The 71,731-nt window shown below is 42.8% G+C and overlaps 1 protein-coding gene and 4 long non-coding RNA genes across 9 annotated transcripts; 3 read left to right on the top strand and 2 right to left on the bottom strand.

Moving 5' to 3' along the window:
- Window positions 1-20,697: 20,697 nt before the first annotated feature.
- On the bottom strand, window positions 20,698-21,591 carry LOC129332892 (uncharacterized). Of its 2 annotated transcripts, none has more exons than XR_008597351.1 (2): window positions 21,135-21,591; window positions 20,698-21,055 (listed from the first exon to the last, which is right to left on the bottom strand). It is a non-coding gene; the product is annotated as an uncharacterized LOC129332892 (long non-coding RNA). The 2 variants fall into 2 exon arrangements; XR_008597352.1 differs by having other exon boundaries at window positions 20,698-20,926.
- A 2,752-nt stretch (window positions 21,592-24,343) lies between these two features.
- LOC129332891 (uncharacterized) lies at window positions 24,344-25,237 on the bottom strand. Of its 2 annotated transcripts, none has more exons than XR_008597349.1 (2): window positions 24,781-25,237; window positions 24,344-24,701 (listed from the first exon to the last, which is right to left on the bottom strand). It is a non-coding gene; the product is annotated as an uncharacterized LOC129332891 (long non-coding RNA). The 2 variants fall into 2 exon arrangements; XR_008597350.1 differs by having other exon boundaries at window positions 24,344-24,572.
- Window positions 25,238-27,000: 1,763 nt separating this feature from the next.
- Window positions 27,001-27,827, top strand: LOC129331660 (uncharacterized). Of its 2 annotated transcripts, none has more exons than XR_008597273.1 (2): window positions 27,001-27,390; window positions 27,599-27,827. It is a non-coding gene; the product is annotated as an uncharacterized LOC129331660 (long non-coding RNA). The 2 variants fall into 2 exon arrangements; XR_008597274.1 differs by having other exon boundaries at window positions 27,470-27,827.
- Window positions 27,828-30,581: 2,754 nt separating this feature from the next.
- On the top strand, window positions 30,582-31,475 carry LOC129332907 (uncharacterized). Of its 2 annotated transcripts, none has more exons than XR_008597354.1 (2): window positions 30,582-31,038; window positions 31,247-31,475. It is a non-coding gene; the product is annotated as an uncharacterized LOC129332907 (long non-coding RNA). The 2 variants fall into 2 exon arrangements; XR_008597353.1 differs by having other exon boundaries at window positions 31,118-31,475.
- A 19,518-nt stretch (window positions 31,476-50,993) lies between these two features.
- On the top strand, window positions 50,994-68,232 carry CDK1 (cyclin dependent kinase 1). Its single transcript, XM_054983072.1, has 8 exons — window positions 50,994-51,108; window positions 53,587-53,644; window positions 55,767-55,923; window positions 58,102-58,225; window positions 59,275-59,445; window positions 60,915-61,078; window positions 64,506-64,647; window positions 67,880-68,232. The coding sequence occupies exons 2-8, from the start codon at window positions 53,608-53,610 to the stop codon at window positions 67,994-67,996; spliced, it is 912 nt and encodes a 303-aa protein (XP_054839047.1). The 5' UTR covers window positions 50,994-51,108; window positions 53,587-53,607; the 3' UTR covers window positions 67,997-68,232.
- Window positions 68,233-71,731: the final 3,499 nt, after the last annotated feature.

Here is a 71,731-nt window from a genome sequence, read left to right as displayed (position 1 = left end):
TTACCTTTCCTTCCTACCAGGAAACCATCTGACTTGCACAGGGGTCATTTCGTAGAAAAAGAGCTGGAGGAACTCATTAGCATAACTCATAAGCATGTGCCACGCCTCTTGCCATCACTGGAAGTGTGTCATTAGCATAACTGATTTGCATGTGCCACACACCCCTGACATCGCCTATCCAAGCTGTTTTGGACCTAATTCTGGCCATTCAGGGCTGAAATTGGGCCCGAAATGGCAAAAAGGGACTGAAAATGGCCGCAAAGGGGCCCAAAATGGTCAGGATCGGGCCGCTGGCCCCAATCCAGGCTGAAATGGGCCCAAACTGGCCAAGAGTCAGGTGGGCGGGGCCACCTGACATGTGACCTCTTTGGGGAACTGCCGGGACTGCGTTCCTGCGCGTTCCCCCTTGAAATGAGCCCTGGACTTGCATTAGTTTTCAACTAGCAGTTTGAGAGATATCAGTTCAATTAACTATGAATTAATCTTACAGATGCTGGTCTAGCTATAAGATGATCCAGAAGCAGGGCTGCTAGCGCCAAGACGGGAAATTCATGGAGATTTGGGGGGGGTGGAGCCTGGAGAGGGTGGGGATTGGGGAGGGACCTCAGCAGGGCATAATGACATACAGTCCATCCACCCTCCAAAGGAGACATTCCAGGAGAACTGATCTTCTCTGGGAATCAGTTGTTATTCCACCAGATCATCTCCAGCTGCCACCTGGGCACTGGCAACCCTATCCAGGGGGCTTGAGCATGCCGCAGTACTCAACTGAAAGCATGGTCTAGCTGGATCATGAAAATAATGTGCCCATGTAAGGAGTCTGGCTATACCTTGGAAATGAGATATGATACTTTCAGCAAACAGGAAAAGTGGGTGACCCAAAGCCCAACATGGAACCAAAATTCTAAATGCTCGGTAAGAACTGCAAAAGAAAAAGACTTGGATGCATAGTGAAACTAAAGAGTAGAAAGCAAGAAAAAAAACAGGTTTACTTTGAAGCTGTGTGAATTCAGTCACTTAAAGAAACCTATATTGGATAAACTAAGATCAAGATGGGTAGTCGTGTTAAGTCTGTCTGTAGCAGTAGAAAACAGCAAGTGTCCAGTAGCGCAGCTCACTTCTAGATATAAGGACAGATGGACTCACATTCTAGCTGTTATCTGAAGAAGTGAGCGTGACTCACAAAAGCTCATACCCTACCACACATTTTGTTAGTCTTATAGGTGCTACTGAACTCTTGCTCTTTTCTACTGGATAAACTAATATAAATGATACAGCATTTTTTCAAGCAACAGTACGCAATGACAGAAAAAAAATTAAAAAGTATTATAACAATGTATTGTCGAAGGCTTTCACGGCCAGAGAACGATGGTTGTTGTGGGTTTTCCGGGCTGTATTGCCGTGGTCTTGGCATTGTAGTTCCTGACGTTTCGCCAGCAGCTGTGGCTGGCATCTTCAGAGGTGTAGCACCAAATGACAGAGATCTCTCAGTGTCACAGTGTGGAAAAGATATAGGTCATTTGTATCTACTCAGGAGGGGTGGGGTTGAGCTGAGTCATCCTGTAAGAGTTTCCCAGGGTGTGGAATGCTAATGGCGGAAGGCTTCACTGTATCCTGAGGAGGTTCTTTTGCATATGGATTGGTACTTGATGTGCTAATCTTCTCTGCAGGGCTATTGTCGGGGATAGAATGTTTTGTTAGCCTGGTGTTTTTCAGAACTGGAAACCATGCTCTGTTCATTCTTAAGGTTTCTTCTTTCCTGTTGAAGTTTTGCTTATGCTTGTGAATTTCAATGGCTTCCCTGTGCAGTCTGACAAAGTAGTTGGAAGTGTTGTCCAGTATTTTGGTGTCCTGGAATAAGATACTGTGCCCTGTTTGAGTTAGGCTATGTTCAGCCACTGCTGATTTTTCCGGTTGTCCAAGTCTGCAGTGTCTTTCATGTTCTTTTATTCTTGTCTGGATGCTACGCTTTGTGGTCCCGATGTAAACTTGTCCACAGCTGCAGGGTATACGGTATACTCCTGCAGAGGTGAGGGGGTCTCTACTGTCTTTTGCTGATCGTAGCATCTGTTGTATTTTTCGTGTGGGTCTGAATACTGCTTGAAGGTTATGCTTTTTCATAAGCTTTCCCATCTGATCAGTAATTCCTTTGATATATGGCAAAAACACTTTTCCTGTAGGAGACTGTTTTTCCTTGGTTGTTTGGTTCATCCTGGGTTTGATTGCTCTTCGGATTTCATTTCTGGAGTAGCCATTTGCCTGAAGTGCGTGGTTTAGATGATTAATTTCCTCATTGAGAATCATCATTTCCTCATTGAATTAATCATCTAAACTTGGACAACCTGAAAAATCAGCAGTGGCTGAACATAGCCTAACTCAAACTCTACTATTTTGCTACTACAGACTAACACAGCTAACTCCTCTGGATCTATCTCCTCTCCAGGGAATTTATCTCATCCCTCTGTCCACCTCTCCCCCCTCCCTGGATTGGGTCAATCCTCTTCCTGTCTTTTCCATGAAGACACATCTAGTATTTGGCACCTCCACATCCTTGTCCCCTCCTATGTGATACATTCCTGCCAGGGTGTGAGATGGCCCTTTGATTGTTCTCTGGGAGCTAGAAGCGTTTTCATTTATTAAGCGTAGATGGCTGTACTCATCAGAGCCATCAAAAGATAGGGATGCATGAAAACAATCAACCGCTCTCCTATTTCCAGTTCTTGTATTGTCAGAGAAATGTCTTAAAATGAATGTGGGAGACCTGTAGCCCCAAAACGGAATGCATTTCTTCACACACATAAAATTCCATTTAATTCCCAAATATAAAGCACTTCCTGAAAATACTCCATAATTTAACACACGGAGATTCTTTTCGGAATTCCAAGAAACCCTTGGCCAAACTGTGCATTATTCTGTCTGCTGTGGTTTTCCAGGCTCTGGAATCAAACATTCCCTGCCATGCCAATGTCTTATCTACAGTGACTTACAGGATTCAGCAGCAGATGATGTTGAAGCCCTTAAAGTCAGCTAAGGTCACATGAATGCCTATGATGCCCCCACTCCTAACATCCATCATTCTAATATGTCACATACCAAATCATTTTGGGAAGGAAGGAAGTCATATTAATTTTATATTAAAATACTGATTGATTTTTGAAGATGATTATATACTTCTAAACTATTTGCCTGTCTCCCGGAGGCTAACCAGAGGTCAGCAAAAATGGTCTCGCCATGCCCTTACTGTAGCTAACAGGCTTAGATTACAAATCAGAAAGACAAATGACCCCTTCTCATAATTCAGTGGTTTGAGTACCTTAGAGCCTTATCAACCTTTTAATGTATGGCATATAGATAACAACTACATGTGGACTTAATTTTAGATATTTGGAAACCTTTTACAGAGGCTTACGTGTAGACCTGCTACCGTTGTTACCATAGTTTTATCTATTCTCTAAGGCCTGTACCTTTAAAAAAAAAATTAAATTGTCACATTCCAAATAAGTTGACTTGTGGCTGCCTTTATCAGGAGCATGAATATTACTCCCATTCTGCAGTCACTCTGTTGGCTACCTGTCCGTTACTGGGCTCAGTTCAAGATATTGGCTATCACATACAAAGCTATCAAAAGCCTTGGCCCATCATATCTACAGGACCGCTTTTCTCCGTACGATCTACCATGGCAGCTTCACTCATCTGAACAGAGCTTTCTGCAGGTGCCACCTTGTACATGGGCAAAATCCACGGCTGCCCATTCATGTGCATTCTCCATGTTGGCCTCTACCTTTGGGACAGCCTAGCTGAAGAGGTCAGGAAAGCTCCCAGTCTGCTGGCTTTCTCCAGATTATGCAAAACTGAATTTGTCAAGAAGGCTTTTTACTCAGACAAAAGGTCTGTACAGTAAGGAAGTGGTCGCAAAGGGATGCATTATTAAAGGGATAGGGACTATATACATACTGCTATGTACTGTCTGTTGCTGTAAGTATAAACCTACTGGGTAGTTTCTGTGTTCTTTAATACGTCAGGCTTAGAATTACTAATGCTCTGTTCCAGCATTTGTTCAGCTCCCTATTGAATTTCTGCTGTTTTGCAAATTTGCAAATTCGCAAATTTGCATTTATATACCATATTACACCGTTTATTAAAATATCTTTGAAATTGACTCATATTGTATAATCCACCTTGAGTGAGAAAGGCAAACTAGAAATAATGTAAATCAAATAAATAGATTTTAAAAATACTTTGTTGTATGGCTCACTTTGGAAATAAAGTAACCTAGTTGTTTAAGGAATCAGCTTTAATAAAAGGTTTCCAATCAGTCTCCAGCACAACCTTCAGCATAGAGCCCACAGAACACAGAACAACTAAAAATAATATAGAACCAACCCAATCCAATACAGAATCAGTCCAAACATTCAGATGCGCAACAGCATCATGCGTTGGTAGGGATGATTATGGAGCAGTGCTACTCAGTCCATGGCTCATGCAGAGTCACTTTCAAAATTACCAGCAACCAAAAAGGCCATGTTTACATTTATTCGTAGTATGAGACCCACACCTCAGGGAGGCTTGCAGCTTATCTATTCCTGCAGCAGTGGATGCTGCCAGGTGGGAACCACCTGCCTATCACAAGTCCCACTGGGCAAGGGCCTTGTCCACTTCCCTGAAACATGGGAACAGTGCCCAGAAGAGCAAGAGCTCCTGAGCCACTGAGTATCACTGTCCTGGAACAAAAAGGGGGAAAGGAATCTGTACAATCACTTTTTAAAAAAATCAGGAGACCTCTAGTTCTCAATAATAAACACACATGAAAAGTAACAGTGGATACAAACCTAAACCAACTTTATGTTGCTTTTATATTATTCACTTGAGAATACAACTTTCAGCAGTGGCTTTTGTGCAACTAAGCACAGATAAGCAAACTGGAAGCTGTAACCGCTGAAGAACTTGCTTTAATGGAATAACAATTTTTACTAGGTTCTCTTTGATGTGCTATAGAGGGATGCAATTTAAATGCTAGACATTCAAGAGGCGAAGACCATGTCTTCTTTTATTGCTGAAAAATGCCTTCTTTTTAAATTGAGGCTTTGTTATATAAACATATTAAATAAAAAAGAGTTCTAGCCAGTCAAGGATCCATTCCATGCATGGATTGGGAAGTTTTCCTAAATGCTTCTTTGTCTCTACAGTCCCTTCCTCCCCTGGAGAGCTCACTCCTGGGGCATAGGATCCTTGCTGAGAACAGCTGTGCAGGTGTGCATTGTTGTAAGGGGAAACAAGGAGATTAAAGTGACCCCTTTCCTCAGCACAGCAGAAGACGATTTCATCCCCTTGTACTTCCTCACTCCATCCCCTCCAAACTGCATAGCTATCCTTCCCACTAGAGGTGGGCATGGACCAAAATTTGACACAGACTGGCCCAGTTCGGCATTCGCGAACCAGTGGGTCGTAGGATGGGTGTTTTTCGTGGACTCGACTACTTTTGGGCCGGTCCAGGTTGGGAAATTCCTGGAGAATTTGGGGGTGGAGCCTGAAGAAGGCAGGGTTTGGACAGGGGAAGAACCTCAGCACAATATAATGCCATAGAGATCTCCCTCCAAAGTAGCTGTTTTCTCCAGATGATCTCATATCTGTGGCCTGGAGATCAGTTCAGAAAGATCTCCAGCCACCACCTGGAGCACCTCTACAGAGCATTTTTCATTCTCAGAGGAAGATTCTCTAACTCCATTCCACATTTTTATTGCAACTTTTTGGTGTTGCAATGTATCTCAATGGAGCCAATACAAGTCAATTGGCATTTGTGGCTCCTATGATATCTAAGTGAACTTTCCTGGGGGCAGCCAATTTGGGTATCTATAATTTGGACATCCAAAATCCAATCTTCGCCAAACTTAGAGGCTGGCTGGAGGAGAGCCTGCTGAAGAGTCCCTGTGAGTTTGGCAACACTGAGTGTGAAAGTGGCTGCCATAGGGCCCCGGAAGTGATTGATCACGAACCAATGAACTGATCTGCAAACCAGGGCGGGTCCAAGAAAATTTCGTGGTCCGTGAAACGTGATGGACCACAGACCAACAGTCCATGTTTTTTTCCTGTTCCATGCCCGCCTCTGCTCCCCACTTACCCATGAACCTGAGAATGACCTTCCCAGGAGTCAGAAGGGGCTGTGGGAACAAAGAATACAGAAGAACTCTGCATTTTGTGATCAGAACAGTAAATTACACACCAGTATCTTTAATTCTCCAAAATGTATTATAGAATATTTTCCTCTTGTGTCACATAGTGAAAAGAAACCTAACTAAATTCCTTTCCATTTCCCCTTGCTCCAAAATAATGAATGATCAATTCCCTCACATGTCTGTCCTGGTAAAAAACGCTCAAGGTTTGATTAAAAAAATATTATAAACTAAAACTACCCTGAAGTCTTTAAAAATCAAGGTTGGGGGTAGGAGGGGGGGTATGTACTATGTGTACAAATGTCAAACTGTGCATACAACTGCATAACAGTCTATCTTGATATTGATATTTAGATGATTTTTCCCGATGCATAATACTGCTTCTTTGAATTGGCTACGCTAACTACACAATTCTTGCTCACTTTTGCAATCTGAAAGGGGCTTTCAAAAATTTTACTTTGCTTCCCAACCAAAACTGAGGTTTTAGGCATCATTTTAATCAGGTTAATGACTTGTTACAAGTAAAACTCCAGCACAGCAGGCATCTTTCTTCCCAGTGTACTAGTTTTCATTTGCAGGATTCTTCTTCTTTTTTTTTAATGTAAGAGAATGTTCAAAAACATCGCCCAAACTGCACTCTGAAATGGTACAATGGACTCTATCAGTTCAGACTTTACCATTTTATGCTTGCTGGAAAAGGTCTTCAATTTTAAACACACAGAAAAAGTTCAAGCCAGGTACTTTGTACAGGAAGAAAGCCAGGGAGAATAACTGTAGGATAACCAACGTAAACTCTGTACTACTGTATAGCAGACAGGAAGGGAGTAAAACCTGGACAATGAACTTTATTTCTCCCTAACTGCCTCATAAAAAGTCTTTCAGGATATTGGGACACTTAAAATGAATATGGTAAACAAATAAAGCCTAGGCAATTTACTTTCTGCAAATGAAGTCCTAAATTCTTTTCCCCTACTGGCCAAGATATATAAAACTTGTTTTAAGTGCTATGATTTTGCCAAGATTCTCAGTCCCCTCCTAATATTTGTTACATTTTGAAATAGGTTCCTACAGACTCGTGAATATGAGTGTTGTTTGACAAATGTTTTGCGCTAAATTGGTCCCTCTGAGGAGCTGGATGCTGACAGATGAGGTTTTGGGGGTGGGGGACAACTGCCTGTCATGTTCCCACTTGTAGCTACAGAAGAAACCACAACATGGCTTCATTCTAGGGTTGCCAGATCCCCCTGTACTACCTTTTGCGCGTGCACCCCCCTGGGCCTGTGCAATAACATCACTTCCGGGAAGTGATGTCATCATGCAGGCCATGGCCGCCCCAAGAGTGCTCCAGGGGGTGATTTGGCCTAAATTGGCCTGTAACAGGCCTCTACAGCGTGGGGGGTGCTCACCCGCATGGCAGCGGCTCAAACCAGGCCATTTTGACCCAAATTGGGCCAAATCAGGTCCTTAAGAGTCCGGATTGGGCCCAAATCAGCCTGGAACGGGCCACTGCCATGTGGGGGAGCATTCCCCTGCCCAGCAGTGGCCTGATTCTGGTTGTTTCAGGTCCAAATTGGGCCAAATCAAACCCGCAACAACCTGGATTGGGTCTGAATCAGGTGATTCGGGCCCGATCCAGGCCGTTTTGGGCTCACAGGAGTGTGCCGCACTGCCCGGGAGTGCACATGTGAGGACTATGCCTCCCCCACTGGCCAGGTAAGTGGGGGCAGAGGAATGGCAACCCTACTTCATTCTTCACTATGCAAAGTATACAGAGGCTAAAAATATAAGCCCTCATCCTTCCTTTTCTCCCTTGCCACACTATTAGAGCCAAGCTACAAGTGACATTTTTCACATGAAGGACACTTGATCGTTTTTGCAAGTTTTTCTGGGAACTGAAGTCCCTCTCACCCGCCCCTTTTCCTTCTGTTCCTTCCCCTCTCTGTTAGAATCGCTGTCTGAAGAGCCAGAGAAAGCCAGTGGCAGCAGCAGCTTTTGCAAATCGTCTTGCTCCTGGGGAGCTGCTCTGGAGAAAGCTGACATGTCGGTGAAGCTGAGCAGGACGCCCAGGGAAGGGAGAAAGTTGCAGCTGCCCGCCCCCAAAGATTATTGAGAGCAGGCTTGTGACTGGAGGAATGATTTGCAAACGCTGCTGTTGCCGCTGGCTTTCTCTGGCTCTTCAGGCAGCGATTCTAACAGAGAGGGGAAGGAACAGAAGGAAAAGGAGCGGGGGAGAGGGACTTCAGTTCCCAGAAAAACTTGCGAAAACGATCAAGTGTCCTTCACATGAAAAACGTCACTTGTAGCTTGGCTCTTAGTTAGCGTAAAACTCCAAATTGTTGCAGATCACAAAGCACAGCTGAGGCAGCAAAAACTGTTTCAAGCAAACCTGGAAAACCTCTCCCTCCCTCTTCCTCCTCAAGAACCTTGCTTGGATTTCACGTACTTCCAAAGTGATTTATTTTTAAGAGCTCAACATTTGTCTAAACTATTTTAAGAATTGGTTAGATTTTCAAAAAATAAAATACTATAGTGAAAACTGCAATTTTACTTTTAATAGATTACCGCATTGACTTTTTCAGCATTTGAAACTGAACCATTTCTTGATGTTTTCAGTTTCCAAGATGAGAACATCAAACTCCTTCTCCCTTGCCCTGGAAAGGTGTTAGCCATTTGTCTGTCATTAGCGTAATAACAAATAGGGGCTTCTCTCAAGTTATTTTGCTGACAGATGTTCACTCACACGCAGGACATCCATGGGGCAGTTCTATGAGGCAGCTGGTTTCACTTTCAGAAAGCACTACGTATGCTTGTTTAGCACCACAAGTTCCTTCCTGAACAGAACCTGTGCTTTTAGGTGGATAGCTGTGCTGGTCTGCAGTATAACAACAGGATCTGAGTCCAGTGGCACCTTAGAGACTAACAATATTTTCAGCAAATAAGCTTTTGAGGTATCTGAAAAAGGGAGCTCTGTCTCTTGAAAACTTATACCATGAAAACCTTGTTGGTCTATAAGGTGCCACTGGACTTAGAACTTATTTTGTTTTACCTCTATAACTGGTGCCCAAGTCTGGAAGACACCCTTTAAAGCCCTTAGCGGACTGGAACCAGCATATCTACGGGACTGCGTCTCATCCTATGTTCCCCAGAGGACACTTAGATCATTGGACAAACATCTCTTGGTGGTTCTTGGTGCAAAAGAGATCCGCCTTGCCTCAACCAGGACCAGGGCCTTTTCAGCCCTGGCTCCCACCTGGTAGAACTCTCTGTCTTTGGAGACCCGGATTCAATAGAAATTGTTGTCTTGGACCTGTAAGACAGAGATGTTCCGCCAGGCATATGGTGGTTGAGAGAGTGGGGCGTGAAACCAGCCTCCTGCAAAGCGGGGTTTACCCCCTGTTCTGCTAACATCTAATAGTTGGCCATCTGACCTCACGGATTGCTGTTTGGGTTTGTGCAATATGTGTGCTGCTGTCTTTTAGAAATTGTGTTATATATTTAATGATGTTTTTATCTGGTTTTAAAGTAATATGCCCATGTGTTTTATATATGTTGTATTCCACTCTGAGCCCCTTCATGGGGAGAGTGGATTAGAAATATAATATGTAAGTAAGTAAGTACTCTGTCAATAGCCACACTTTAATATTAGAAACCCAACATCTGTTAAACTCCCAGCATTTGTATATAACAATTATTTCACTTTGCTGCCCCTTCACAATTGCTCACCATTGTTACTTGTTTATGAGTGATGAGACAACACAGATTTACGTGAACTGTCAAGCCCTTTAGGATGTAGAACCAGGGCTTTTTTTCAATCAGAACGCTGTGGAATGACATTCCGGCACCTCTTGAAAGTAATCACATGTATGGTGGCCCTCCCTTTTTCTTCCCCGATCAGCCCAAGTGTTGCTGCTTTCAAAGCCAGCAGTTTTTTCCACTGACAGGAGGGGGATTCCCATCCCATCAGCTGAAAAAAAGCTGTTTTAAAATGTCGGCAGCTGTTTCAGTGGAGCGGAGAGGGAGGAGGGACCCCCCTCCCCTCAGCTGAAAAAAGCAGTGGGGCATTTGAAAGCAGCAACATTTTTCTTGCCACACAAGAAAACTGTTGCTGCTTTCAAAGCCTGCAGCTTTTTCCAGCTGACAGGAGGGGGATTCCCTTCCCGTCAGCTGAAAAGCAGCCGGCTTTTGAAAGCAACACTGTTTGTGCTGTTTGCAAATGGCAAAAAATGGGCTACTTTGAGCTTCGGTGTGCTCCATAAAGATTCCCGAATCATTAAGGAGCATACTGAAGTGTTTAAATACCTGAATCCCAAAGTGGCCACTTGAGAGTTCCACCACCTCTTTTTCCAGAAAAAAAGCCCTGTTAGAACTAACCTTCTCTTTAGTTAATCCCTAAAGTACTTTGCAACTTGAAACCCATGTTCTTCCCACCTGTCACCTTACTATTTAATTACATTCTCCTTGACTACTTCACTTCAAATATAAGGTCTGTGGGAATGTTTTTGGTTGAGCCATACTGTGTTCTAGCATAAGTCAGGTAATAATAGTCAATAGGTCTGACGCAATTATTGAATAGGTTAGCAAACGGCTGTGTACCCTACCTCCACCCGTCTTTGCAGAGACAGACAATGCAGTGGAGAATAAAAATCCATTCACCCTTGATTATTTATGAATTCAGTCTTACAGTTTCAACTGAAAGACACCCCAGAGCTTCTGGGCAGAAAGCCAAAGGAATATGTTTATCACACATCCAAATCATTTATTCCTTCTTGATGGGAAAGGTTTTGTTCAGCATCTGAAGCAGCATATAATGCACATATATTTTTTCCTCGAGAACCAAATCTTATTATTAAAGTAATTATTAGGGTGGTATTAGGGGGAAAGTACCTGCTTTTTGTAATGCTGGTATAATTAGACACTCTTATGTAAATGTAATTTTTACTCCTAGAAAGAGGACACAGACAAACAAACCCTTTTTGTATTGAATGGGCTTTTAATATACACAAGACAAGTACTCTGCTCTTGGATAAGGATTCAAGGTAGCTCAAGGTCTGTAAGCAGAAGAAAAAGAGTATATAGAAATTTTACCAAAAATAGTTGCACAAGATATATGCACTATTTGTGCCCATACAAATGCTGTTAGTAGTGCATAGAAAAGAGAAAAGTCATATTTTTGTCAGGGGTAGATTTTATTTTTGCACTTGAGGCCAATGTAAGCCTCATGTGAAAATGCAATAGGCGTTGATCTACAGACTAACTCTTTTGCCTTGCTAGGGCTGTCAGATGTTATCAAGTAGCAAAGCCTCACATTGGCTACCCCTTCACACATGACATTGGTGAAATAACCAAGGTGTTCAGATGTGCATAGTTTAATGATGAGCCTACTCACTTTATTTTGGTCAGATATACCAACTTTGATTCTTGCCGAAGTTTAGGAGGAAACCTTCATTTTTTGCAGCAGAAGCAATACTGCAAACATTGCTGATTGATTGGGGGAGCCACAGAAGCCACTATTCTACTTCCCATGGCCATGAAGCACTTTCAACTCTTTAAAAATGGGTTGAACTAATTCAGTAACATATGGAACTTCTACCTTGAAAAGGAGGCAGACATTTGATTCATTAGTCAGTACAACCATCAAATATATTGCAAACCAGTCTCAAGCTGCAGAAAAAAACACACACATACTGGGTCCCAGTTTGTACATAAATCTACATGAGCCCTCAGAAGGACTGACTCTTAGGAGGTGAAACCAGCAGAGCCTTCTGGAGGCAAAGAGGAAATTAACAAATCCTCTGAGCAGCCAACTCCCTGGCTCTGTAGAGAGGGGAAACTGACAAAGCCTGTCGATCTCTTAAAACACAGCTTCCCAGCTAACATTGCGACTCCCTTCTTGTGCTCCTCCTCGTGTAATTCGTCTCTTGTAGCTTGGCTCTTAGACAGAATCTGCAAATAATGCTTAAGAAACTATATCCTCATAACTAGTGGCAACAATACCAAGAAAAGTAAACCTATCAAACAACTACCAACATGATAACTATAACATGATTAAGAACAGAGTGCCATGCAAAGGAATTAATCAAGCACACAGAGTTACAGCCAGATGCACCTACAGAATGGGTAGTTCCAAACTGATCCAAGTAAATGAGAAGAGCTATACACCAACAGAAAAACAAAGGCTTGAAGTTTACTAACAAGTCAGTCTGACTGACCTGTAGAAAACTCATTCCGAAGACCTCAAACCACTGCTGCCTTTGACAAAGTTTGCATGCCAAAGATATCAGTGGCTGATGGTTATGTGTTGCTTCCTACCAACTTGTGAGAGAAAATCTGTCCATTTCTGACATTCAAACCTCCACCATTCTGGAGACGCATCTCTTTATTGACAAGTTCTGTTCCTCATGAATTAAGGTACTCTGTTTAGGACTGTGGCTCCTTTTCTGTCAGCAGAAAGTAGAAACTTAAGACCAACAACAAGTTCTAGATGATGAATGGAGATCTTTTGCAAAAGATGAAAAAAGAGCAAATTAGTGACCTCTTCTGTTTTTTACATCATACTGGGACCCTACTATTAAAGCAAATGAGAGTGGCAAGAACAAATTTCCGGGACGGTGTTCATTTATTTTCTGCCCAGAATTGTGTCAAGATGTGCTGAGCCTAAGCAACATGCCCCCTCCCCCCCTTTAAAACTATCCTCATGGTATCTTAAACACCTTTACCAGTTAGTGTTCTGAAAACATGGTAAAGATATTTCTCATTTTTTAAAAAATAAACAGTCTAGTCAAGAATCAACAGTTTCTTTGCAATTTGGGTGGAGGAATCTAATCATATTTCAAGCAAACTTATGATACACCTGAAAACACATTACTTACACAGGATGCTTTCACCAACTCAAAACTATACTACTAATCTTGATGATTTATAAAGGCAGACAGTTCTGGAGTATCAAAAATAAACTTTAGATATTGAAAAACACCTTTGTACTTTTTACTTATTGCCAGACTTGTTCTATACAAAGCAATACCAAGTTATACCAAAGAAGACCAACCCACGCACCAGGAGACAGATTATATTCACAAGACTGCTGAAAACTAGTCCAGCTTTGTTTGTTTAGCTTGAAGTCTGGGACTTTCCAGTTCCTGAGAAATATGTTTTTCCTCTTTAGAGCATAACTACATTTTAGACTCAGATTAGTTCAGCAGCGATGCCTCTTCCCAGAGAACCCTGAGAACTGTATCCCTGCTGGGCGGGGAGGGGAAGGGGGAACTATAAGCATTTCTTCTGTAGCACAGTGGTTAAGTGGTTCAGCTGCGAATCAGCACTCCACTTAGGGTTGCCAGGTCCCATGAGTCCCCTGGTGGGGGACTGAGAACTTGGCACTCACCCTCCACGCTCTTTGGTGTCTCTTGTCGCACACATGCTCCCAGCGTGCATGATGATGTCACTTCTGGGAACATCATCACGTGGGTCAAAGGGCAGCCTGGTGTGTGCTCCAGCACTCGCCAAAGGGCTGAATCACCCCCCCCCCCGTGGGCCTGATTCGGCCCAAAATGGGCCCATTGCGGGGTGTGGGAGTGCACCACGGTTGGGCGTAGGGGCGTACCATGCCACCAGGGGGGGCACCCTGGGGGGTGCCCCCCCTGCTGGCCAGGTAAGTGGGGTTGGAGGGAGCAGGTAGGAACAGGGGATTCAGCCAAAGGGCTGAGTCAGGGATGGGTACAGGGAATTCAGCCAAAGGGGGAAGGAGGTGGGAGCAGGGATTCAGCCAAAGGGCTGATTTCCCCCCCCCACACCGCGGGCTTGATTCGGCAGTGGGGTGCAGGGGTGCGTGCCACACCGCCAGGGGGGCACCCTGGGGGGCACACACCCCTGCTGGCCAGGTAAGTGGTTTCAGGGGGGATTGGCACTCCTAATGCTACTGGTTCAAATCCCACTACTGCCATGAGCTCAGTAGGTAGCCTTGGGTAAGCCACTCCCTGCTGTATTGTGGGGATAATAATAACACTAACTTGTTCACCGCTCTGGGTGAGGCACTAATCTGTCTAGAGGAGTGGTATATAAGCACAGTTGCTGTTGTTATTCCCAAAATTCTTTGACGGAATTCATGACCATTAAAGTGGGTCCCAAAAGCAAATATAAAATTCATATGCACTAACTGTTTGGTATAGTGGTTAAGAGCAGCAGGACTCTAATCTGGAGAAACGGGTTTGATTCCTCAGCCCTCCATCTGAATCCAGCTGGGTGACCTTGGGTCAGTCACAGCTCTTTCAGCCCCACCCACCTCACAGGGTGATTGTTGTGGAGATAATAATAACATACTTTGTAAACTGCACTGAGTGGATGTTAAGGTGTCCTGAAGGGCGGTATATAAATCCAATGTTGTTATTGTTGTTATTATTATTATGAATGCTATTTAAATGAAGGTACAGCTGGGCAACATTCACATAAGGAATTTTTCATAAACAGTCCTAATATCTCCACCTCCTTGGCTCTTCAGTGTGTATTCTTTCTGGATGGTACAAGGCCGAAGACAGCAACCCATTTTTGCATACTGAGCATTACTACTAAAAGTAAAAAAACATGGAATAGGCAAGGCTAAGTATATTCGTAGGAATAGTATAATTCAGCATCCTAGTTTCAATGGCTCCACTAGCTAGGTAACTATCACAATTTCCCCAGTAACAACATACATTCATCTTTCTTATTCTGTTTAGAGATGCCAGAAATTCAAACGCCACCTGAAGAGCTGACACCAAAGAGGCAATTCAAAGGACTGTAGCTTTGGCAGTATAGTATTTTTACCACAAAAAAGATTGGGATGTTGCCTTACAGAAAAGAGAGCCCCTCTTCCTTCCCAAAGCCTAGGTGAGCGGTGCTCCAGAGTACATGGGGTGTTCTTGCCTGGAAGCTCAAACTGACTCATATCAAGTCAAAGTGTGCCTGTCAGACAACTCTAGCTTCAGAACTGGCTCTGAGATTTATCTCGGGACTCTTAAATACAAATTCTTAGTCCATAGTTTACTTATTTACCTTCCACACAAATTACTGAACCATGTTCTAGTGATGCCTTTAAAAAAAGAGTCTGTCCCACACATAAGCCACTTAGTCTTTCCAATTAAATTGGCTGCATGAGTGTTACAAGGTGGAGTTTGTAATTTACACTAAAGAAAAGGGGGCAGGTCTCATGTTATCTAGACAACCCAAGGGGACACAAGGCCCTGAGAGACCTAAATAAGTTTTTATACATTTTTATTTTTTAAAGTTTTTAAAGTGCAAGTGCAAAAAGTGTAAACACAGTCATCAAACACATAGTATACACCAAAGAATCTCATATATCTATTCCTTATAATCCAAAAGTTCCCCAACTGTCAATTTCTCAAAATTGGTCAGTATCACAATTAATCCAAGTCCAGTCCAAACCAATTCTTGTCAAAAGGTAAGTATCAAAGTTCATAGAAAAATTCATATTATATATCCATTTCTTGTTCTTTCTTTTTATAGGAAGAAGCCTCTGGTGTCCTGGCCTCACTGACAGTCCTTTAGATGGCACTGGATTTCTAGCCACTGTGTGTGACAGAATGTTGGACTGGATGGGCCACTGGCCTGATCCAACATGGCTTTGCTTATGTTCTTAGCCCATCAAGAAGAATCCACAACAGGGAGAAGTGCTCCAGGGGAGTTGGCAACAGGTGCGCCACCCTTAAACCATCCCATTTTGCATCGCTTTTTCACAAGCCAATCCTTTTAACTGCTGGTTCAATCCAAGTCAGTTCTTAACATGCATTGGTGTTGCTTCTAACAAGAGAGTGGTGAGAGATGTTCCAATCTGGAAGGAGTATTTGGGTTCAAAGGAGACAATGTTGAAGAGATTTTTTAGTGCAATTCTAAGCAGAGTTACTCCAGTCTAAGCCCATTGAAATCAATGGGCTTATAACTCTCCTCAGGACTGCATTATTTGGCTGGCAATATCTGAAAGGATGGCATGAAATATTTTTAAAAGGGTCCCACTGCTTCTGCCAACTCCTTTCTCCAATGAAATAGGCAATTTTTGCCTAAAGACACTGGTATGGGAATAATTCATAATATTGCAGAATGTTACAAACTGGGAAAATTCATATTCCCAATCAGGTAATTGTAAAGTTCAAGCACTACTTACTTGACAGTGCTGCCCACCCACCCCATTTTTGCATATTAAGTATTATTGTTAAAAGTTTAAAAACATGGAACAGGAAAGGTCATGTACGACTGTAGGAATTGTATAATTCAGCATCCTTCAATGACTCCAGTAGCTAGGTGAATCTATCACATTTTCCCTGGCAACAACATACTGTTCCAACCGCACAATCCTATGCAGTCGCTTTCATCCATGACTTCAACAGGCTTAGAACGGAGTAACATGGTATACAGTTGCACTGCAAGTGCATCAAGGGGTTGGATTAAAACAGAATCACTTCCTTGCGGTAAGATGTTAAGATCCCAGATAACCAACTCATTTATTTGTTTAAAATATTCATCTCTCATATTTCTCCTCAGATTCAAGGTAGCTTCTATAAGCAACAAAAAGTTGCAACAGAAAATATAGAAAAGTTACCATCCAAAACATACGCTGATGTATACAGAACTGTAGCAGAAGCTTCTCCAACAATAACTTCACCCTCCATAAAAAGCTTTCTGAAAATACACTCTTACAAGAAGTGGAGGTGTCGGCTGTACCCGTTCCATACTACCAGCCCTGCTACACAGACGGCCTTCATTCAATCAATCACAAGCCAGATTGCCTTGAAGGAAGGCTTGGGGTTGAGTTCATCTGAGGAATGCACCGGTGGCACGAGTGTATATCAGGAGATGTGGTTTGTTAGGTAGCAGGGTCCCAGATCGTAAAGAGCTTTTAAGAGGATGATAACCTACACTTTGAATTGAAACCAAAAGTAAATAGGTAACCAGTACAGCCGTTGAAGCTCTGGAGTTATACACTCTGAGCAATAGGTAAAAATAATCAACTGCCTATTCATGGCTCCTGAGGCTATTAGGAAGGCCTCCAGGCTTCACAAAACATACTAAAACAAAATTGTTCGGAAGGGCATTCTTATAGAGGGAGCAAATCTGAGTAATGGATCAGCTCAGAAAGTGACTTCTTAGGGAAAAAGTTTTCCTACGCTCATTGTGTAGTTGCAGCATCATACGTTGTTATCATATCTCATAATCTGCTTACAGGCTGACTGAAAGTTTTTATCATGGGTGAAATCTGCCTCGAGTCCCAGTGAGAAAAGTGGACTGTAAATGCAACAAAATACTTGTAGAAATATTAATAAGCCTCAGATAAGGACCACCCAATTTATATCTACTGTACCTGTAAAGTAATCTCCAAACAGCTAATAACTGAACATTTGTTGTACTACCACTGATCATTTGGGAAGTCTCTTACTCTTCATGAATAACACACATGCTCCAGGAACAGCCTCTGCATATATTACACAACGGATGTTAAGGCTCCATTGTAGAACAGGAGGCATAGAATAACGTGACAGCTTTAATTGGTCCAAGTTGCTTTTAAAGGTTCCAATGCTCTTAAGGAGCAAGTTCAATGAAAGATCTAGTTTAATCTGTTATATGGACCACCTTCTCTCTCTCTCACTCACACAATATCAGAAAAGCACACCAGCATGAATAACCCACATTGACTTTGTTTTCCTACAAAATCCCCAATCAAAAGAAAGTGTTATATCAAACACAAGCTTAAATCCCTTGCCTTGATTTAATACTTAAGAATGAATCCTTGTTTTATTTACTAACCCCTTTCATTCATATATCCATTTCCTCATATGGACATTCACAGTATGAACACTAGCAACCTGTCAATAATTTTCGCAGTCTCGTGTCTAGGAAAGCATCCCCTCTAAGATCAGCGTGAATTTCTCTCAAGCAAGAAAGTAGAGATTATTATTTCTGTATGCAGTAATACTCATTTTGGCGAGACACAGTCAGGCTGAGGAGGGTGACCTGAAGTCGCATGTATGATTTGCTGTTGATACAGATCCACACGTTTAAAGTGAACCAACTACCTACATTATATTAGGAGAAACACATCATCCAAAAAGAACACAGACCAAGCTACCCAGTGTCTGGTGGAAGACACAGATGTTACTAGTTAGGATTCCTGCCAATGTAAAAAGAGCTAGACTTAACACAGCAGTCCTATTACATTAATTGAAAGAAATGGGTTTAGACTAGGATAACTCTTCATAAAGTTGATGATCCAGCAACAAAATAAGCAGCAAAATAAAACAGGAATCCAGGTGCACCATAAAACCTAACAAAACTTATTCTAGCTTTTTTTTTTGTCAATCACTCACACAGTACTGCCCAGTTTCGGGAACTTTTGATTTGTTCCAGAAAGGGCACACCGCTAGGATCACTTGGCACAGATTAGCTATGCCTGAACTATTATAGAGTGTTCCCTTTGGCTTTGATAAGTTAAAGACAAGGAGGCGACGCGCGGTTAAAAGTAAGTATTCCAGGCAGACTCAAGTCAGCCGGCAGCCGTGCAACACGGGAAGGCGGGCCTGAGCGTCGGCGTCCCAGTCACGGGCCAGTCCCACGGCGTTCGGCCGGCCTTACTCCCCAGGAAACAAGCCCAAGAGTCTGGCCGGTTTAAAGCCCCAACGCCACGTGTGAAAACGCCCCGACTCGCCCGCTTCTCCCAGTCCTCGGCTCCTCCCAACCAACTCCCCAGCGCGGATAAACACGCGAAAGTCCCGGCTCTTCCGAGGCGGCGACGGATGGACAGCCGCGCACACAAGAGCGGCGAAACCCTGGGAGAGGGGAGAAGGGGGCGGCGCGCTGGCCGACTCGCTCACCTGGTCCGCTTCTGGGGCAGCATCCCCGCCCAAGGAAAAGGATGAGGAGGCGGAGGCCATGTTGCAAGGCGCCCCGCCGCGCGCCCGCCCTCAGCCAAGGGAGTCCCACAGCTCGGCCGCCTTCAGCCAGGCTGCGCTCCGAGGCGGGAAGGGGCGCCCCACACGGCCGGCGGCTCCGCGCGCGCTTCCCGAAAGGAAGCCACAGGTGGTTGCGGCAACAGCCTAAAAGGCGGGCGAAGCCCCGCGGCCGGCTTCCAGGCTCAGGAGACCTCGACCCGCCCCTCTCCTGAAAAAGGGGGCGGGGCCGGGCCGGGCCGGGCCGGCCGCTAGGTGAAGGAGTCGCCGCCGAAAGGTGGGCGCGCGCCTGCTCCAAGGCGCCTCCACCTTCGCGCGGAAAGCGGCGCGGGCTCTTCCCGGAGGGAACCAGCGTGGAGCAGATGGGCGGACTTTTTGTGAGGTTTTAAAGAGCGCGCCAGAAAAGGCGGGCTGGTGGGAGAGCGCTGGGCGTCAAGAGGCAGCTGACCCCGCGAGGCTGGAGCAATCTGGTGAGTCCGGTGGCGCCTTAGAGCCAAGCTACAAGTGAAGAATGACACTTGAAGGGCAAGTGAACAGACCCAGGGCCAAGCTACAGGTGATGAATGACCCTTGAGCAGCAAGTGAAGAGACTCAGGTGTATTCCTCCCTGTTCACTTGCATGCCACTTGCCGCCCCTTGATCTGGTGCACAAGTGAAGAGGGAGGAATACACCTGAGTCTGTTCACTTGCCCTTCAAGTGTCATTCCTCACTTGTAGCTTGGCCCTTAGAGAGCAACAAAATTCTCAGGCTAGAAGCATCGGAGAGGGAGGCGTGTATCCGAAGAAGGGAGCTCTGACTTTCGGAAGCTCCTACCCTGAAAATCTTGTTGCTTTCGAAGGTGCCGCTGGATTCAAATCCTGCTGTTTTACTGCAGACGCACAGGGCTGCCTAATCCAGCCGCGACCCTCAATGAGTTTACTTGGAGAGAAAGTTACACTGGATTTATTTCTGCATCCACGACTGCAGGCTTGACACTTACTTGGAAGTAAGGCCCATGGAACTCAGAGGAACTTAATGCAGAGTAAGCTCAGGTGGTAGCCACAACTGCTTGGGAGTCCCATTCAAGTCAAGATTCGACTCCAGTAGCAGCTTAAAGACCAGCAAGATTTCCAGGGGGTAAGCTTTTGTGAGAGTCAAAATTCCTTTAATAAAATACAAGCAGAAATGGCGGTCCCTGAACCCTCCCACCTTCTGACCTAGATATAAGGGTTCGGAGCGGGGGGGGGGGGAGGTCTATTCCTACTTGTATTTGATGGTTTGCTACCAGGCTTGAATCTTGATCTTCTATTGTAAACCAACACATGAAACGCTTAGTATCCGCTCTTAGTGACTGTTTTGGCCAAATAAATCTGCATAAGACCCTTCTGCACTGGCAACATAACTCATTATCCCCAAAGACAATCCAAAAGGCATGAGAATCGGTTTGTTGGGGCCCTTTCACACCTCTCATGTTTGGTTAGTGTGGTGCAGTTCTTTTTAGTCTGCACCATGTCAAAATGCATCTGGATTGATGAGTGCTGCTGCTTTCCTCACCAATGCTGCCATCAGTGATGTTACCAACAGAAAAGAGAGAGAAATTTCTCGTGGGAAACAAACCAAGAATTAATATACTTTTTATATGATATTATAAGGTAATTTCAAAGGCAATTGCACGAAAATTATACAAACTGTTTATATATAGCCAATAAAGATGTCCAGAGAGTCTATCATCTGTGTGTATTCCTCAATGTGTATTCCTTAATCGCAGTAATATCACGGTATGCAGATGAGTCTTCACAAAGTCTTCTCATATAAATTCAGCCAAACAGCTTCTCATATGCATTCAGCTTGGAATATAATCACAAAAGTCTTCTCATATAAATTCAGCTAAACAGCTTATCATATACATTGCCACGCCCAATCTGGGGCCGGCTACAAACAGATTTCGTCCCCTTCTTCAGGGGCGTGGTTTATAGCTGTAAAAAACAACATTCTTACTTTAATATACAATAACCAACATTTAAGTATTATTGCAATCCCCCAAGCGGAACTGACCTGTTGTATTCACACAGCATAGGGTATTTGAATCAATAATTATTGTGGAAACGTGTGTCTCCAGTATCACAGTCACAGCAGCTGTATCTTCTCCTGCTTGTGGCCAAACCCTTCAACTGCAGTTTAAATCACATACTCATTATCCAATCTCAAAACTTTAAAGCAACATAACTGATTATAAAAAACAATTCAATGATAGTTCCGTATTGAGGCCGTGCGGTCTGATCGTCTGCAGAAAGACAATCCAAAATGCTTCCCTCCTCAGTAGCTTAATTTGATTTGCATGTCCCTTAGTTACAACCTCCAGTACCGCTACTTTAAAGGAATTTTCTTCATGACGATGCTCGATAAAATGTTGTACCAGGGGTGCTTCCATTACTCTGTGCCTAATTCTAGACATATGTTCAAAGATCCTAGTTTTCAATGGTCTTATCGTACAACCCACATAAAAAAGAGCACAGGGACATTCAAGTAAGTATATCACACCCGATGTGTAACATGATGCAAAGTGTTTAACCGTCAGTTTCCGTTCCTTAACAAAAATCTCCTTCCCCTCTAGCATAAATTTACACAAAGTACATCGGCCACATTTAAAATTTCCCACAGGTAATGATGTTTCCTGAAGTTGAGTGCGCATCATAGCATGAACTAAATCATCCCTTAGGCTCCTGGATCTTCGTAAACCACATAACGGTGGTTGTTCACATCCCGCAATCTCCTCAATGAGGGGCCAATGGCGAGCTACGATTCTTTTAATTTTATATGTTAAGGGTGTGTAGTCCAATGCCCATCTAATTCTTTGATCTGGTAGGGCTTCCCGAGTCTGAAATAGTACAGATCTATCTATAGCTCTAGCCTTAGAAAAGGCTTGAGATATAATTTTAGATGGGTAACCTCTATTAGTAAACATTCGTTCCATCTGCCTACCATCCCTGTCGAAATCAGTTATTGTGGTGGAATTCCGTCTGATACGCAAAAATTGGCCATATGGTATATTTTGTCTAAGGTGCCGGGGATGGAAGGAACCAAATTCCAAATATGAATTCCGATCTGTCTCTTTACTGTAGGTTCTAACCTGTATCTTTTGAAAGGCATCCCGATATGTAACTACATCCAAAAAATTGATTTGGTTGGGGTCTGACCGCCAGGTGAATTTAACATTCGCATCCCGTTCATTAAGCCATTTACAAAAATCCGGTATCTGGGCAGCTCCCTGAAATAAAAAATATAAATCATCCAGATATCTACAAAAGAAAACAATATTACCCCTGAAAGGGTTGATGTCTTGTAAAATGTGAAATCTCTCCCAACGGGCCATAAATAAATTTGCGATGCTGGGTGCCACCGGGGACCCCATAGCAACGCCTTTTTTCTGGAAGAAAAATTGATCATCAAAACAAAAATAGTTTTTTTCAAAACTAAATCGAGAAATTGTAGTAGGCAAGATGATGGGATAGTGTTTTCTGTAGTTGTAAGAACTTCTTCTACTACCTCTCGGGCTTCCTGATGAGGAATGATGGTGTATAAAGAGTTAACGTCCATCGTTAAAAATACTGTGTCCTCCGACAGGGTGATGTTCTCAACTTTTTTAATGAAATCACGTGTATCATGCAATAGACCTTCAATTTTAGTAATAGCCGGTTGTAAAAAAGAGTCCAATAAGATTGCCAATGGTTCCAAAATTGAGCCGCAACCAGATATAATTGGCCTACCTGGCGGGGGCGTTGTTTTCTTGTGAATTTTTGGAAGTACATAGAATAATGGGATTCTAGGTGAAGTAACCTGTAAAGCATAATAGAGGGTATCTGTAATTTCCCCCATCTCCCTTGCCTCATCCAAGACAATCTTAATTAGGTCTTTAATATGATTAGTTGGATCCGAAGAGATCCGTGTGTAAAAGGTGGTATCCCTAAGCTGTCTGTGAACCTCATTAACATACATATCTTTATCCATGATCACAATACCCCCGCCCTTGTCGGCAGGCTTAATGACAATGTTAGCGTCGGAACGTAAGGTTTCAAGAGCCCGTCTCTCTAACCGAGACAAGTTGTGCCAAGTACTGTAAGGTTCATTTTCTAATTGAGAAAGGTCCCTAAGGATCATATATTCAAACGTGTCAATACGGTGATCTGAGACCGGCGGCACAAAAGATGACGGACCCTTTAATTTCCTAAGTAGTAAAGACTCTCCCTGAACCGGGGTAGTCGGCTGAGATTGGAAGAAATATCTAAGTTTAATAAGCCGAACCAACTTAAATAGGTCTACTCGTGTCTGAAGTGGTTGGTATTTGGGGGTTGGGACAAATCCCAATCCCTTATTGAGAACAGCTATTTCTAATGAATTCAGCTCACGGGAAGACAAATTGAAAATTAAACTTTCATCCGCGTTCTTTGGAATGATTTCTTTTTGCCTCTTTCTAAAAAAGATGGTCGTTGGTTAGGGTAAATTGTTCTAGTTCTAAGATTCCTGCTGCTAGGACCCTCATCACCCGAGCTGTCAGACACCCCCGATGTTTCCAAATCTGAAAAAGTGCTAACAGGATTAGCCCAAGATACCTTACGTGGTCCTCTAGTATTAGTCCTGGACTGATCCCACCAGAAATAAACCCTACTATTAGCATAATCCAAATTATCACGTTTATATTTCTTAATTTTAAGTTCCTTGGTGCGAGTTTCAAATTGTTGTACCTGTTGAGCTATTTGTTTAAGGCGAGCATCAAATTCAATAGTGGGCATCGTGTCTTTGATAGAGGTTTCCATGGTTTGAATTTCCTCTACCAATGCCTGACTCTCCTTCCTGCAACGTTTAATAACCAAAAGCATAAGGTCAAAGCTACATTTGTTTAAAATTGACGCCCAATCTGATTTAAATGATTCATCATCGGCAAACATCCCTGGAGGTTTTTGAATTCTTAAACCACGTGGGATAAGTTGAGATGTATGATAATCAAATAACGTGGAAGCATGCAAATCAAATTTAACTTGTTTAGATTTCAAAAAACATAATGTGTCCCAATCATCCTTGGGTGGATTGTCTGTCTCTTTAAAGATAGAAGTCATACCGGACAAAATCTCCTGTTGTTCCTCTGCTGAAAAAGCCAAAACATCCTTAAAGGAAGCCATAATGAGAACTAGAAACAAGAAATGAAGGCTATCCCCACAAATAGTACCAACAGAAAAGAGAGAGAAATTTCTCGTGGGAAACAAACCAAGAATTAATATACTTTTTATATGATATTATAAGGTAATTTCAAAGGCAATTGCACGAAAATTATACAAACTGTTTATATATAGCCAATAAAGATGTCCAGAGAGTCTATCATCTGTGTGTATTCCTCAATGTGTATTCCTTAATCGCAGTAATATCACGGTATGCAGATGAGTCTTCACAAAGTCTTCTCATATAAATTCAGCCAAACAGCTTCTCATATGCATTCAGCTTGGAATATAATCACAAAAGTCTTCTCATATAAATTCAGCTAAACAGCTTATCATATACATTGCCACGCCCAATCTGGGGCCGGCTACAAACAGATTTCGTCCCCTTCTTCAGGGGCGTGGTTTATAGCTGTAAAAAACAACATTCTTACTTTAATATACAATAACCAACATTTAAGTATTATTGCAATCCCCCAAGCGGAACTGACCTGTTGTATTCACACAGCATAGGGTATTTGAATCAATAATTATTGTGGAAACGTGTGTCTCCAGTATCACAGTCACAGCAGCTGTATCTTCTCCTGCTTGTGGCCAAACCCTTCAACTGCAGTTTAAATCACATACTCATTATCCAATCTCAAAACTTTAAAGCAACATAACTGATTATAAAAAACAATTCAATGATAGTTCCGTATTGAGGCCGTGCGGTCTGATCGTCTGCAGAAAGACAATCCAAAATGCTTCCCTCCTCAGTAGCTTAATTTGATTTGCATGTCCCTTAGTTACAACCTCCAGTACCGCTACTTTAAAGGAATTTTCTTCATGACGATGCTCGATAAAATGTTGTACCAGGGGTGCTTCCATTACTCTGTGCCTAATTCTAGACATATGTTCAAAGATCCTAGTTTTCAATGGTCTTATCGTACAACCCACATAAAAAAGAGCACAGGGACATTCAAGTAAGTATATCACACCCGATGTGTAACATGATGCAAAGTGTTTAACCGTCAGTTTCCGTTCCTTAACAAAAATCTCCTTCCCCTCTAGCATAAATTTACACAAAGTACATCGGCCACATTTAAAATTTCCCACAGGTAATGATGTTTCCTGAAGTTGAGTGCGCATCATAGCATGAACTAAATCATCCCTTAGGCTCCTGGATCTTCGTAAACCACATAACGGTGGTTGTTCACATCCCGCAATCTCCTCAATGAGGGGCCAATGGCGAGCTACGATTCTTTTAATTTTATATGTTAAGGGTGTGTAGTCCAATGCCCATCTAATTCTTTGATCTGGTAGGGCTTCCCGAGTCTGAAATAGTACAGATCTATCTATAGCTCTAGCCTTAGAAAAGGCTTGAGATATAATTTTAGATGGGTAACCTCTATTAGTAAACATTCGTTCCATCTGCCTACCATCCCTGTCGAAATCAGTTATTGTGGTGGAATTCCGTCTGATACGCAAAAATTGGCCATATGGTATATTTTGTCTAAGGTGCCGGGGATGGAAGGAACCAAATTCCAAATATGAATTCCGATCTGTCTCTTTACTGTAGGTTCTAACCTGTATCTTTTGAAAGGCATCCCGATATGTAACTACATCCAAAAAATTGATTTGGTTGGGGTCTGACCGCCAGGTGAATTTAACATTCGCATCCCGTTCATTAAGCCATTTACAAAAATCCGGTATCTGGGCAGCTCCCTGAAATAAAAAATATAAATCATCCAGATATCTACAAAAGAAAACAATATTACCCCTGAAAGGGTTGATGTCTTGTAAAATGTGAAATCTCTCCCAACGGGCCATAAATAAATTTGCGATGCTGGGTGCCACCGGGGACCCCATAGCAACGCCTTTTTTCTGGAAGAAAAATTGATCATCAAAACAAAAATAGTTTTTTTCAAAAACTAAATCGAGAAATTGTAGTAGGCAAGATGATGGGATAGTGTTTTCTGTAGTTGTAAGAACTTCTTCTACTACCTCTCGGGCTTCCTGATGAGGAATGATGGTGTATAAAGAGTTAACGTCCATCGTTAAAAATACTGTGTCCTCCGACAGGGTGATGTTCTCAACTTTTTTAATGAAATCACGTGTATCATGCAATAGACCTTCAATTTTAGTAATAGCCGGTTGTAAAAAAGAGTCCAATAAGATTGCCAATGGTTCCAAAATTGAGCCGCAACCAGATATAATTGGCCTACCTGGCGGGGGGCGTTGTTTTCTTGTGAATTTTTGGAAGTACATAGAATAATGGGATTCTAGGTGAAGTAACCTGTAAAGCATAATAGAGGGTATCTGTAATTTCCCCCATCTCCCTTGCCTCATCCAAGACAATCTTAATTAGGTCTTTAATATGATTAGTTGGATCCGAAGAGATCCGTGTGTAAAAGGTGGTATCCCTAAGCTGTCTGTGAACCTCATTAACATACATATCTTTATCCATGATCACAATACCCCCGCCCTTGTCGGCAGGCTTAATGACAATGTTAGCGTCGGAACGTAAGGTTTCAAGAGCCGATGTACTTTGTGTAAATTTATGCTAGAGGGGAAGGAGATTTTTGTTAAGGAACGGAAACTGACGGTTAAACACTTTGCATCATGTTACACATCGGGTGTGATATACTTACTTGAATGTCCCTGTGCTCTTTTTTATGTGGGTTGTACGATAAGACCATTGAAAACTAGGATCTTTGAACATATGTCTAGAATTAGGCACAGAGTAATGGAAGCACCCCTGGTACAACATTTTATCGAGCATCGTCATGAAGAAAATTCCTTTAAAGTAGCGGTACTGGAGGTTGTAACTAAGGGACATGCAAATCAAATTAAGCTACTGAGGAGGGAAGCATTTTGGATTGTCTTTCTGCAGACGATCAGACCGCACGGCCTCAATACGGAACTATCATTGAATTGTTTTTTATAATCAGTTATGTTGCTTTAAAGTTTTGAGATTGGATAATGAGTATGTGATTTAAACTGCAGTTGAAGGGTTTGGCCACAAGCAGGAGAAGATACAGCTGCTGTGACTGTGATACTGGAGACACACGTTTCCACAATAATTATTGATTCAAATACCCTATGCTGTGTGAATACAACAGGTCAGTTCCGCTTGGGGGATTGCAATAATACTTAAATGTTGGTTATTGTATATTAAAGTAAGAATGTTGTTTTTTACAGCTATAAACCACGCCCCTGAAGAAGGGGACGAAATCTGTTTGTAGCCGGCCCCAGATTGGGCGTGGCAATGTATATGATAAGCTGTTTAGCTGAATTTATATGAGAAGACTTTTGTGATTATATTCCAAGCTGAATGCATATGAGAAGCTGTTTGGCTGAATTTATATGAGAAGACTTTGTGAAGACTCATCTGCATACCGTGATATTACTGCGATTAAGGAATACACATTGAGGAATACACACAGATGATAGACTCTCTGGACATCTTTATTGGCTATATATAAACAGTTTGTATAATTTTCGTGCAATTGCCTTTGAAATTACCTTATAATATCATATAAAAAGTATATTAATTCTTGGTTTGTTTCCCACGAGAAATTTCTCTCTCTTTTCTGTTGGTACTATTTGTGGGGATAGCCTTCATTTCTTGTTTCTAGTTCTCATTATGGCTTCCTTTAAGGATGTTTTGGCTTTTTCAGCAGAGGAACAACAGGAGATTTTGTCCGGTATGACTTCTATCTTTAAAGAGACAGACAATCCACCCAAGGATGATTGGGACACATTATGTTTTTTGAAATCTAAACAAGTTAAATTTGATTTGCATGCTTCCACGTTATTTGATTATCATACATCTCAACTTATCCCACGTGGTTTAAGAATTCAAAAACCTCCAGGGATGTTTGCCGATGATGAATCATTTAAATCAGATTGGGCGTCAATTTTAAACAAATGTAGCTTTGACCTTATGCTTTTGGTTATTAAACGTTGCAGGAAGGAGAGTCAGGCATTGGTAGAGGAAATTCAAACCATGGAAACCTCTATCAAAGACACGATGCCCACTATTGAATTTGATGCTCGCCTTAAACAAATAGCTCAACAGGTACAACAATTTGAAACTCGCACCAAGGAACTTAAAATTAAGAAATATAAACGTGATAATTTGGATTATGCTAATAGTAGGGTTTATTTCTGGTGGGATCAGTCCAGGACTAATACTAGAGGACCACGTAAGGTATCTTGGGCTAATCCTGTTAGCACTTTTTCAGATTTGGAAACATCGGGGGTGTCTGACAGCTCGGGTGATGAGGGTCCTAGCAGCAGGAATCTTAGAACTAGAACAATTTACCCTAACCAACGACCATCTTTTTTAGAAAGAGGCAAAAAGAAATCATTCCAAAGAACGCGGATGAAAGTTTAATTTTCAATTTGTCTTCCCGTGAGCTGAATTCATTAGTAATAGCTGTTCTCAATAAGGGATTGGGATTTGTCCCAACCCCCAAATACCAACCACTTCAGACACGAGTAGACCTATTTAAGTTGGTTCGGCTTATTAAACTTAGATATTTCTTCCAATCTCAGCCGACTACCCCGGTTCAGGGAGAGTCTTTACTACTTAGGAAATTAAAGGGTCCGTCATCTTTTGTGCCGCCGGTCTCAGATCACCGTATTGACACGTTTGAATATATGATCCTTAGGGACCTTTCTCAATTAGAAAATGAACCTTACAGTACTTGGCACAACTTGTCTCGGTTAGAGAGACGGGCTCTTGAAACCTTACGTTCCGACGCTAACATTGTCATTAAGCCTGCCGACAAGGGCGGGGGTATTGTGATCATGGATAAAGATATGTATGTTAATGAGGTTCACAGACAGCTTAGGGATACCACCTTTTACACACGGATCTCTTCGGATCCAACTAATCATATTAAAGACCTAATTAAGATTGTCTTGGATGAGGCAAGGGAGATGGGGGAAATTACAGATACCCTCTATTATGCTTTACAGGTTACTTCACCTAGAATCCCATTATTCTATGTACTTCCAAAAATTCACAAGAAAACAACGCCCCCCGCCAGGTAGGCCAATTATATCTGGTTGCGGCTCAATTTTGGAACCATTGGCAATCTTATTGGACTCTTTTTTACAACCGGCTATTACTAAAATTGAAGGTCTATTGCATGATACACGTGATTTCATTAAAAAAGTTGAGAACATCACCCTGTCGGAGGACACAGTATTTTTAACGATGGACGTTAACTCTTTATACACCATCATTCCTCATCAGGAAGCCCGAGAGGTAGTAGAAGAAGTTCTTACAACTACAGAAAACACTATCCCATCATCTTGCCTACTACAATTTCTCGATTTAGTTTTGGAAAAAAACTATTTTTGTTTTGATGATCAATTTTTCTTCCAGAAAAAAGGCGTTGCTATGGGGTCCCCGGTGGCACCCAGCATCGCAAATTTATTTATGGCCCGTTGGGAGAGATTTCACATTTTACAAGACATCAACCCTTTCAGGGGTAATATTGTTTTCTTTTGTAGATATCTGGATGATTTATATTTTTTATTTCAGGGAGCTGCCCAGATACCGGATTTTTGTAAATGGCTTAATGAACGGGATGCGAATGTTAAATTCACCTGGCGGTCAGACCCCAACCAAATCAATTTTTTGGATGTAGTTACATATCGGGATGCCTTTCAAAAGATACAGGTTAGAACCTACAGTAAAGAGACAGATCGGAATTCATATTTGGAATTTGGTTCCTTCCATCCCCGGCACCTTAGACAAAATATACCATATGGCCAATTTTTGCGTATCAGACGGAATTCCACCACAATAACTGATTTCGACAGGGATGGTAGGCAGATGGAACGAATGTTTACTAATAGAGGTTACCCATCTAAAATTATATCTCAAGCCTTTTCTAAGGCTAGAGCTATAGATAGATCTGTACTATTTCAGACTCGGGAAGCCCTACCAGATCAAAGAATTAGATGGGCATTGGACTACACACCCTTAACATATAAAATTAAAAGAATCGTAGCTCGCCATTGGCCCCTCATTGAGGAGATTGCGGGATGTGAACAACCACCGTTATGTGGTTTACGAAGATCCAGGAGCCTAAGGGATGATTTAGTTCATGCTATGATGCGCACTCAACTTCAGGAAACATCATTACCTGTGGGAAATTTTAAATGTGGCCGATGTACTTTGTGTAAATTTATGCTAGAGGGGAAGGAGATTTTTGTTAAGGAACGGAAACTGACGGTTAAACACTTTGCATCATGTTACACATCGGGTGTGATATACTTACTTGAATGTCCCTGTGCTCTTTTTTATGTGGGTTGTACGATAAGACCATTGAAAACTAGGATCTTTGAACATATGTCTAGAATTAGGCACAGAGTAATGGAAGCACCCCTGGTACAACATTTTATCGAGCATCGTCATGAAGAAAATTCCTTTAAAGTAGCGGTACTGGAGGTTGTAACTAAGGGACATGCAAATCAAATTAAGCTACTGAGGAGGGAAGCATTTTGGATTGTCTTTCTGCAGACGATCAGACCGCACGGCCTCAATACGGAACTATCATTGAATTGTTTTTTATAATCAGTTATGTTGCTTTAAAGTTTTGAGATTGGATAATGAGTATGTGATTTAAACTGCAGTTGAAGGGTTTGGCCACAAGCAGGAGAAGATACAGCTGCTGTGACTGTGATACTGGAGACACACGTTTCCACAATAATTATTGATTCAAATACCCTATGCTGTGTGAATACAACAGGTCAGTTCCGCTTGGGGGATTGCAATAATACTTAAATGTTGGTTATTGTATATTAAAGTAAGAATGTTGTTTTTTACAGCTATAAACCACGCCCCTGAAGAAGGGGACGAAATCTGTTTGTAGCCGGCCCCAGATTGGGCGTGGCAATGTATATGATAAGCTGTTTAGCTGAATTTATATGAGAAGACTTTTGTGATTATATTCCAAGCTGAATGCATATGAGAAGCTGTTTGGCTGAATTTATATGAGAAGACTTTGTGAAGACTCATCTGCATACCGTGATATTACTGCGATTAAGGAATACACATTGAGGAATACACACAGATGATAGACTCTCTGGACATCTTTATTGGCTATATATAAACAGTTTGTATAATTTTCGTGCAATTGCCTTTGAAATTACCTTATAATATCATATAAAAAGTATATTAATTCTTGGTTTGTTTCCCACGAGAAATTTCTCTCTCTTTTCTGTTGGTACTATTTGTGGGGATAGCCTTCATTTCTTGTTTCTTGTTATCAGTGATGTTACGGCACCAGCCCTTTCTTTCTCTGCACAAGCAATGAATTGATGCATTACTGCTGGATCTGTTTCCTTAATTTCTGCCTCTCAGCCCATCAGTGCATCAATCTTCACTGGATGAACAAAAAAAAAACCTTTAAAAAATGAGCAGAAAGGAAAATGGAGAAGGGAGGGGGCGAGGGCAGAATGGAAAGGAGGAGGGAATGACTGGATAGACCCCAGTGGCCAATCACAATGAAGTGGGCTGGCAGAGGGTGGGAAGGGGGCAGAATGGAAAGGAGGAGGGAATGACTGGATAGACCCCAGTGGCCAATCACAATGAAGTGGGCTGGCAGAGGGTGGGAAGGGGGCAGAATGGAAAGGAGGAGGGAATGACTGGATAGACCCCAGTGGCCAATCACAATGAAGTGGGCTGGCAGAGGGTGGGAAGGGGGCAGAATGGAAAGGAGGAGGGAATGACTGGATAGACCACAGTGGCCAATCACAATGAAGTGGGCTGGCAGAGGGTGGGAGGGGGGGCAGAAGAGGATGAAGGCTAAAAGACAGGATAAAGAGTGTGCACGGGGGAAACAGCAGACTGGAAAATATTTTTTTTTTAAGTTGGAGTATAAGCGGTCCCAGGAAAGCTGCAGAAAAGCCACATAGTAGCCAGAGTGACTGCTTATGGCAGCAAATTGGGTTCAGATGGTCACAGAAAAACCTGCTGCGGTATGGAAACTGAACCAGCGAAATTGGCCTGTGCAAAAAGGGTTATAGTCTCAGAACATCAAGGGAATTAAGGTTGCGATCGGGTGTGCATTTACCACATAGTAATTCCCCCTGAAGTCACAGGGATTTACTTCTGAATACACGTGAATAGGCTCCAGTAAACTAGTTCAATTGCAAGTGTGCACTTTACTGAATGAGAGCATTTAGCACTGAATGGACTGGCAAGTCTCCCAAGGCAGGACGTGTAGGATTGCACCCAGTCTCTGCTCCTTATTATTTGATGCATTTCCATCCTGTCCTTTCTCCAAGGTACTCATTATTAGGCACACCCAAGACACTTCTCCCCAGAACTAATATACTGCACTGCCCCCTAGAATGGTATAATTCTAGGCAATATTTTATGCATATACTGTTTGTTGTATGTTATTAACGGGGATCATTCCGTAAAAAAAGAGCTAGAGGAACTCATTAGCATAACTCATTAGCATATGCCACACCTCTTGCCATCACTGGAAGTGTGTCATTAGTATAACTGATTTGCATATGCCACACCCCCTGACCATCTATTCTGGCTGTTTTGGACCCAATCCAGGCCATTCAGGGCTGAAATTGGGCCCCAAATGGCAAAAAGTGGCTGAAAATGGCTGAAAAGGGGCACAAAATGGTCAGGATCCGCCTGCTGCTGAGTGAGAGAGTGATCCACCACCTGTCAGAGGCCCGATCCAGGCCGTTTCGGCCCCAGTCCAGGCCGAAACGGGCCCCAAATGGCCGAGAGTCAGGTGGGCAGGGCCACCTGACGTGACCTCTTTGGGGAACTGCCAGAACCGCGTTCCTGTGTGTTCCCCCTCGAAATGAGCCCTGCTTATTAATAAAGGTCAGGTAACATGCCTAGCTTTATTGGTACCCTCCCTCCCTTTAGAAGCCAAAATCTTTTCTGATTTGCATCTGTTGGTACAATTTGAGTATACAGATCTGGAATGAAAACAGAGCTTAATGGCTCTGAGATGTTCCTAGCCTTTGCTAGACACTCAGGTAGAAATGATGTATCAGCCAAGGCTACTGTATTGGGGGGGGGGGAGGGACTTACTTAAGAGAAGCAGAAAATGAAACTGGCATATCTTGATTGATCTAATCTCAGTAGATCAGAGCAATTACGTTCGCTGACTGCATCTTCTGCTTCCCACAGGTCAGCCCCTCTGGCAGTAGAGCAGGCAGGTATGGAAGCACGGTTGATACAGCAAGTACTTTCAGTCGCCAGGTTTGACACCAGTGACCATCAGGTGAGACAATTCCAAGGCTTGGCTAGTATTCATACCCTACTGGAATTCTCTTCATTCCTGGCATGGAAGCCCAGAGAACAGTGGTAGATCACTGCTTAGAATTTCTTTGACAGGCCCTCTAGTGTTCTCACAGTATTCAAAAGAAAATAGAAGGGAGGAGGCATCTGAAGGTCCGTCTCAGAAGTTGCTATTAAAAAGACAAGCCCACAGCACGTTTTCTGGATCCATATTTACTACATCATGCAGAAAGAGGTTTGCAAAGAAAAAACAATATATCGGGTTTACAAATGTTTCTCTCCCTATAACAGCAGCCTAGAATGCAGAAATTTAATGAGCAAAGATTCCCTCTCCCCTGAGTTTTTTCTCCATATAACAGAGGCCCCCAAGCTTTCTGAGACTGCGGACACCTTTGGAATTCTGACACAGGGTGGTGGACACAACCACAAAATGGCTGCCAAAAGAGGCAGGGCCAATCAAAAAATGTCAGGGAGTGAGGCTATGCACAGCCGTAATAGTAACTCTTCATCATTTCAGGAGATTATATTTAACAGGTTTCTTTTTAATATGAACATATTGTTTAAAAATATTTTCTTGCATAGACATAGTTTATCTTCAATCACACAGACAAGAGTCATGCACTGTGCTAGCAATTGCTGCCAAAGCAACATTTTAAAAAGTCAGCATAGCCAATCAGATTTCCAGTGACCAATCAGAACCCCTGCTGGCGAAAAGCCCCACTTACTTTCTAAAAACACTTGGTGACATGAGTTGGCACCAGGAAAGATGTCAGAAGGTGCTGTGGCAACCATGGGCACCACACTGGGGACTCCTGCTATACAAACTTAACTTGTTAAATTTCTCTCTATCAAACTGTTATTTTGGGCATAGGAGCTATAGTGTAAAAGCTCCAATCCAGCTCACCTATACATTTTTACAGGGAATGGTGGCCACCAGGGTGCCATCTGTATGTTCCAATGTTAGTGTGTCATTCAACAAATCAGGACAGACGTGCTTCTGTTGTACATAATATTGCATTAGTAATGCCAGCTCTTTTTTGCCTGGCATTGCAACTATGCATATATTTTAGATAGTTAACTCAAGGTTAGTCATGTGGTAGAAGTGACACCAGCAGCAGGAAGACTAGAGTGTAGCACCTAAAAACAAAGGCCTTTTAAACATTTTATAGCAGCCCAATTGCCTTTTGCTGCACTGTTACTTGCGCAATGAGGAATGAACCCTAAGGGTCTGCGTCAGTTCAGCCTATCCCTGAAAATTTACATGCTGTTTTGACTTGCAAGCTGAAATCTTTGCTCATAGCTGCTTTGTGTGAGAGTAAAAGAAGCAGTTAGAAATGCAAGGAGTCAAGCATGTGGCCAAAATTATTGTGGATCAACAAAGGAAACAGCGATATCTCAGCTGAAAGTGATGCAATTAGTAGGGGCTGGGGTCAAATCCTTGTTATGAGGACCCCAACTCTAGCAAAATGAATGTTATGCACAGCTGGTGGCTCCAGATCCATTACACATAGTCTCATCTTCATGCATCCAATTAAATGGGGCCTATATAAGCCCTGCGGTACAAATGTAAATACACAACCAGATGAGAATCTGTTTAAGCAGAGCTGTGCACAGAAACCCACTTACACAAATGGATTGCTTTTTCTGGATTGGGTTGTGGGTCTGTGTGCATACTGTATATGAAAACACAATATTTTGTAGTCAGCTCAGAGTTCAGCAATTACACAGAGTTCACCAAGTACACTGCTTTTCTTTTTTCTGTTCTTTTTTGGTTTTCTTATGTCTTGGCCTGGTTATGTCTAGGCCTGATTTTAAAAAAAATGTAAAAGAAATGTTAGCAAAGTTGTCAATAGCCCTACATAGCTCTTTTGCCCCTCTTTTAAAAATAATCATGGTAAAATGTGTTAAGGCATGCATGCTGATTTGCATCACTTGTTCACATTACAAAATCCAGCTTTTCATAGTTTAGATTTTTTGTATCATCTTGGTGCAGGCTATTGATGTTTGCTAAAGACCCACACATGTACTCCGTTCCCTAAGTGGCATCTCCTCTGTGAATGTACTTGCACAGTATAGCCAATGTGGTATAGCGGTTAGAGTGTAGGGCTAGGATCTGGGAGACCTGGGTTCAAATCTCTACTCTGCCATGTGATCCTGCTGGCTGATCTTGGGCCACTCATACAGTCTAACCTACCTCACAGGGTTGTTGTGAAGATAAAATGGTAGAGACAATGATAATGTAAGCCATTTTGGGTCCCCATTGGAGAGAAAAGCAGGGTATAAATACCTAAAATAAATATATAAAAATAAATAGGGTATCATTCAACAACAGCACACATTTGTTTATTATGTCGTTCTTCCTCCACAAAGTTCAGGGTGGCATATATGCCTCTCCCACTTTAATGTAATCCTTTCTCAGCCGTTCTCTGAGAGATGATAACAGGCCCAATGTCACCTGATGAGCTTCATAACAGATTTAGGATTTGAATCCGGATCTCCCAAATCCTGGCCCTTGCCTGACACTTTAACCAACAGACCAGGCTGGCCCTTCAATGGTACCAACAATGCTAAGCAAGACTGAGATAAGCGCCGACTTCGGGAAGTTGCTGTACTTCAAAAATTACTGCCAAATACACAATGTAATCATAATAGTCTAAATGATATCAATGACTCTTTTAAAGTTGCTTTTTTTGGCCAGTTGCCATCCTTTCATCTTTGCTTACTTTTCAAACATTTACAGGAAATTCTTCCTTTGCTCCCCACCAGCATGACTTGGCAAGTTGTCAAAATGCAGCACAATACATAAAAAGCAGCATTATGTGACACCTGGAGCGGTTCCATCCTAATCTCTAATTGAGGACTGGAGTTAGATCAGGGCATGTTTTCTCATGTATTGAGATAGACAGCTGGTGACGAAGGAGCTCTGTCTGGACCCCAGGGGCTTCCTATCTGCCCTAGAGACTGCCTTCATTATACTTTGCAGCCATCTTTTCCGGCGCTAACAGATTTACAGGAAAATGTAGCATGCTCTGAGTTACATACAGGAGAAAAATGCAAAAGATAAGTCATTTTGCATTTCCACCTTCCTCCCCTCCTCCTCCTCTACCTCATCTCAACTTGTAGATTGTAAGCTCCTTGGGGCAGGGGACTTCCTTAAACTTTAATGGCATAATCACAATAAACTAATAATACATAATTAATGCTCTCCTGCAATGGATGCATGGACAGAACCTTAACTCTCAGAGAGAAAGGCGGGCTATATGTGAAGTAAATAAAATAAGAAATACTCGGCAAAGGACGTTTGAGTTCCACCCCTGGGATGAATTGCAGCAACAGCTCTATCAGAATTTTTTCATCACACACAACTTCACACCCAGGAGTAAGAGACTGAGAGCAGAACCACAAGTGACAAAAGGCACAGATTGGACACTTGTCTGCTTCCCTCAAGTTTTGATGGGAAATGTAGGCAGCTTGGTGGAATGTTGGACAGTTGAAAAGTCCATTGGACAGCAGTCAGAGAGCTAAGCTGCGAGACCAGGATGCCTACATTTCCCATCAAAACTTGAGGGAAGCAGACAAGTGTCCAATCTGTGCCTTTTGTCACTTGTGGTTCTGCTCTGAGATGTATATGGGAGTCTCTGTTGTACTTCATATTGTGAAGGGAAAAAAGGGCTTTTGTCTCATCTCAGGTGATGAAGCTGTTTATGGGTTGTATCACTGCTGAGTGCAGTTGGGAGACTGCAACAAGATGTTAAGTTTTCTAGACACAGGGAGTCCTCTTGTTTCAAAATGGAGGGGAATTCAGGCAAGTAAGCCACACCTCCACTGTGCAGTATTTCAGTTCACGGATAATTTATCATCTGGAATTCTGATGATCTAGACCAATAATTTTCTAACTTTCTGCATTCTGGGAACTCTTTTTCCACCTCATCTGGTTTGCTGAGAAGCCTCTGCGTAGACCTGGAATCAGGACTGTTGCAGAGAGTTCAGGCACATGTTCCAGGGTGCACACACATTTAACACAAGCTTGTTTGGCACAAAATGTTGCTCTAAAGCCCTCTTCTATGGGTTAGATTTGTGGATGTTTGTCTTCCATCACTGGGTTTCTCAGTGAAGAGGCTTTAAAGAAGCCTCAGAGCAGTCTCCCAGCATTCCCCAGAACACAGTTTGAAAGCTACTTATCTAGATTGGCATTCATCCCTTGCTTGACTCAATTGTTCACTAGAGTTGACATTTACATGGTGTGTTCTGCTCAGAATTTCACAAAAACTTTTGAACTGGAACCACCATCATACAATAAAATACATTGTCTCAATTTTATAGTATATCAAAGGGAAAAGCAGGTATATTGTTCTGAGAACCTATTATTTGGGGCAAGCGTGGCTATCCCCGATGGACTGAAACTAGAAACGGCCACTCTGTTCCTTGAAACCAGAAAGCTTTATTTAATGTGCATGGGCTCTGGGAGTCTCCTGCCACAGAAGTACAAAGCAAATATCATAAATTTTTATATCTTTTTGCAAAGAGCGGGAAAAGGGAACCAATAGAAATGAAATACAACTATCTCCTTTTATGGGGGAATGAACAGTTACCACACTGTTGCTAATTTACCCTTGAGCCTGGTATATCTTCTTATACGAGAAGACTGACAGCTACCTTAATGTTACAATTTACCTTTGGGCCTGGAGTACATGACCTGCTTGTTTTGAACTTATGGCTCCACATATGACTTATATCAGGGCCTTAGTTAAATTTCTCAGGACAATTCCCCCTTTACTGTTGGAGCAAAAACGTTTTTGCTTCAGGAGAGGTGACATCTTGGCAAGCTTGTAGAGACATCTGTTCGTTTTGGGAGGTACACAGCACCAAGACAATAAGGAAACACCATACTGCAGGCCACAGCACAGAGCAATCAAACAGACAATTATAACTATACTCCTCAGGAGATTTTTCATCCAGGTAGCAGAGGGGAGCCAAGACCAGAAAAGCTCACCCGCTCAGATTCAATGGCATCAAAATGTTCAAGGATATATATACAACACTGGCTTCCTACAAATGCACAAGTATCTCCCTGAGCTGCTATGAGCATATCCAGGGCTTTTTTTCAGGGGGAACGCGGGGGAACGGAGTTCCAGAACCTCTTGAAAATGGTCACATGGCTGGTGGCCCCGCCCCCTGATCTCCAGACAGAGGGGAGTTTAGATTGCCCTCCGCTCCGCTAGGGCAATCTCACCTCCCCTCTGTCTGGAGATCAGGGGGCAGGGCCACCAGCCATGTGACCATTTTCTCCGAGGGCAGCCCACTGAGTTCCACCTCCTCTTTTCCCAGAAACAAAGTCCTGAGCATATCTATAGCTGTACAATTTTGTAAGACCATGGCTCGAGTCTGGTAGAGTTCTCTAGCAGTGAGCAACAGAGCTGTGGCAGTCTCATTTGCTAAAATCTCAACAGCTGCCTGTAGACGGAGGGCAGCACCTATCCTGCCAGAACCATAGATTGGAAACATAACACTTCCAAAATGTTGGGCATCAGGGAAGGGAGTGTACTTTTTAACAGTGGCTTGGGATTGGGCAACATCTCAGTGATTTCAAACTTTTCTTGCTAGAAGCTGACAATAAACAGACAGGTGAAGGAGAAGACAGGCAAGGAAACAAGAACCATACCAGTTTCTAGGCAACCTCTTGCTGGCTCTGTGCCCACAAACAAAATAGTGGCCAACCAAAGCGGTCTTGCCCCGTACAAACATTCCACGGTAGGAACTGAAATTGGAGCTTGAAGGCCACTCGGAAGCATAACAACCAGAGAATGGAAAAGGACAGGTAGTGTTTGATTTCAGTTTATTCAAGTTTAACAGCCCACAGGCCATATATTATAAACGAAAAGAATTAAAAATAACAGTAAAACAAATGTTTGCCATGTCCACAATGCAGCTTTTGCAAAGGCTATTCAGAAGCAATCATAAATCTTTAAGGGTCAAGAATGGTCAAGTAATTCAGTAGCCACTTTTAAAGAAATCTCTCTCTGGCTATTGCATGCTTTGGACAGTAGAAAAAAGTATGAGACAATGAGTCAACTACAGCCAAAGCACAGGAGTGCTGGTCTGAAGGTGTCTTGAGGAAATGGCCCTTTATCTGGGCTGTTAGCAACACGATGCAACTTACAATCATGTATGACCACCTCAGTTTTGGAACTGCCAACACATTAAGATAATGAGAAGAATACTTAATTCCTGCATGGAGTGAGGAGCATTTTCACGCAGCATTCTTTTGAATGGAGTCCCAGTCTTGTTGAAGCAGAAAAGGTAGTGAGAGTTCCTTGCCAAACCATTGTACAATAAAAGACACTTCCATAAACTAAGGTGCAACTGGAAAGAGTAAAATCTTACTGATCAGGGAAAGTATAAAAGGGAGGGAAAGGAGGACAGGAAGGTTCAATTCTGAGAACGCCAACCTGGCTGGATGACAAAAGGTGGCCACTAACCCTTGGGTAACATTAGATAACCAACAGGGTCACTTGCTGAAGTTGCAAGGTAGGTAGATTGAGTTAACCCCTCAACAACTACCAGTGGAATTTGTATAACATTGCTCACAGGTCTGATTCCATATGCCCTGCCAATTTTGTACATGAGAGCAGTTTGTTATAATGATTTTAGGCAACCAAAGAAATTTCCACTGACAGATGTTATTTTCCAAAAAGGTATCCTTGGGACAGATATGATTTCTTACAAAACACTTATAGAGGGTTTTACAGTATAGAAGCTTTCTGTTAGGGTATCCCAGGTGCTACTTTCAGGTCTTCCAGTGGAATGGTTGGGAATCAGCCATTTCACTACTATTTAGGGGGAAAACAAACATTGGATATCCAGAATTGCTATCGTAAGGCATCTCATGGCAAACCCAATGTGTGGAAGTTGGACCTAATGCATAGGATTCCAGTAAGGATGACTGAGCACTGGTTCAATGTGGATCAATGTAGTGTTTGCAGGCCCAGGCCTAGCAGAAACATGCTGGCTTGGCTAATCAACACCTGCAAGCAGTCTCTGAGTCCCTAGTGAAGTGGCTTTGAAGACCCGTCTCAGAGAGTTCTATCCTCCCTGAATGTTCTCATAGCAGTAATGCCAATTAGTTGCTTTGCCCTGATTGGCTCCCATGTCGCCTGGTGATGTGCTGAGGGTTAGAAAAGGTGGCTTCTGAATAACAACAACAACATTTGATTTATATACTGCCCTTCAGGACAACTTAACACCCACTCAGAGCAGTTTACAAAGTATGTTATTATTATCCCCACAGGTGGGTGGGGTTGAGAGAGCTCCTAGAAGCTGTGACTGACCCAAGGTCACCCAGCCGGCTTCAAGTGGAGGAGTGGGGAATCAAACCCGGTTCTCCAGATTAGAGTCCTGCACTCTTAACCACTACACCAAACTGGTTGGAGTACACAATAAACACCTACCATTCTTTATTTTTCACCTTGGCAAGCCTCCAAATTTGAAAGAATGCTAAAGACAGAATTTGAGGCCACTTCAAACAAAGTTTTCCCAACAATGTGTTAAGCAATCTGTTCGTCCATTCAATTTGTCCTGAGGATTGCAGGTGATAGGGGGCATGTAACTGAGGCTGCATTCACAAGGTGTGGTACATAGAGTGAAAAACAGAGGCAGCAAAATGAGAGCCGCGATCAGAATTTATGACAGAAGGGACCCCAAAACAAGGCACAATGTCCTGTAAAAGGGCCTTGACTACTGCAGCAGTATCTGCTTTAGTAGTGGGGAAAGCCTCAGGCCAGCCAGTGAGTTGATCTACTACAACCAGGAGATGCTTCTAGTGACCTGACTTAGGCAAATCTGCAGCATCAATTTGTTAACTTTGAAAGGGTCAGCAGCCCATGGACATACGCCAGAAGGCAGCTGTGGTTGGTTGGATTCTGCATTACACTGCTGGCAAACAACAGGTAGAAGCCACTTGCTTGGCCCAAACATGTACTCCTGGAGCAAAAAACTGTTCACAAGATCCACAATTCCCTCTTGGCCATAGTGGCCATGAGCATGGGCAAAGAGGCAAACAGGTAGAGAAGGTGGCTGGGTTGAGTCTGGCACAAAGCTGAATAGTCAGATTTTCAGTTGTCAGGAGCAAACTTCATAACGAGTGACATGGTGAGAAGAAAAATGCTAAGTGTGGGTCTGAAGGAGAAGAGTGTCAACAGTATGAGGGACCATAACTGTTAAGGGTAGGAGAGCACAAGTTCCTGGGAGCGCTCAACAAAGGTGGCAGCAGCAGCAACAGTGCAGAGACAATACACAGCACCAGCTGCAACAGGGTCCAATTGGGTCAAATAATATGTGACTGGGCAGAGGCTGTCCTCCCAGGCTGGACCAATGTCACTTCTCTTTTTATGGATTCTGTGGGGCTTAGGAAGCAAACTTTCACACAAATAATAAAATGCAACTGTTTTTTTAAACTAATTCGTAAAGTGCAACCATACAGAAAACTTTTAATCAACAATGTCTTTGAAAAGGTAAAACAGTTCAACATTCCACAAAGTGGTGAGTCCTTTTTCACTAATTCGAAGCTACTGTATCCCAGGCTCCTGTCTTCTTGTTGGGGAATTACAACCCTGCAAAAATAATACAATTCCAGTAACACCAACCAAACACAATACACAATCACCACTTTAAGTCATATTGTTTACACACAACATTTGATTACCTTATTCAAGGTGATAAGAGCATATAAATTATTATTAAGCTCCCCAGCAACCAGCCTCCTCCTCAGCAGCCTGCCTCTAGCTACTGACTCCGCCCTGCTGGACTAAACCAATTATCTCATAGGGCTTATACCAATAAACTAGAGGCCACTTGAGAGCGTTCATGAATAAAAAGGGTTGAGTCTGGAAGGGTTGAGGCTTGTTATAGTCTGGAAGGCCCAAAGCAGGAGCAGACCTAAGAGCACGCTTGAGGGCATGAAAGGCCTTATCAGCTTCAGCAGACCAGTAGAATTAATCCTCAGTGTCCTTGGTAGTAAGAGCAATAAGGGGTTCAGACAGTTCCTCAAAAGCAGGAATCCAGGGCCGGCAGAAACCTGCAGCTCCCCAAAAGGCACTTACCTGGGTTTTGGAGACAAGTCTGGGCAAGTCCTGGATGGCTTTAAGATGACTTGGAATGAGGCCATACTGTCCCAGAATGAGTTACTGAACAGTCTGAGAGCAGAATTGAAGCTTGCTGGAAGAAATGATGTGGCCTCATTCAGCGAGAGCAGAGACCATAGTGACACTATCCTTGTCGTTTGCTGCTTGAGACAGAGCAAATTGAAATGTCATCAATGTATTGAGGAAAAACTGAGTCTGGAGACAAACAAGAGAGTTCAAGTCTTTGACCAGAATCTGATAGAATATAGAAGGGCTTTCAGTGTAGCCTTGGGGCAGCCAGGTCCAAATCAATTGGGCATGACTGGATGGAGTAACAGGCCAGGTGAAAGCAAAAAGCCACTGAAATTCTTCAGCCACAGGAATGGAGAAAAAGGCTAAAAATGGCAGAGGAAAATATCAGATTTTGTTTGGGCAGGCAAGAAGCCTCGAGTGAAAGTAAAAGTTTTACAAGATGCAAAGGAGAGAGGCGGAATGCAACTGCCCAATCTGAGACTTTACCATGATGCAATCTGCCTAGTTTGGCTAAAAGAGTGGATGACATTAAAGAATAAGAAACTATTAGCCCTAGAGGGATATAAAAAATTTTTTGGATGGCACGCATACCTATGGCATGACAAAGTAAAGGTCAACTCGATGTTCCTGCATCATTTTGTAAGGAGAAGTCTATTTACAATCTGGAAGAAGTATAGAACTTACCTACAAGAAGGAACCCCCTTGTGGGTGGTTCCATATGAGGTGATAGATCCGAGAGCTGTGGATAATGAACAACAATGTTTAACGTACAAAGAAATAACTAAGATTGAAGTATCTAAACTTAGAATAAAGACGCAAGAGGAACTATCACCTAACTATGATTGGTTTCAGTATAGACAGATTAGAGACTTATACAACTCAGACTTTGCAAAAGGGGGCATACGAACAGAGAACTCGGAACTAGAGCAGACCCTTCTTAAAGAAGACAAGAAAAGAATATCCAAGGTATACCAAGTATTGCTGAAATGGTATACTGAGGATGAGATAGTTAAAACACAGATGGTGAAATGGGCTATAAATTTCAATAAAGAAATAACAATGGAGGCATGGGAATACTTGTGGAAAACTACAATGAAGACAACGACATGTATCAATATTAAAGAGAACATTTTCAAAATGATCTATCGTTGGTACATGACACCAAAGAAGATTGCGCTAGGGAATTTGAATACTTCTAATAAATGCTGGAAATGTAAGAAACATGAGGGCTCCCTCTATCATATGTGGTGGTCGTGTGAGGTAGCTAGGCAGTTCTGGGGGGAAATAATAAGAGAAATGAGTGAAATTTTACAGTTTCAAATAAATAAGAACCCAGAACTCCTGCTGCTAAACTTGGGAATGGAGGGAATTCCAGCCCATCATAGGACGTTGATTTTTTATATGACTGCAGCAGCTAGACTTTTGTATGCACAGAAATGGAAAGTACAAGAAGTACCAACTATTGAAGATTGGATCTACAAATTGCTGTATATGGCTGAAATGGACAAGATGACAAGAAAACTGAGAGATCTGGACTCAGGGCAGTTCAACACAGACTGGGAGAAGCTGAAACAATACTTGGAGAAGAAATGGGAGGTGGGAGGAAAACTGTGGCAGTTTGAGAACTACTGAAATATAATAAAAGTATAAAAGAGAGGGGTGACTTTACCGGGGGAGGAAGAGAAATGTGAATTTATAAGCAGTTAGATTAATTGATTGAGATATATATAGATATGTATAGGTCAACTGATAGAGAATAATTAATGATAAGGTTTAAACATGAGGATTGACTAACTAACAATATTTTCTTTCTTTGACAAGATTTATATGCACCAAACAGAATGTATAGAAGAGTTAAATTGATTGAGTATCTGAGGAGTTATATAGAATTACCATAAAAAGTTGAAATGAGTAATATATAGAGAATAAATCAAATTGTTTGATTTAAATGTGGGAAATTTTTATGGTTTATATATTTTTATAGGTTTATATAGAATTATTCAAAACTGGAAAATGGGATAAATTGTTTATCTAAAGACGTATAGTTTGGGTGTATAATAATTAAAGGAGTTAATGATGCACTGCTTAATATAATGGAGAATGTATATCTGTTTTAGACAGAGGAATTTAATAGAAGTAAGGGAAAAGGGACAGAGGGTGGGAAAGCTGTTGGAAGTCAACAAAAGGGGGGGAAAGGGAGGGGGTTAGAAACGAAAAATTAGGGGAAAATTGATTGTAATGTAAAAATAAAAATGTTCTAACCCAATAAAAAATTTTTCAAAAAAAAAAAAAGAATGGAGAAAAAGGCTGAAAACAAATCATTATCAATAAACCAACAAGCATTAGCAGAAATCAAAGTCACTATAGTGGCTGGAATGGAATGATAGGACTGCAGGGAATAACATAGCCAGTTTGGTGTAGTGGTTAAGAGCGGCAGGGCTCTAATCTGGAGCCAGCTGGGGGACCTTGGGTCAGTCACAGCTTCTCAGAGCTCTCCCAGCCCCACCCACCTCACAGGGTGATTGTCCTGAGGATAATAATGACATACTTTTTAAACTGCTCTGAGTGGGCGTTAAGTTGTCATAAAGGGAGATATACAAATCAAATGTTATTACTATTAATGACATGCAAATCCTAGACAAAGCAATAAACAGGCTTTCCATCAGAGGTGACCTTGCCAGGTTTTTTTTTTACTGGGAGAATCGGACTGTTGTTTGAGGAAGAGCACCATTTAAGAATACCTTGCTGTAAATAAGATTCCACCAAGTGACTTTCAATGTCCTCTGGCTTAAGAAGGTACTGGGGAATAGAGGGAAGGGGCTCTGAATGATACTTGATAATCACTGGGATTACAAATTTTTAACAACCCAACAGCATCCAGAGAGGTTTCCTAAAGAGAGACAGGCAAGTGCTGAAGGGGCTCTGGAAGGGAATTAACATCAAAGAGAGCAGGGGCCGCTAAGACATCTTGGAAGGCTTGCAACGTAGCAGGAAGGGAGACATGAAAGCCATCAGGGAAGCAATAAATAGTAGCATGCAACTTAGTTAACAAATCCTTCCCAAGCTCAATGTTTTAATTGTTGTTGTTATGTTTTTGTATGTATTTTCGCTTTGGTTTTATTTATTTTAATAACATGCTTCTTGTTGCTGTCACTGATTTTTAAGATGTGATTTTATTATGTATACTTTAATTTCTTAAATGCTTTGGTGGCCCTTGTGAAAGCAGAAAGTCAGGGTACACATTTTGAAAAATAAACAAAATAAATCATATCCCAGTAAAAAAATTATTTTCCTACACTGAACAGACTTTTAAATAAAATGATGGAGGGGGAATGAAAACCAGCATTTATATCCTGCTTTACTGGCAATTGGCTGGAAAGTTACCAAAAAATAAAATAAAATAAAACAAAATCCAGCAGGAATTATTTCTTTTCCTGTCATTTGGCAATCTGGCCGCCAGTTGTCCGTGTCCTGCTGTTTCAAGAGTAATGAAGACATAATCTCTTTTTCAATCACCTAATTCATATTCTCAAATGAGTCCGCTTCTGTTTAGCCTAATTATGTAAAGAACAGAATATACTCTCTATGTTATCTACTCTTTATGTTCTCTACAGAGATTCCATTTTCTGCAGGGGGATGTAATCTGTATGTTAAAGACAAGCCTACATTGATTCTTGCAGCTGCAGAAAATAAAACACACTTGTTCAAATGGTTGCACGGGTAGGTTCCTCTTGTCCACTGAGACAAAGAAAATACTACAGTTTAAACAATGGGCAAATTGGGAAGAAGCCTATATTTTTCATACATGCTACAATACTGTACACCCTTCAGAGACTTGCAAGAAGGGGCTAGGAGACTAACATTGTAATCTTAAAGACCCTTTCCTGGGAGGAAGCCCTGCTGAATAACATAAAACTTACTTCTGAGTAGACCTACTTAGGATTGGTCCCATAGGACGGACTCCTATACACACTTACTGGAGAGTAAGTCCTGATTAACTCAGTAGGACTTAATTCTGAGTAAACAGGTATAGGATTGGACTGTACGGCGGCAATTCTAAGAACAAGTTCCCAAGAGAAAGCCTCACTTGAATAGAATGGATTTACTTCCAAGCAGAAGCGTCTAGGATTGCACCCCAGCAGTGCACAGTTCCACCCATCTAAATCCATCGGAATCCATTTTGCTCAGGAATGTAGTATAACAGTGCAGTTCTATACATAGTTTACTCCAGTCTGAACTCATTGATTTCAATGAGGCAAGTCACTGGAATAAAAATACAGCCCGGAAAATCCACAACCACCGCTGGAATGTAGGCTTCATAAGATTGTGTGAAATCCTACCAGCAAAAGAAGGACTTGACTGTGTTTGGCCTAGAGAAAATAAAATCGAGAAGAAAGTTTTGTATTTTACATTTAAGCCAGTTTTTTCTATCTGGTTGAACTCTTGCTGCTTCCCACCCCCAAACCCAAAGGATTATAACAGCATTCTTTCAAAACTACAGTTCCCAGGTTTCTCCTGGGGTGGGGAAGTCTCTAGGGTGAACCCAATTTCAAAATTTGTTATGTTTAAACACTACACATTGAAATGACGTGGATGCCATTTAACTGCTAGCTTTGTATCTGTTTATTTTTCTGTAGGGCTTCTTGGGTTCGCAGTTCAGTGCTGTAACAGCTCACAATGCACGCAAGCAGGGCGCTTATGAAACCCTTCGAAGGAATGGTATCACCCAGTGCACCACATGCCTTCCCAGTACAGTAAACTAGACGCATGAATTCTTCACATACTATTATGAACACGTTTCTTATTTCTGGGAAAGAGATGAGTTGTGGGAGGCCACCCTGGGAATTATAGTATTGGGGGCAGAAGTGGCTTCACATTGAGACTTGTGAGTCCCTAAGGAGTCTCCCGCCCGGGAGACAACCACCACCTTGCTTCTGGTTGCAGGAGTCCACCTAGAAATCACATGAGAACATTGTTATAAGAATTTTGTTGGACTGCAAGTCTCTATTAAATAATTGAGTAAGAGAAAGTTGTGCAATTGAGCGTCCAAGATTCTTTGATGTGTCTTTAATATTATGTGGATTCTCAGATGTGAATACATTGTAATGAACGGCTTAGATTCTCGGATGTGAACATATTGTATTTGTGACTTGTGACTGTATGAGTTCATTTTTTGCACTGTGCACTTTAGACTCTAGGATTGTGAAGTTACTGACATTAAATAGTGATATTAAACAGTTGTAATAATTAGGCACGGTGCACTTTAAAGACATTATTGGTTCCACACTCCAAGGTATCAGGCTGGGGGTTGAATATGGGTCTTATGCGAAGCATCCGCTTTACCATGAAGCTACAGATTTTCCGTTTCTAAAAAATACTGCCTTCTTTTCCAAGGTTGTATAGGCTAGTCTACCATGTGAACAAAGGAGTTCTCTCACCCAAAGCAAGTCCTTAAATCAGCAAGGCACTGGTAAAGCTTTCAAGATGACAGTGCCTTTCCAAAGAAAACTCTGCGTGTAGTTCCTGAATATTCAAATATAGTTTGCCTTTTTTATAAAGAGCATAAGATAAATCTGCGCATCTATCAATCTGTCTATTCTGCCCTCTAGTGGGCATCTCTCAGAATAGCCATCTATAACGTCTTAATTCATAATGTTATCCAACTGTGGACTATTTTTTACAGATGCAGGGGAGTTAGCCGTGTTAGTCTGTAGTAGCAAAATCAAAGAGTCCAGTAGCACCTTTAAGACTAACCAACTTTATTGTAGCATAAGCTTTCGAGAACCACAGTTCTTTTCATCAGAAGCATGGAGGGCAAGAAGAAACTGGTCAGATATATAGGTGGAGAGGGGAGGGAGGAGTAGATGCAAACAGTAGCTTCTGATATGGAGATCAGTTTGCTTCTGTTAAGGAAGTCAGTTACTTCTGATCATGAGATATCCATTCATAGTCTCTATTCAATCCCAGCCTGACTGAGTCAAATTTACATATGAATTCCTGCTGAATTGGAAGCTGCTGAATTGGAATTCATATGTAAATTTGACAGGACCTCTGTAGGCAGTCAACACAATCAATAAAGGCTTTAGTAGCTCAAAATACTTAACATGTAAACTCTGCCTTGATTATAAACAGCAAAATAATAATTAAAGAATAAAATACAATTTGCAGGTTTGTGCCGTTTTTTGAGAATAGGCATTTTCCTATCAAAGTAGCAGTATGTTTTTTCTTTGCAAGGCTGTTGTATATGTGCATTGTTCCAAGAGGTTATGGAAGCTGGGGGTGGCCAAGAAAGGCCATTGGGAGGACCACAACCTGGACAGGCAGTGTGAGGAAGCAGTTTGCATGCTGAATTTGGACCAGGGATACCTAGGTTCCAATCCCTGCTGACCTGAAGCTCGCTGGATGGCTTCTGTCTGATCTACCTTTTACGGATGTGGTGAGGATAAATAAACTCAACCCATGTATGCTTCCATAGGGTTCTGATTCCCCCGGTGGGGGCGTGGGATCCCCTGCTTTCACCCTCTGTCCCTGCCTCCACTTACCTGGCTAGTGGAAGAGGAAGGCACGGAAATGGGCCTCCCAGGCACGATCCTGGGGCCGTGCAATGACGTCCCTGAAATCATTGCACCACCCTGGGAGCACTCCTGCACTTTGCCACAGGCCGATTTGGGCCCCAAACAGGCCAAATTGGGCCCATTTGAGGCCCAAATCAGCCTACTGTGAAGGGGGTGTGCCCTCTTGCATCTGCATGGTGACATCACCAGAAGTGATGTCACCACGCAACTGTGGGGCTGTGCACACACAGCTCACACAAGTAAGCTATGGGGAATCTTTTCACTGCTTATGTGAAAAATTCAGTTTTTACACAAAGGGACAACCATTAGCAATGAGACAAATTCACAGTCTAGAGGACAGACCTTTCATTGGCTATGATATGAACCATGACATCTAAAATGGGAAGTTTTATGTATACGGGCAGTATCCTTTCAGGTGCAGGGCCAGCGCGTCCCTGGAGGCGGGTCTGGCAGCCGCCTCGAGCACTGAGGCACTGGAGGGGGCGCCGGGGGCAGGGGCATGTGCCAGGGGGTGGGGGCGTGCCAGGGGCGGGGGCACGCACACGCAGTGACATCATCATGCAGTCCGGGTGCGCACGTGTGGGGGCAGCAACAGCCCTGAAGCTGCCCCCAGCCTCAGGCGCCAGAAACTCTGGCACCGGCCCTGCTCAGGTACCCTTTTATGCCCTGCTTGTGAGCACTGAAAGGCATCTTACAGGCTGTGGCCAGAAGCAGAAGGCTGAGCAAGAGACATCTGGGTTTGATCCAGCAAGGCAGTTCTTGTGTTCATGTTGGTAGAGACCCCAATGGTAAAACAGCATGAGCAACAGTAAATATTTAGCACGCGCTTTGAACATGCAGAAACAAATAGTTATAGTACTTTTCATACAGGAAACTATTCATCATCTTGGTCTTCTAGAGTTGCCAGCTACCTAGAGGAAAAAATGTTCTGCCCCTTTAATACAGTCATATTTACCAGGTGATGTTTTCCCTCTCATTCCGTGAAAAGCTTCACCTGCTCTTCTACCGTTAAACCTTCTATGTTAAAGGGACAGGGACCTGAATAGCCCAGGAAAACCTGCTCTTGTCAGATTTCAGAAGCTAAGCAGGGTTAGCATTGGTTAGTAATTGGATGGGGGACCTCCAATGAAGACCAGGGTTGCAGAGGCAGGCAATGGCAAACTAAGTCTGTTAGTCTCTTGCCATGAAAACCCCAGCTGGGGTCGCCATAAATCAGCTATGACTTGATGGCACTCTCCGTCACCAAAGGAACGGGACATTTTCTCCAGGCCAGTTGGCAACCCAGGGTTTTGCAGGGGGGGTGGCGCTGCACAGTACGCAGAAGTTCAACGGGTTTTATCTCCTGACTGCAAAACATTTTTAGTCGCATTTACGCTCGTTACACAGCATTTGAAAAAACAAATGGGAAAGGGGAACAGTGGGTAGATTGCTAATATGAGCGTATGTGCGCGCGCAGAAATTCAGAAAGAAAATCTGAAAACCTTCGCAAAACCAAACCACCACCAATGCCCGCCCACCTTGTAATTCCTAGCCTAAAGTAGGAAAAAAACTCAAGTCGACCCATAAGCGGAACACTTTTGAACCGTGCACTTTTCGGTTGCTGCGCCCGACCGTTTCAAAGCCTCTACGCCGCCTTTCCTGCGAGCTTTGGCGCCGGCCCGAGGGCGCGCTCTGATTGGCCTTTTTGAAAGCAACGGCGCGGCACCATTGGTGCGTTGGAAGAGGCTCCGCGCGGTTAATTTGACTGCCTGCTCGCAGCCTCTGGCTTGCAAAGAAAAGGGAGAGGAACGGCTCGAGTTGGCTTCGGCTGTGCGGGTAAGGGAGCGGCCAGGGACGGGAGCAGGGGCGCAGGTGAAGCCGGCCGGGGGGTCAGGAGGAAGGAGGGGCCGCAGGTGCCTTAGGCGGGGAGGCCGATGCGCTGAGGCTGCATTTCTGAACGGGGCCTGGGCGAAGTCGTGCTCATCAAACGCTGCTGCTGAACCCGGAGCTTCGTAATGCAGAATCCCGTTTCTGAAACGCGGATCTTTCCTTCTCTCCTTTGCCTGTTTAGTAAAATAAGTAATTTCTCGTTCTGAGGCTCTGCCCGGGGCTTCATCGCCCCACATTGCTCGCCAGTCTTGGTTGTAATCCTATGCACACTTAAGGATTTGGGAACCCTCAAAGCTGTATGTTAAATGGGAGCCCTGAGGGCGAAACGAGGCGATCAGGTTTCCTGCCCCTCTCAGTCTTTCCTCTCCATTGGAAGCCTTTCTTCCGGTTTGGGAGGGGGGTTGGAATGTGGAGTGTCATGGTCTGATGTGGGGGGGCGCTAGTGTAAGACTCCTGCAGGCGCCCACCCGACCTTTGCTGTCTGCCAGGGAAGTGCACGTGTAGCTGCTCTTGCGCTGCCTTACTTTTTCTGTAAAATAGTAAAGAGTCCAGTAGCGCCTTTAAGACTAACCCACTTTATTGTAGCATAAGCTTTCGAGAGCCACAGCTCTCTAGTGCTCCGTTCCTACAGCAGGCTCCAGATGGAGCTAGTTCAATCGTTGCGTTCAGTGCAAATCTGTGTAATGTGACGTATTTCGGGTGGGCGGCCGGGTAGGTCCGCAGTAGATGAGCCAGGTTTCAGTCCAGTAGCACCTTAAGGACTAAAGAGCTTTCAAGAGTCGAGCTCCCTTACTTGGGATCAAAATGTTGGCCTTCCCCCTTACTGCTGCCTCTGCTGTAGGGCAAACTGTTCTTAGTGTGGGAGTTGTGAAAAGTGAAAACTTCTGCAAAAGCAGGGATTTTGGTATTAAGCATGGAGAGTTAGTGGGTGGTAAAAATACTTTGCATTTATGTTGCACTTTCAGTATTCAGAGTGCTTTATGTATCTTCCTGTAACGAATTGGATGGGAGATCTCCAATGAAGACTAGGGTTGCAGAGGCAGGCAATGGCAAATGTTAGCCTTTTTCCATTAAAAACCCCACCCGGGGTTGCCATAATCAGCTATGACTTGAGGGCACTCTCCTCCACCACCATGACTGCCCTGTAAAGCAGACCAGTGGTGTTATTCCCCCAGATATGTGCATTGCAGGTAGGGCTCAAAACTGAATGGCTTGCCTAAGGCTTTCTAGTAGGCTCATGACAGTGGTAAGATCTGAACCAAGGACCTTCGGGTCAAAGTTTATTCCTTTTAATCTCAGGACAGGAAACTCACAAAGTTGCTAGTGAGCTCTTGTTTACAGGGAATTTAGCACTTGTTTAAAAGTAGTATTACAGTAAGTGAACTACTTTGATTCTTCTCTCATATACATGTGACTAAAATCTGGGAGCTAGCTGTTTGAAAGGCTCATATATAAACAAGAGTTAAGAAATAGGAACTTCCTTGTTGCTGTGATCACACACATTCTATATGGGAATGGCATGTTTGTGCAGATGTGGTATTCTCATCCTTTTGGAGGATTGGTACACCTTGGGAAAAGAGATGATAATGATAATAATAATGATATGATTAATGTTCAAGGGCTCAACACACTTCATAGAGTACCAGAGGCTTTTACAATGACTCTGTAAATTAGTCTGGTGTGAATTCTATATTGTGGCAGTGAGGGAACCTAGTAAGCCAGGCTGAAGTAGGTTTTGAACCCTGGGCCTTCCCAGTATAAAGTACAGCCCAGATATGTGCATTGTTGATTTGGTACATGTGTCCATCATCATACCATGAGGGGTGGGATGCTAAAGCGTCCCAGAGCCTCTAATGTGTAAACTCGTGTGCTAGATTCAAGAGAATGATAGTGAAGATTTTGTATCTCCCCCTCTCCCTGTAACTATAATCTGGGCAACTCATTAAGCCCCTATTTGGTACACTGGTGATTTTGCCAGTTGTTTTTTATTGTTGTTAATGAGGTTCATGAAATGTGACCTTCCCCGTGATTACCTTATTGCTCTGCTGAGATATCCCTCCTCGCTGTTTCTTTTCTTTGTTGACATAAAACTAACTCCACTATCTCAGCACAAACACACCAAGTGGCGAGATCTTTACTTGCTTTCCCTCTGCAGGTGTTTAGACTTTCATCCCAAACCTGAATTGCTGCAGGTGAAAAGGCAAATCTTTCTCCTCCACCTCCTTTTTCAAGGCCATCTTGAAACAAAACCCGCTCCCCCTTAATGATAGTTTTACACCCTCTGCTGAGTACAAAGAGGTATATGCCGGTTCAAAACATTCTCAAATAGCTTTTGGAAATCTAACTTTTAAGAAGTGGAAGGGTGGGTTTGTATTTCATATACACCTGGCGCTGTGAATGCTTACGCTCCTTGCTCTGTTTCAGGTCTAATCCTATCACACAGCGATGGACGACTATACGAAAATAGAGAAGATTGGTGAAGGTAGGTAACCCAGGATCTGTCATTCAACCGAAGGAATGTTTGAAGCTTCCAGTCTAATCCTGTGTATTTGGAACTAAGCGTCATTGTTTAGAAGGAGCAGCGCATCTCCAGGAACAATGGGAATTTTATTGGTCTGCGTAGCACTGAGTGTGAAGCGACCTCAAGACATGTATTATTCAGACAGGAAATAGCTATTCCGCATCACCAGGTCTCATCATGGAGTCCCTTGTTTAATGCACAGCCCCAGCTAGTTATTGAAATATCATGCCAGACTGTTATTGACTTCCTTCTTCTTATTCAAATGTCTGACCTGACTGGCTGTTCTGTTGGTCTAATATCATGGCTTCTCTCTCACTCTGGGTCTGTAAAAACTCCACAAACCAACTGTTCTATTGGTTCGGATTTGATGCACAACAGCAAATAAACATTTTGTGCTGTTGGAGTGGAAGACTCGTAGATATTTGCTGCACTCCTACTGCCCAAATTATCTGACAGCTTGCTGATTAAGCATTGTTGATTAGAAACATCAAGATCTTAAACAACAGTCCTGTTACTTTTTGAGTAATCTGTACTTTTTCCTGTTCTTAGTACTGAACTACACATTGGTGAGCAAACACAGGGCTTGAGACACCTTGCTTGCATCTAATAGAAGTCATCATTTGTAGAAGAGAGCTAACAGGAGGGGGGAAGAATATTCAGCTCTTCTTCCTGTCTGCTGCTAGTGCTCTGCTTGAGAATGGCAAGGTTCCAGCTAGAGAGTGCATCAGCATGGGAGAGCCAGTGTGGGGAGAAACCACCTCCCCACCTACCTATTGATTTTTCTCCTGTGGCTGTGCTCCCTAACATCGTTTACTTAACAGAGCTTATGCTATGCATATGAAAGGCCCTAGACCCATCCCTTTAATTTTCAGTAGCTATCCTTAGGAACAATCTTTCTCTGCCTGGACTGGAAACATTGCTACAAGGTAAGGGTACAAAGTTAGATGGACCAGTGGTCTTACTTTGGCAGCTTCATATGTGTGCTCCCATCCCTCATTTGGGGACATCTAGTTTTCTCCTCTGAAATATTCTCTGGCATGTTGAGCCTGCATGTTCAGGGAACAGATCGTCCCATTTATCGAAAGTGGATTTCAGTTAACCTCTGTGTTAACAGGGTCCTTGATCTTCAATCTGTTGTCTTTACTGTACCTTTTTATTTTATTTTTACTTAATTTTATACCTGGCCTTTCTCCCCAGTGGGCACCCAAAGTAACTTACGACATTCTCCTCACCTCCATTTTATCCTCATAACAACCCCTGTGAGGTAGGTCAGACTGAGAGTGTGTGACTGGCCCAAGGTCACCCAGAGAGCTTTGTGGGGAATCAAACCTGAGACCCTCGGATCCTAGTCTGTCACTCTAGCCACGATACCACACTGCCTCTTTAATGCTTGTATAAGAGGAAGAAAGATGATGGCTCCTCCCCTGATGTCTATTTTGCTGTGGGGAACGGGGTTTTTTTTGGTACAGGAGAGCATGCAATCTAACGGTTCCCCTTTTTTCAGGCTGTTGTGGTCCTGTGCATACTTGAGTTGGTTACTTTGGGGAGAACTAGATCTCGGTTGCCTTCTCTTAGCCTGTTCTTTGGCCATTATTCTGGATCTTCCAAGAAGTATTTCTGGTTTTTAGAAGGATAGCTTTCTTAAGATCCGTGTTGTCGGAGAAGGCTACAAACTGTACTGTAAACTCAGTGCAAACTAGTCTAATTATGGTTCTTTGTGTGAGGTTCTTGTCATGCACTAACACAAAGGAGAGAGACTATGTTGCTTTTTAGTAGATCCCTAAAAATATAATTAGAATAGGAAATGTTCGTCATGAATGTAGGTACTTCTGCTGGTTGCCTAATCTAATGTGTGCAGGTTTTTTGGATTGTGCCTGGTAGCGTAGGGCTGCATGCACTCTCTTGTCCTCTGAGCATCCTATTTGCTCATCTAGCAAAATGCCATTTTCTGTTAGGCTTCATAGCTTTGGTATTCCAAAGCAAAACACCAAACGGTTCCTTTGCCAAAGTTTTGCATCCATGCAACTACCTCTGTCTTAAATCATGCCGCAACATTAAGTTCTTTGTTTCTCCTCACCCCCAGGAACTTACGGTGTTGTGTATAAAGGCAAACACAAATCTACGGGCCAAGTGGTTGCCATGAAAAAGATACGATTAGAGAGTGAAGAAGAAGGCGTTCCCAGCACTGCTATCCGTGAGGTTTCCTTATTGAAAGAGCTTCATCACCCCAATATAGTCTGGTATGTATATTGCTTGTGGCCCCATAAAACCAAAGGGGGTCCCCTCCTTTTCTGGAACCCTATGAGCCTCTTGCATGTTCCCAAGGAAGCTGGTGTAAAATATTGGGCTTGAGATATTGATAACTTGAGCAGGCATAAGGGCTGCTTACTGGAAATTTATCTTGTGATTTCAAAATCAAAGACCATAAGGCAAACAATTTCCTGCTGCCTGCCTGCCGTCCCACTGGTGGTGGGTAGTGGATCAGTGGGTATAATGGATATCTGCAGTGGGAACTGGCAAAGTTGCTCCATCTCTCATATGGGTAGAAGTGCAAGCAGAAAAGGAAGATAGGATCCAAGTCTAAGGTGGCAGTCCTACATACATGTTGTCCACTGGATTTTACTCCCAATTTGAAAGAGGTTAACATGCTGAGGATTGCTCTGCCCATATGTTCTGTGTCATTAATAGAGATTGGCACAAACCAAAATACGAACCAAAGTTCAGCATGAACTGGGCCGGTTCATGGTTCGCGAACAGGCCCATTTCTGACGAACTGCCATGAACTTTAGGCCGGTTCATTTGGTTCGTTTTTTGGTTCATCACTGAAGACAGCCTGGTGCTGAACAATCGGTTTCCTAGGCAACAGTAAGGATGGGCTTTCTGCAGACCTTCTGCTGACCTGGAAGTGACATTTTCACAAATCAAACGAACCGGTTCACGAACCAGTGAGAGTTCGTGAAACCTGATGAACCATGAACCACATGGTTCGTTTTCCCCCCAGTTTGTGACCATCTCTAGTCATTACGCGTATAATATGTAGGGAAGACATCCTATAGGTATAGTTCAAGTACACAGGAGAATCTGACGCAAGCAGGGGAAAATTCCAATTTCCTTATATTCTTCAGTATCATTTTCTTCTTTTTGCCAATAGTTGTATTGATACAAGTAACAAATTGGTATAGTTTAAAAACACAATGTTGATCTAACCAATTTAAATTTTGAACTCTTACTGATCTCAGTGCAAGAGTTAAGCATGTGAACCTATTTAGTACACTTCTATTCTGCCCTTCCTTCATGGAGCCCAGGGTAGCGTATGCAGTTCACCCTTCCCAATTTATCCTCACAGTAACTCTATGAGGAAGGTCAGGCTGAGAGAGAGTGACTGGCCCAAGGTCACCCAGTGAGTTTCCATGGCATATTGAGGATTTGTCATCTGGCTTCCCAGATCCCAGCCAGATAACCTAACCACTGTACCACAATGGCTGTATAACCACACAGGCATAAATCTTTCATTTTAAGTCCATGAGACTGAACTATTTAGCTATCTGTTCATTTTTTTTTTACCCTTGATTGGTTTAGATTAATTTTAATAAATGTCTAAATTTTTTTTGATGAGTGTGCAGGCCTAAATGATGAGGTCATGGATTCAAATTTAAGAGGGCGCAGATTTTAATAGAGATATGTTTATTGTATTTTAAAGCAAGTTCTTAAAGTATCTAGTTGGGAAATAAATTTTTAAAATTTAAATAGAGAGCCAGTTTGGTGTAGTGGTTAAGAGCGGCAGGACTCTAATCTGGAGAACTGGGTTTGATTCTCCACTCCTCCACTTGAAGCCAGCTGGGTGACCTTGGGTCAGTCCAGCTCTCTCAGAGCTCTCTCAGCCCCACCCACCATCTTAAGGGGATTGTCGTGAGGAAAATAATAACACAGTTTGTAAATTGCTCTGAGTGGGTGTTAAGTTGTCCTGAAAGGGGTATATAAACTGAATGTTGTTGTTAATTATTTTGTTGTTATTGATATTTTAAACCATTAAAAAAATTTCCCTTACGTGAAAGGAAGCCAGAACTAAAGACCTAGTTGAATTTCTGGCTTGCAGTTTCACACTGACCTGCCCTCCCTGTGACCAGCATTACAAAGTTTATGGTTCCAGGCCTGAATGGAACCTGCAGGGCATGCAACTGATTGTTGTTCTTTACAACTGCTGTGGAACCCTTTTCTGGGCATGTTGTGAGGACTAATGATACAGGTGCTGTGTAGTTAGTAATAACTGAGATTCTTAGTTAAATGTCCAAGTTAAAGAGTGCTTGGTTCTTTACAGCAAACTCGGTCTAAATTTTAGGAAGGGCAAGGGAGAACATGGCATTAGTTAAAATCTGAGCTGTTTCCAATTTTTTTTAAAAAAAGAAAATTCTCTTCAGTCTTCAGGATGTGCTTATGCAAGATTCAAGGCTTTACCTTATCTTTGAATTTCTTTCTATGGATCTCAAGAAATACCTGGACTCTATCCCATCGGGACAGTATTTAGACCGTATGCTTGTTAAGGTAAGGAGTCAATACAGTCACCCAGTGCTTCTTAAGTTTCCTGCCTTTGGAGAACTTCTTCAGCGCTGATGGGATCTGCTAAAGTAATCCCAGAATGCCTATCATGGCTCCTTTATCTGTTGCAGAATCTTTAGGGTACGTGCTGTAAGTCAATGTGCCCAACTGTTATGTTTCCTGGTGCCTACTTGTTTCTGCCTCAAAGGCCCAATCCTGACTTAATGTCACCTTGCTGAAGCGACAAATGGTTTTGAAAACCACAGGAGGCATCAATTTTGGGTCTTTCGGGCACACTCCATTCAGAAACAAATGCCTCCATTACAGGCTTAGTACCTCTCAGCCACCGTTGTGTCCATTTTGTGATTGAACTTCCCGTGTACGGCAGCCATTTTGTGGTATGGTGCCATCCATTTCTCAAAATTCCAGAAGCGCCTACAGTCTCAAGGTTTCTGATCCTTGTTCATGAGGAGTACTGGATGTATCTGGGCCTTACTGTTGTTCTGTGCAAAAACTACGATGTGTGCTTGAATGTGTCCAGCATGCAATCTGAAAACCTCTGCTTTGAAAGAATCCTGTCAGACACCTCTTGCTGTACATGTCAGTTGAGCATAAAAACTGGCCCAAAGAGTTGACTTTTCCACGGCTGAAATTTAGGTTGTAAACTGGGGGTGGGGGGGAATGGGGCAGAGGGGAGGAAGTTAATAATATGTGAGCAAACCTGTATTTTGATTTGGGAATGAGGAATAATGGGTAACCAAAGGCTTCATGGGAAATGTGGGCTCCAAGGAGGAATTGGAAAGAAACCTGGTAGGAGGCACTGTGCATTTTGGTCATAAGATATTTGAAAACTCTATGTGAATGGTTCTGGGCTTTCTTAAGGATAGGTGGGATAGAAATTTGGAATACATTCGCTGTTAACTTCACAAAAGTCCCGCTGTAAGATTCGAAAGGGGCTTCTCCACTGCTGTCTGCAAAGCCTGCCTTGAGATCAGAGCCTAATGGGTTTGTAATATTTCAGCAGTCACACTGTTTTGATGTGTTGCCCTTTTCAGAGTTACTTGTACCAAATCTTGCAAGGTATCGTGTTCTGTCATTCAAGAAGGGTTCTGCACAGAGACTTGAAGCCTCAGAACTTGTTAATAGACGACAACGGAGTAATCAAACTCGCTGACTTTGGGCTGGCCCGAGCTTTTGGTATCCCCGTGCGGGTCTACACACATGAGGTAAGCTTGCTTCAGCGGCTGTTCTGTAGCTGAGCACTCTTGGTATCATTGAACACCCCACACTGAATCTTGCACTAAATGACTAAGAGGTGAATGTGTTTGTTTTTAATTGGGGACATCAATAATGCTACCATGTATCGTTTATTGGAAAGGTCAGAAATAGCCCTGTTGGATCAGATGAAATCTAGTTTAGTCCTCTGTTCTCAACAGTTGCTAAGTGTCTCCAGAAACACAGGCAATAGTTCTGTGCCACCCCCTCCAACTGATGTTCATACTTGTTCTGAACATGGCCATTCTAATGCTGGGTCCCCAACCTTTTTGATCCTGTGGGCATTTTCAGAGTTCTGTCACGGGGTGGTGGGTGCAGCCGTATAGTCGCTGCTTCAGGAGGTGGAGACAACCACCGACCGGCTGCTACAGGAGGCAGAGCCAAGCTCACACCCGGAGGAAGTCCAAGTGCAGGGGAGATGAGAGGTGACTTTACAAATAGGAGGAGGAGTGAGGATACAACCAATGCTGTGGTGGCAGCTGCCTGTTGAAGCAACATTATATTAGTCTGCACAGCCAATCAGATCACCAGTGGCCAATCAGAAGCCATGTTGAGCAAGAGCCCCACCTAATGACACTCACTTTCTGGAAAAAAAACTTGGCAGCGCTGAGAAAGATGTTGGTGGGTGTCACGATGCCCATTGGAGCCATGTTGGGGACCCCTGTTCTAGTGTTATAAGCCTGGAAACACCCACCCAAATCAAGCACAGCTTGAAATCTGTATCATGTCCCTCTCTGATCTCAATTTTTGCCTCCATACTAAAAAGCTGCGAATGGTTTAGCCTTTTTCTTCAAGGACTCTTCCAGTCCCTCGACTATCTGTGAACCTCTCTTTTTCTGCACTGTTTTCAGCACTGTGATGTTTTGAGATGGACCGACCAGTGTTTCAAGTGATGTTGAAACACAGCTAATATGGCGTAGAGGGTCTGAACCCCAGTGTGGTTGTAGAGCTTGCCTTGAGCCAGAAACTGGCTCAGCTTAACATGCTTTATGTGGTTAGGAGGATAAAATGGGATGAGTCTTGAAAAGAAGACCAGGCAGCAAATATGTTCTCAATAACATGAAGAGTGGTTAGTTATTAGAGCCTGAGGTATCTTACAGGGTTGTTGTGTGGGAAAAATGGAGGATACGAACCACGTATGCCACTCTTGCAAGAAGGGGTGGGATAAAATGAACGGAATTGAATGAATTCTATTAACTTAATGCTTAATTTACAAGATGGAGGCCAGAAAATAGTATTACTTTAAAAAAGCGTGAAACTGTTCAAGAGTGGACGTATTGACTCCAGAAATGTGTAATGCACTTGCTTCTTGAATAGGTTGCATTAATATAATCATACCTGTTCCAGAATGTGGGTTTTTTAAAATGTAGCAATGTATGCTTCCTTAAAAATGGGCTAATCGTTTCTTTGCTTGTGGTAGGTAGTGACTCTGTGGTATAGATCGCCAGAAGTGCTACTAGGCTCCGCCCGTTACGCAACGCCTGTAGATATATGGAGCATAGGTACGATCTTTGCTGAAATGGCAACCAAGAAACCTCTCTTCCATGGGGATTCTGAAATTGACCAGCTGTTCCGAATTTTCAGGTATTTAACTTAGCGAGTGGGAAGGGTCTGTTTGTGCTGCATCGTGCTGCATTCTTAGGTGCGCTTGGCGAATGGCTGTAGAGCAGCTTTTATGAAAGCAAACATTGCAGCCTGCCATTCTGAGGGGGATGCAAGCTGATAAAGTCAAGAGTCTGCCCTCAGCTGTTTTGGTTATCTTCATACGTACTGAGGGTGCATGTGTGCATGTGCGCTGAGCATGTGTGTCCTCTTTCTGGTAGCAGGCAGCTAAACAGCTACTCATTCTTGTTCTGAACTTGCAGCATGCAGTTAAATTGGTTTGTTTGAAGGTAAGTTTCATTTAATCCAATGGGATTTCATTGCCTAGTTAGGTTGTACCCTTTAAAATGGCTTGATCCCATGAGTAGCTATACTGGTACAAATATAAATTATCAGGATTTTTTTTCCTCCTGATCGTAATCTGATCTGGTATATTTATTTATTTTTTAAAAAACTTTTTTATTAACAAGTCACATTAGAACATATTAACAGACTTACAAATGGTTCTACTGTCTCACAATATTTACATCGTTTACACCGATTGCTACAACTAAATGGAAGGTGTTTAAATAGAGCAAAAAAGTGTTAGAGGAAGAAGTAACCAAAGTTTGCTACTGATTGTAATACTCTAGATTTAGGTTTAAGATTATTCTTTTCTATATGAGCAATAAAAGGGAACCATTTTTCAGCAAAGTGTTCTGCATTATATAAATCATCATTTATTTTTTCTAATATGAAAGTATTCCATAATTTTCCAAACAAATTCTCAATTGTTGGCGTTTGTTTTGCTTTCCGCAAGCAGCTATGAGGAAAGATGCAATAAGTTATCTTCTGTGGTATATTTATTTTGACTTGCATTTAGTAAACGAAATTTTAAAAATCCCCCATGTTAACTTTATGTGCTAATAGCAACAAATACTTGAACTGAGATATTTGATAAGGGGAAAAATTATTCAAACAAATTTAAAAGTTTTATGTGGAAATTATTTTTACTGGCATAATAGTCGCATTTTAAAGAGAATATAGGAGGCAGCTCCCTTAAATTGTTTAAATTTGAGAAAGGAAAGGAATTGAAAAGTGACACAGTAATTTTAGTGTGATATGCTTTGGATGTGATTATCCGCTCTTCTATTTCCGTGGAATTTAACTCTCTTTCCCCAAGGTCACCAGTGCATCTCGGTTTCACCATCGCTATCTATGGCATCACTAGTATTGTTAGCTCCAAACTGGATTGGCAAATCGAATGTCCCCTTTCACCACATGAGAGGAGGCATAAGAATTTTAGCTTTGATTTGACCTGTGTTGCCAATCAGGTGAACTTGTAACTTGACTTTTAAAATGTGGTTTATTATATGTACTGGTGGTTTACAAATCAATAAAACATGCATGTACTCATACAATTCCTAGGCATAATCACCTGAAAAACCTTAACTACAACTTTGAAATGGCCAAGCTTGCCTAATATTGTATTGGCAATGGCATCTGTTCACGGACACTAATTTTGGGAAACAATGAATCTTTAGAAATGGAAAATTTTCCGCTCCACATCCTAACTCTCAACACTTGCCAAAAATAGAGTATTGCATTGGAGTTGGACTCTAATCACACCCTTCAGTCCTTGATTACATTTTCCCTCTTGGCAGAGATACTTGCTGGGCGATCTTGGGTCAGTGGTCTGCATCCCTTTCTGTCTGCTCAGGGAAGTTCGAAGCCTTCCTCCTTCCAAAGTGTCTCTTCCGGTGGAGAAAGAGCCAATTAAGTTGGAAAAGGCTCCTTAGGTGGGGGAGCAGGGTGCTTCAAATTTTGCTAAATGGAGTGGTAGAACACAGTCCGGACATTCTCTCAGCCTAACTTACCTCAGGCATTGGCTGTGAAGATAACCTAGAAGAGGGGAGAAGCAGGTGCTAGTGTGATGCAGTGGTTAGAGAGCCAGACTAGGGTCTGGGAGACCCAGGTTTGAACTTCCAGTCTTCCATGGAAGCTTGCTGGGTGACCTTGGGCCAGTCACACTCTCTCATCCTAACCTATCTCACGGGGTTTGTTGTGAGGAAAAATGGAGACAAGGAAGATGGTGTAAGCTACTTTGAGTCCCCATTGAGGTGAAAGGTGTGTATAAATGCCTTAAATACAATAAATGAATACAAATAAAATGCTGCTCTGAGATCCTTGAAGAAACAATAGGATAAAACTGCCAAATATTTGTCCCTCATATACTAACTTTTGTAACAGACGAAGTCCTTCTGTTGGGATTTTAGCAAGTGTCCTGTGTTAAGTCATGAAAGAGTTAAATTGTTATTCTGTTTGTTTAGTCAGGTAGCTAGTTAGCACAGGACCACTTAGGCCTTGAGTCAAAGTTCCTGCTATAGAAAGGGGAGTCTTTAGTCTTAATGAAGGAATCTAGGATTGTCTATTGGATGAATCAGTTTATTGGGGGGCAATTAACTAGAAACCTGTACTGAGGTTTTATTGCTCTTTGTTCAGTCTCTAAGTCTCTCAGTTCAGTTAAGTGTTCAGCTCACTCTCTAAGCTCCTAGTCTAACCATCAAGATGTAGCCAGATAGTAAGCTATTCTTTATTTTCTAACCAAATATTCTTTATTTTCTCCCCTGATATGTACAGAGCTTCGTGGCGCAGAGTGGTAAGCTGCAGTACTGCAGCCCAAGCTCTGCTCACGACATGAGTTCAATCCTTCTGTCAGGTTCAGGTAGCCGGCTCAAGGTTGACTCCATCCTTCCGAGGTTGGTAAAATGAGTACCCAGTTTCCTGGGGTTAAAGTGTAGATGACTGGGGAAGGCAATGGCAAACCTCCCTGTAACAAAAAGTCTGCCAAACAAAGTCGTGATGTGACGTTCTCCCCCCCCCCCCCCCCATGGGTCAGTAATGACTCGGTGCTTGCACAGGGGACTACCTTTACCTTTTTTAACCCCTGATATGTAGTAAAAGTATTTTTCTAGAGCTAAAACCACAGAAGTCTGTCTGCTTATTCCCAATGTGCTAAGATTAAACCCTTTCTTCTTAATTTCACACCAACACCTTCTAACCTTCCGCCTACTATAGAACTGTCCAACAGAAGCTTTGCCATTTGATTTAGCTGCAGGTGTAAACCGGTCCTCAACAATGGACTGCTGGGGAAGAGGAGGCTGTATTGTGTCTGAGAGGCAGCGTAGTGGCAAAATTCTGTTTCGCTAACACAGACTAAGGTGTGCTGCTGTGGTACTTAATGAAGGCCAGGTCGGCACCTCAGTCTGTCATCTTCTGTCTGTGAGATTTTTGTGCCTGCCAATGGCTGTTTGTTTTTTAAAAGCAGAATCACTGCAATAGTTTAACAGGGGCGTGTTGAATAGAACGCCTTCTAAGATGCTTGTTGGGAGAGACTGTTAAATCCTCTCTTGGTTTATTTCCTTGATAGAGCTTTGGGGACGCCCAACAATGACGTGTGGCCTGAAGTAGAGTCTTTGCAAGACTACAAGAACACTTTCCCGAAGTGGAAACCCAGTAGCCTGGCGTCCCATGTGAAAAACCTGGACGAAGATGGGCTGGACTTGCTTTCTGTAAGTGAACGTTGGTCTCTCATAAAACATAAGCCAGTTATTTAGACTGTTCTACACACCTCAGCCGCTGCTGGTTCTTGAGACATAGACAATAAAAACAATAATATCTTGAGGGGGGGCACACACTTCTATAATATCAGAGCAGCAAATTGTTTAAATTTTCCAACCAAAAAGTCCAATTAAAAACTGATCTAGACCACAACACCTCAAATACTGTTTTCCTACAGCACATTGCCAAAGGCCTTTTTAAAAAGCCCATGTTTTACATGTTTCTGAAAGCTAAACTGGTAGGTCTTCAGTATACCGTTTCTCGTTTGCAGAGCGTGTAGCTGCAAACGCCTGCCATCACACTGAAACCTGCTCCACTTCCCAATGAGAGGGGGAAACTAACAGCAATTTCTAGCCAGATCTGCATACATAAATCTGTTAAAGATTCAAAGGAGTTTGCCTTGTTAGTCTGTAGTAGCAAAATCAAAAAGTTCAGCAGCACTGAGGGCTTGTGCTGCAGTGCTGCTGAACTCTTTTTGATTTTGCTACTACAGACTTAACACGGCAAACTCCTTTGAATCTTTACACAAGCAAACTGATCCCCACACCAAAAGGAGCTGTCTGCATCTCCACATCAAAGGAGTTGTTTACATCCCCCCTCTCCTCCTTCCCCCCCTCTCTTCCTCTATATTTGGCCAGTTTCCTTCTGCCCTCCATGCATCTGACGAAGAGAATGTGATTCTCGAAAGCTTATGCTACAATAAAATTGGTTAGTCTTAAAGGTGCTACTGGACTCTTTGATAAATCTGTTAAAATAGATACTTTAGCTATCAGGGTTCTTTGTGCAAGGTAGACATTGGTAACACGGCTGAATATTTTGAATGGACCCTGATCTCTGTTGGAGGCTGCGCTGCAGGCAGACTGCAGAGGACTTTAGCTCCACCTACACAATAGGTAATGAGGGGCTGATCTAGTCCTCAGTGGCTCTTGTTGAGTTCTACAGGGCAGAATAAATTGTACAGTCTGTTAAACTATGAACTGTGCTTGTCGTCTTCATTTGATGGAGTGGGAATGGCACACTCCTCCACTACACAGGTGAACATAGGTATGAAGCTGATATTCCACATTGATGCCCAGTTTAGTTCATGTCATCTCTTCTTCTACTCCCACCCCCATGTCTTTGAGAAGGGAGAGGATCATGCAAATTGAGCTTGCGTATGGTCAGGTGGCAGTATATAAAGCACCACAGAATGTGGTGGTTAGTCTTAGTTCTCTCTGGTAGATGAACTGTGTTTCCAACTTTGCAAGAGTTAAAATGTTGATGTTGGAAAAGAACTGAAAATTCTGAAGGAGAGCAGGTTTAGATCTCCTGGCCCAAGCTTCTGAACGAGGAGACCAAACACCTTTGTTCAATTAGGGCCCTAATAAAAAGGCAACACATGGATCTGGTTTCTTGTTCTGGATTCTGCCTGAGCCTGTATGGCTTTTTGCATCTCTCACTCACCCCACAAAAAAACCCTTTTGGCCTAGTCTCAAATAACCTCAAAGAACAGAATGCTTTCTTGGACGGACTTTTGGCCTGAAGGGGGGTGGATGGCTGGGAGAGACTCTTTGTGTTAACAATGGCTCATAAATAAGGCTAAGTGAAGCTGTAAGCTTTTGTTAGTAGATCAGGAAGTTTCAAAACAGTTTAGCCACCAAATAAGCTTTCTAGGAAGCTGCAGCCACCCCTGCTGCTGGAAAACTAATAAAAAGAATTGAACGCTCTCCTGGTATAAGACCCTTGCTGCTGGAAGCTGCTTGGTGTGTGCCCTGGGGGCTACAGGGTGGAATTAAATGTGTTAAGGGACTCTTTTTGTCACTGGTCCTTCAAATATTGTAAATTGTACTTAGTGGTGTACAAGGGGTCTTCTGTATTTTCAGGCTGGGATCCAAACTGGGCATATGGAATTGTTAAATTAACAAATTCCTTCTCTCTGTGTACCGCCCCCCCCCCTCCCCAATGTCATATCACAAGCTGCTTCTGAAGCAGGTGAAAGCTACCGATTGAAAGGCGGACTATAAATGACATAAATAAATAAAAACATTCTCTGTTAAGGATGTTTAGTTCGGGTCTGGAATTCAGGGGAAAAACAACTTTTGCTGATTTGCCAAAATTTGGTTTTTCCAGATCACAATAGAGAATACCAAATCAGATTCGGTATTCCGAATTCACTCCACCAGTTTAATTTGGTAAACGAGGCTTGCCTGTTTCTTTGCCGTTTCCCTGCAAAGAAACTGCAGTTTCTGCCTTCTTTGCAGGACGGTGTTGTTTTTCAACCAAACTCTGCCAAATTTGAAGGAGACCTACTCCTGATTGTCCTCTAAAGACTCCCCCCCCCCCGCCCCTGCAAGTTTCATAAAGATTGGACCCTGGGGCCAATTTTATGGGCCCTCCAAAAAGGTGCCCCCAGCCACACTCCATTATTTCCTATGGGGAAAACCATCTGGGGACTATCCAGGGGAGTGGAGGTGGTATTTTTCAAGCAAACTCCACATTTGCAGAGGTCCTGCTCCTGACTGTCCTCTAAAGACACCCCTCCCCCCTATTTTCAAGAAGATTAGTCCCTGGGGCCAATTCTATGGGCCCCTGAACAAGGTGCCTTCCAGCTACTCCATTTTTTCCAATTGAAAAAAATCAAAGCTGACTCCCACTGTAAAAAAAACACTCAGGCGAGCCTGCCATGGCCCAAGGCACACTCCCAAATGCAACCTCATCCCAGAGAAAGCCAATAGAAGCAAACTGAAGCCCAGGAATGGAATCCCTCCAGAATGGAAGCAGAGCAAGGGGACCACCATCACACCAAAGAGTCAGACCCATTCCACCCAAACTAAACTGAAGCAAGGGACACTGTTGCAGCTTAGCCCAACAGAAGCAAACTGAAGCAAGGCAATGCCTTGTGCTTGTGGCTGGGTAACGGCTTGGTTCTGTTCTGTGGTGTTCACCCACTGGCTGAACCCAGTGTCTGACTGCTCTGAATGACACTGGTTCTGTTGGGCTAAGTTGCAACCGTGTCTCTTGCTTCAGTTTGGTTTGGGTGGAATGGGTCTGATTCACTGGAATCCAGTTTTTCTGATTTTTGCTTTTGGTGCACACTCCCATTCTCTATTCTGAACACTGAGCTCCACAGTTCTTTGGAGACTGACTTCTTTGCGTTGCTCACGTTGCAGGTGACTTAACAAGCGGCTTTATTTTGTCTTGCAGAAAATGTTAATCTATGACCCTGCAAAGAGAATTTCTGGTCGCATGGCCTTGAACCACCCATATTTTGATGATCTAGACAAATCTAAACTTCCAGCCAGTCGGATCAAGAAAAGTTAATTGCCCTAAAACCACCCAAATGGGTTTGGGGCAAGAATACTAAAACTTGTGGTTTTTTCACTATCACATTTCCTCTGACTTTTGTTTTATGTGTGTCTGCCTTTGCCCTGTTCTGTCACTGTAGCCCTGTTTTATAGAGTGCTCTGGCTTAAGTGTAAATATTAACCTATTCACTATCGAATAAAGTTGTACACTGTTAATGCATATTATATAAATGGTTTAAAGATAGAACAGGAGTGGAGGTTTTTGTTTCTTCTTTTGAAAAATGCTGGGGAGAACTATTTTGCGTGAGTTGAAACTTGATGCTAATGGAAGGTAATATGGAATTTCTACTAGTATAACCCATACTACATACTACTACTATACTAGTAGTAGAATTTCTACTAGTATAACCCTGTTGCTTTTGTTATTGGGCTTATGGATGCATGTGGGATTCTGAGAAAGGATAGATGGTGCCATCACAAAATGGCTGCCATGGGGAACATTTCAATACGCATCTCTTATCATATAAATATATTGGGTGAGTGGGTGTTAGGTTTTTCCCCCCGAGTCCCACTTCCCTACTACATATGTATGATACGAGTTTTTGAAGGTCAAGTCCAGAGCAACTTGAATTTGTGAATGAGAGGGCTACAATAGACCATTGTCTAGTTCTCTACCACCCAGCTAAGACAGGTCTGTTAATTGCTTTTATGGACTTGCAGGTGGCTTTTGACTCAATTCTACATAATCATCAACAGATTGGATAAATTAGCCATATACACAAAGCTGCTCTGGTTGATTCATCAGCTATATGAACCCACTACAGCACATGTGAGACGTAGTTCTAAAGGGCATTTATCAGATACTAGCAACAGAGCCCGTTGTGGCAAAAAATACAATGGGCTCTAGAAAGAGCGGGGGGGGGGGGGGCTGGGCCGGCCATTGCCCCCTCCCAATACCCAGATATGGGGCAGGGTGGAGGAGGGCAGGGTGGTCTGGCCTCATCAGCAGCCCATTCCAGCCCATCGGTGTGGGATCTGGCACTGCAGGAGGGGAGTGACTCCTTTTATTCCTGCTAGGGGCGCAGTGTCACGCTTGCGCTGGGGAATCGAGGTGAGTCGTCGGAAACCCACTTACTGAATTATGTTACGGGTTTCCCCCCTGCAATAGGGTAATACAAGGATATCTTCTGGTCCCTATGTCATTTAATTTACATATAAATGATATCATGTCCGTCTTAAACAAGGTAAATTCTCTTGCTCCCATCTGGCTGAATCTGCAGCACCAATTCCACTTTATGCTGATGATGCAGTGTTGTGTGCCAGGATGATGTTCGGTTTCCATTGACTGATAAAGGCTTTTGCTGAATACAGTGAACGAGAAGGCCTCGATGTTAACTATAATAAATCTAAATTCGTGGTCTTTTCTAGGTCATGATCTCCAAAGTACATCTGGAGAATTGGAGAGCAAATGTTAGAACAAGCAGTTTGCTATCTAGGGGTTTACTTCCAGTCAAATTTGTGATGGAAGATCCATCTTACAAATGCTTAGATAGAAAAAGGCCTTGATAACTTACAATGCTATACTTGGTTTTTCTACACCAAGGGCAGACAATATCTTCCTGCTGCAGTGACAGTATGAAATTCCGAAGTAGTAACTCAACTGCAATATAGTGCACCAGTTTGGATCTGCCCACTGGCCTTTCAAGAAACTCTGGATTACCTGTTAATTTTTTTGTGTAAAGTTCCCAGAGTTCCTCGATGTGTAGCCGGGATTGCCCTGAGATCAGAACTGGAGGTTCATTCCCTTGAAGTCTGAGCTTGGATGGCTACCCTTAAGATGTGGCTGAAGACTGTATTTGCTTGTGAAAATGATGGTTGCCTTTTATTGTTAAAGGACTCTTACTTAAGTTCTTGGAAGCAACTGAGATAAACTGCTATCTAGGTTGGGAATTCAGAATTTGGATTTGGAGTCAGTGAGGGTAGAGAAAGCTAGAATGGTCATTTTGGACCGTTTATATGAATTGGGCTTTTGAACTGTCATTCTAGAGCATGTAGAGTTTTTTGCTTTCCTATTTATTTGGGGGACCGCCATACTCAAGAAGTCTCCCATTGAATATTAAGCAATTGACTGTCCCCCTGTGTAGGACAGCATTTATGCTTTTCTATTTAATTGGGGGTACATCATACCCTAGAAGTCTCCCACTGAATATTAAGCAATTGACTCCCCCGATATAGGAGAGCATTTATGTTAGTTACGCTGAACTCTACCATTTCAAGTACTGAACGGTCGATATAGGAAGATAACTTACTCGGAGAAGCTATGCCAAATCCAAAATGTTTATTGCAGTACATAACCAGCACAGTAGCAACCTAAATGAATCTACAAATTACATAAAAGAATGGTGTCAGTATCAATGAGAACTTATAATGAACATAAAAGACATAGGCTGTAAAAATCTTTGGTTGTGTGCTGCGATGAATCAGTTCAGGTGGGTTTACTGGTGTAAATATAAAAAATATAAAATTTAAATTGAAAAGCCAAGATCAGAGAAACATAACATGGAGGACTCTAGTATCATGTATCCAATGCCCTCTGTGGTTGATGCTTGCGCGTTCTACATGCTATAGCAAGGAATCTAGCCCAAGCCCATGTGAACGGAAGAGTTGCATCAGAGAGGCTATGCCTATGCATCTCTGGGGAAACAGACACTTAGGAGAGCTGCTTATTGGAATGTCCCCTTTTTCCATGAAGAGTTTTGTGGATTACTCCATTCCAGTGTGGGATGTCAGGTGCATCATTGGGAGAAAAATTAGACTTTTGGCTAGGGTGGATCCAGATGTTACTTTGGCTGTTGCAAAAAATTTTTATGTCATAGTGAGTAGAAAATGATGACTTTTTTTCCTCCCCCTACCCCTTAATGGTTTTTGTGGATTCTATGGCACTAAAAATCTATAGGTTAAATGAGTAGTATCATTTAGGTTAGAAGGTCAAGAGATCTTCCGTCAGCTTCCTAATATTTATCCAACTAATTGAGTAGTTCAGTTAACTTCCAAACTCTTTGTGGAAGCCAGTACTGTGGAGTGCATAATCCTGTGAACCAATGGGTTTTACTTGGGGGGAGGAAGAGCAAAAGTGCAGGGCATGGGTGAGCCAGTGAGATGTAGTGGTTAGAGCGTCTTGGGCTTCAAATCCCGACTGCCATGGACGCTTGCTGTGTGACCACGGGCCAGACACAGTCTCAGCCTAACCTACACCACAGGATTGTAAGGACAGAAGGGAAAAGAACGATGCGAGCCACTTTGGGTCTCTAGTGGGGAGAAAGGTGGGACATACATGTAATGAGTTAATATGTGCTAGTATGGTTGGGTGGGTGAGCCAGGCGGAGTGTAATTCCTCCATTCTTATATTGATTGGATCTCCCCCTTACAGCAATTATGGCAAAGTAGTTTCAACCGAACAGACCCCCTAATCAAGACTAATGGAGCCAGGCTTTGTACAAGGTAGTGGGAGATGGCCTTTTCTCTTCCCCCAGCCCCACCACTGCACCTTCCCACTGGCTATCAAAGGCAGCTGCTGTGTGAAAGAAAGTGTGTGACTGAGGACGACAAAAGACTGGCAAAAGGATAAGGAAGGAAGGGGTCAGGAGGCAGGAAAGTGGAGAAACAAATGGGTGCACAGAAACCTGTGGGCAGGCACCATGGTACCCATGGACTAGCCCTATGAGAGACAAAATGTGCCTTTTGTCTCATT

Source organism: Eublepharis macularius, chromosome 6 (genome assembly GCF_028583425.1).
Source record: "Eublepharis macularius isolate TG4126 chromosome 6, MPM_Emac_v1.0, whole genome shotgun sequence".
In the NCBI taxonomy this organism is placed as follows: Eukaryota; Metazoa; Chordata; class Lepidosauria; order Squamata; family Eublepharidae; genus Eublepharis; species Eublepharis macularius.
Note: the sequence above shows the minus strand (reverse complement) of the source record. Positions and strands in the feature narration are given on the sequence as shown.

Coding starts and splice junctions, on each gene's coding strand:
- CDK1 (XM_054983072.1), top strand. CDS start 53,608: ATGGACGACTATACGAAAATAGAGAAGATTGGTGAAG. Junction 53,645..55,766: donor AATAGAGAAGATTGGTGAAG/GTAGGTAACCCA, acceptor CCTCACCCCCAG/GAACTTACGGTGTTGTGTAT. Junction 59,446..60,914: donor TGCGGGTCTACACACATGAG/GTAAGCTTGCTT, acceptor TGCTTGTGGTAG/GTAGTGACTCTGTGGTATAG.